This window comes from Spermophilus citellus (assembly GCF_964194105.1).
Source record: "Spermophilus citellus genome assembly, chromosome: 1".
In the NCBI taxonomy this organism is placed as follows: domain Eukaryota; kingdom Metazoa; phylum Chordata; class Mammalia; order Rodentia; family Sciuridae; genus Spermophilus; species Spermophilus citellus.
The window spans coordinates 72,667,541-72,739,629 of record NC_138182.1 but is presented as its reverse complement, the minus strand read 5'-3'; positions in this window follow the sequence as shown (position 1 = coordinate 72,739,629).

Sequence of the window (72,089 nt, the reverse complement as noted above, 5' to 3'; positions counted from 1 at the left end):
GCGGAGCCAAAGAAGTCCCCTAATGAGCAGCTCCATGGAGGAGCCAATCAGCTAGATGTTGCTGGGGCCGCTGTGAGCCAATCATCAGCTGGCAGTCTGAAGGGCAGGGAAACAGCCCAATGAACATCACTGCAGAGAAGCCAATCAGCTAGATGTTGCTGGGGCTGCTGTGAGCCAATCATCAGCTGGCAGTCTGAAGTTTGCTGGCAGCTGGAAGTTTGCTGGGGCCCCTTTGGCTGTGGCTCTCAACAAATCTGGATATATTAAAAAAGGGATTTAAATTTTTGATATATTCATAAAGTTATCCACTATATGGCATGTGCATGGGTAAAATCACCACAATCTGAATCACCATTAGACACTTGGATGCTCCTTATAAATATTGAACATTAGTATAAAAAGAAAAGAAAACTGGATTAGTTGGAAAACTAGTAATGGATCCCTGTACATGGCTGAGTGAATCCTCTTTCACAGGGGATACTCAACATGTTGTTCAATTTAAGTTAGAGGATACTGCCAAACTTGGTTAAAAGGATACTAAACATGAGGAATAGAGGCACAAAGCAAAGAGACATATCCAAAATGACAAATTGGTGTCACAGGTTGAATAAGCCCCTAAGAAAAATGGATTCAGCTCCATTTATCCTCCATTTCCACAATGTTTAAATTTGTCTCATCTATCTCTGATGTAGCCCACTTGTATATATGTGTGTGTACTCAGAGAGCTGAGCACAGAGTACTGGCCACAATGGTTGCTTGAACAATATTTGCTGAGGATTTGGATGCATCACAAGCACTTCCTGACCTTCAGCGTCTCATACTCCTTGTGTACTTGTGTCTAGGCAAGACCTGTGTCTTTTGAGAATCCAGCTTCTTTCTCCACAATAAAAACTGTCAAGATCAGTGGCATGTCACTTAGGTGTTTTAATCTTTGCACAGAAATTTTGAAATTTTTTTTCTTACTATCCTGGAGTAATTTCATAAGCATTTCAGAAAAGTAAGTGATTTCAGAATTTGTTCATTTGTGACAAATTGTGTTTAATAATAACAACAAAAATGAACAGCATTAGTTCTGAATTCATGCAGGAGCAGGTTCAGGCAGAGAACAAAGCATGCCATGTGTGAATTGGCCAACTAACCTGCTTCTCACAACACTGGCTCTATTGTCAGCAACAATAAAACCTGAGAAAAGGCCTTTGGCAAGTGTGCTGTACATTTATTTGTTTTTGAGCTTTGATAATATGTTGGCTGTGATGTGATCTTTATTATACTGAATGATGTAAAATGCAGCTTGTTTTTAAAAGCCATTGCCAATGACTGACAGATATTTATTTCAATGGCACCCAGTGATCCGAATGTCTCCTGTCATTCTGTACTTGCTCACTTTTCCATGAATAACTTACCAGGTAAAGATGACATGTTTAGACTTATTTGAACTCCTTGTGTAACCCCATGTAGTGAAGGATGTCTTGGAAGGCTAGAGAAAATTGTTGTGTCTCTAGGACAATTAACACTGTTGTAGTTCTCAATTTAGCTCTTCCTATATGTGACGGTCAAAGCACTTTAGTTCAGTGATGAAATATCCAGCAGGCCAGCATTCATAAGTTTGTCCTCAGGCATTTTTGCTTAAGTTCAAACTATTATAAGAAATTCTCTGGTTCTAGGGAGTTTTATGCATAATTGTGTTCATAAAATGTGTACTGTAAAGACATTCAGTTTTGTAATAATTAGCCTGGCCAAACTTACCAAAGGCAGAGTAGCAGATACTTATGGGCCTTCAGTAGAACTGTTTTCTTAAGGAAATTCCTCCGAGAGTCAGAGATGTTACATTTTAATGTAAAAGCTTCTGGAAAAATCATGAGTCTTAGGTAATTCCTAATTTCATGGGTTTTAGCATTAATAGCTGGATTACATCATTGTATTAAAGGTCTGAGAGTTTACTAGGGAAGAGAGCAAAAGGCATTGCTGCTTAGGAGCACATTACCAACGCAGAGCAAACTTTTGGGTACATGTAGGATGAGCCAGGAATAGTATGAATGCTCTGAAAGAGGACTAAGAGAAGACCAGTATATTAGTCCTGATCATATTTCCTCAGAAGACAGGAGGCTCTCTACTAGTCATTGATATCCTGTAGTGATGTTTTATGACTGAATTGTTTAGGTGGAATACATACTCTCCAGAACCACAAACTCTTAGACTGTTTGTAGTCTAATACCAATTCCTTGAAGGTTTTTAAGTTTAGGAGCTCAAATCTACCACTCTTGATCTTTAAAGTGATACAAAAGTGGTGTTAGAATTTCATACAGTATGTTGACTCTCCAAGAAAATGTTTGCAAATTAAAACAAATATTACAAAAGGTATAATGATATCCAAGGATTCATTCTGATATTCTGCAAGTAAATGAAGAGCATTAACTAGCACCTGGTTGTGTTAATTTCCAAAATTGTGGCTCCTTGACCACTGGTCTCCCACTTTCAAGCCACATTTCTTCTGTCCTCTTTGCCGTTCTCAGCAATGTCCTTCTGATTGATTTTTCCACCTTCCACAAATCAGATTTTTCTCTCAGTGACTTCCTTATCACAAATATTTACTATAGTCTAAATGTATGTTTTAAAATGGTAAAAACATTAGCAAAATTTCAAATATTTGTTTTTATTTCCTAAATTTTAATGGGTTCCAAAATTACTTGGCAAGTGGAAATATTCATTCTTATGCAATTCAAGATTGTACCTTTAGGCACACAGGCACACCCACATTGACATATATAAGCAGCATGAAGTCAGGGTTTGTATAGCTAATTCACTTTTTAAAATCAGTATCAACTAGTTTTAAAGTACAATAGGTTATTTATATTTGTTGGATGAATAAGTGAATATAGACCATTGAAATAATGACTAAAATTTCACTTTTAATGTCTCATCTTTAAAAATTTATATCACTGATTTATTTTTAGGATGAAAAGTTCCTCTTAGAGCTGGAATATTATTAAAGTTGAGATCTTATATTTTTTATAGAATTTCTTGGAAGTGAGGAAAAGTTTAAAAAGTATTAGCCATTCCATCATAAAACGTGAAAGAATGATTTCTGGGGGTGAGAAGAGAAGACAGGAGAGAATAAATTTTTTATTTAAGGATTAGTGTTAGTTAGATGTTCATTGCTATGATCAAAATACCTTAAAAGAACTGATGAGAGGAGCAAAATTTTATTTTGAGCTCACAGTATGAGAGGTTCAGTCCATGGTCAGCTGACTCCATTGCTGTGGGCCTAAGTTGAGGTAGAACATCATGGTGGAAGTGTGTGGTGGAGAATTTTGCTGTTCAAATCATGGCAGCCAGGAATCAGAGAGAGATAGAGAGAGAGAGAGAGAGAGAGAGAGAGAGAGAGAGAGAGAGAGAGAGAGAGAGAGGGAGAGAGAAGGGTGCAGGGGAAGATGTCAGGGCAAAATATAAATCCTAAAGGCATACCCCTCCAATGACCTATTTCCTCCAACCACACCATATCTACTCTAGTTACCACCCAGTAAGTAGTTCTTTCAATCCTTAATCCATCAAATGTATTAATCCACTGATTTGGTCACAGCAGCATAATCTAATCATTTCACCTCTGACCATTCCAGAATTCTCACCTATGAGCTTTCAGGATATATCTCATATTCAAACCAGGTAACTTTGATGCTTCAGAGTATAATGTATGCTTCTTTATTTTCAATAGATGAATGATAGATGAAGAGGTAAATTAATATGTGTATGTAATAAATCATGGTTTAGAATCATCATAAGCCATCTGTCTAAGGCTTAAATAAGGGAGGCCTGACATTTTGCCTGTTTTACTGCTTTGGAGGGAAGAGAAAAATCCAGGGAAGGCCAAATTGTCTGACCTACCAGAATCTACCACTTCCGGCTCAGGAAATGTATTTGTGCCTTTTGGGAAAGTTTATTTCTTCTTTACTATAATTTCTAGAGTTTGTGATGTTTTTGCAAAAGATGGATCATTGGGGTTTTGTAATTAGAAAATGAATAGAAGGCCAGTTATGGTGGTGCACACCTTTAGTCCCAGCTACTCAGGAAGCTGAGGCAGGAGGATTGCAAGTTCTTGGCCAACCTCAGCAACTTAATGAGGCCCTAAATAACTTAGTGAAACCCTGTCTCAAAAAAATGAATAAATAAAAAGGCCTAGAATGTGGCCTAGTGGTAAAGCACCCCTGAGTTCATTCACCAGTACAACAAGAAAGAAAACGGAAAGTTCACTGATTTATTTCAGATACTTTTTAATCTGGAGCACGTATTTTGCACTAAGCTTTGTCTGTATTACAACCAATCTTCTTTAGAAAGCCTCCCATTGTATTCTCTAGTTTTTCCATTACTCAGTATACAGCCTATTTGTGGGTGGACTGCTTTCCTTATCCTTCTATGCATACAATTCTACAAACGTTAATGGCCCCCATGCCACTAAACCTTGTCAAACTTTTTAGTTGACTTCTTTGCAATGCAGCATTGTTCATCATCTCTCAAATATTCAGCAATGTTTGTCTCTCATCTCCTAAGACACTATCATCTGTTGATCTGATTATTTCTTCTCATTTATCTCTCACCCTCATGCACTTCAGTTCACTAAATGTTGGATTTTTTTCCTGATTCAGTCCTGGTGATTCTTTACTTTTTTTATATGAACATTTTGTTTGACCTTACCATATACAATTTTGATTTCCAAATTTTAATATCCAGTCATGAATTACAAACCATTGTTTCCAACTGTCTACTCAAGGTTTCTTCCTGGGTATCTCAAAAGCATCTTAAACTAAATATATCAAAGAAAAACAAGTTTAGCCCCATCTTTGAACTTAATGCTATTCCATGGTTCTCCATAGAAAGACAGCACCATGTGCACAATATACTTTTTAAAAAATAACAACTTTATTTAGATGTAATTCACATACTATACAATTCACCTTTTTAATAAAGTTATATATTTCAGTGTTTTTTAGTATAGTCACAGTCATGCAACCATGAAAAGAAATCAAATTGAAAACATTTTCATTGCCACAAGAAAACTTATATCCCTTATCATTCAGTTTTCATTTTCCTCTAAATTCCCATTTCCAGGCAATCACTAATCTAATGTACTTTTTAAGTCTTTTTTTATTATTTGAATTTGTTACATATGACATCAGAATGCATTACAATTCATATTACACATATAGAACACAATTTTTCATAGCTGTGGTTGCATACAGAGTATATTCACATCATTTGTGTCTTCATACCTGTACTTAGGGTAATGATATCTATCTCCACCATTTTTTTTACCTCCATGCCCCTTCTCTTCCCCTCCCACCTCTTTGCCTTATCTAGAGTTCATCTAATCCTCCCACGCTCCCCCTCCAAACCCCAGTATGAATCATCCTCCTTATATCAGAGAAAACATTGAGCATTTGGTTTTTTAGGATTGGCTAATCTACTTTTCATCTCTGTAGGTTTGACTACCATTTAATATAAATTATATAATTCATGTAATTTCAATAAATTATATTGTATAATTTAAATATGATTGTTTTCCAAAAAAATCTTGGGAGACATGGCCTTGAATGTGTCAATGTTGGGAGGTGGGACCTTTAGAACGTATGGGCAATTAGAAGGTAATTGGGTCACGAATGGATTCATGCTTTTCTGCTTTGGCAGAACTGGATTGGTTACTGTGAGAACTAGTCATTATGAAATATGTTTTGCTCTCTCAGAGTACTGTCTTTCTTTCTCTCTTATACATGCTGTACCCATGCAATGCTATTCATCATGTATTAAAACAGCACGAGGTCCTTGCCAAATGTGGATGCTTGATCTTGTCCAGTCTCTAAAATTTAAGCTAAATGAACTTCTCTTTTTTATGAATTACCCATCCTCAGATATTTTGTTATAGAACATAAAATAGGCTAAGACATTATACAAATCATATTTTCTATAAATGGAATAATACCATATGTGTTTTTTGAGGACTGCTTTATTACACTTAGTATGTTTTGGAGGTCAATCTGTATAACACCATATATCATTACTTCATTTTTATAGGCAATTGTGTTCCATTTCTTATTTGTTTATTCATTTATCAGTGTGATGGACATTTTGATTGCTTCTGCTTTTTTGCTACTATGAATAAAGTTATCATAGTAAATATTCATTTACATTTTCTTTACATTTCTCTTGGGTATATACCTAATAGAAAAACTATTGGTTCATATGTTAACTCTATATTTAACATTTGAGAAATTGCCAAAATGTTTTCCAAACTGGCTGCCCCATTTTTGCAATTTCATCAGCAGCATAAGAATGCTTTAATCTCTCATATCTTTATTGACACTTGTTATTATCTGATGTTTTAAAATTATAGCCTATGGAGCACATAGAAAGAAAATTTTACTGTGGTTTTGAATGGAATTTTCCTGGCAATTGCAATGTTAAAAATCTTTTTTTTCTATTTATTGGCCACTGAGTTGCATATATTCCTTGGAAAAATATCTATTCCAAGAGACTTTGCCCATTTAAAAAAAATTGTAGTTACCTTTTAGTTACTATTGACTTGTAGGATTACTTTTATATTCTAAATATAAGTCAAATTATATATATATGATTTGCAGATATTTCCCATTCTTGACACTGTAACTGTCTTTTCACTTTGTTATTTTTAAAAACATACAGTTTAATTTTTGTTGAAACCCAATTTTTCTTCTGTTCTTTGAGCTTTTAGAGTCATAGTCAAGAATATTGTCCAATTCAAAATCAAATGATTTACTATAGCTTCTTCTAAGATTTTCAGTTTCAGCTCTAAAACATTCATGCGTTTGAGCAAATTGTAGTGAACTTTTGTAGGTGACATGAGGCAAAAGTTTAGTTTTGTTTTTTTTTGCATTTAATTTTCCAGTGCCATTTTCTGCAAAGACATTTATTTTTTTCCAAAAAAATTTCCCTGGAACACTTGTCAAAAATAAATAGACCAATAATAAAAAGAGCTATTAGGATTCAATTGTAAGGTACATATCATTTATATTTGTGTCTTCTTATTGATAGTGTCACCCTTTTATTACCTCTTTCATCTGTTTTTGTCTTAAGTTTTATTTTGTTTGATATCAATATGTCCACTCCAGCTCTCTTTTTGTTACCATTTATATAAAACCTCTCTTTCCGTCCTTTCACATCAACTTATCTGTGTCTTTGGATCTAAAATAGGACATTTATAGATCACATATAAAGGAATCATTTTAAAAGATTCATTCCTCCAATTACTAATTTTTTCCTAGGAGAATTTAATCTATCTATATTTAATATAATTGCTGATAAAGAGTGATTGACTTCCATCAGTTTGCTACTTTTTGTTTCTATATGTCTTGTCTTTTTTTGTGCTCCTCAGTTCCTTTACTATTGGCTTCTTTTGTATAAAGTAAGAATTTTCTGGTGTGTCATTTTGATTTCCTCCTTCTTTTACTATATGTTTCTAGTCATTTTCTTAATAATAATATTATAATTTAGACTAATCTAGTTTAAATTAAAATAGCATAACTTCAATAATATATTGAAACTTTGATTATATGTAGTCCTTTTGCTGCTATTGTCACAAATTATGTTGTTATTCATTGTGTGCCCAACAACACAGTTATCATTATTGTTTTATGCGACTGTTTTTTAAATCATATAGGAAAAAAGGAAATGACAAACCTAAAGTATATTAATAATTATTTTTATGTATACCTATACAGTTACATTTACTGGGGTTGTTAATTTCTTATTTTAGATTCTAGTGTCCTTTCAATTCTGTCAGAAAGACTCTCTGAGCATTTTTTCTAGGTCTGTAGAGCAAAAAACTTAGTTTTGATATATCTGGGAGTGTCTGAATTTTTTTCACTTTTGAAGAATATTTTGCTAGTTTCAGAATTCTTAGTTGACAATTTTTTTTACCTCAGTACTTTGAGTATCTCATTGTGATACCTAAACACACACACACACACACACACACACACACACGCACGCGTGCGTGCGCTAAACCCATCAGCAAATACAGCAACAACAACAAATTCTTCATGAAAAATGAGAGTTGTTTCTATCTGGGTGGTTGAAACTATGGACAAGAATAGATATTTGCTACTTATGCCAGTCTATACTTCTTTTCATTTCTTCTTGGGCTGATGCAGCCATTAGAGAGTACAAGATCTGGGAGTTTTTAACTTTTCTTTGCTTTTTCATTGTTTCCCAGGTTGCCCTCTGGAGTGACCTGAGACCAAAGCTGTAACCCTCAATGTCCCTGCTCAGCAGTACAAGGTAGCATGGAATGGGAAATATTGGAATTTACTCTGGATAGTTTAGATGGATGCATTCCCAGGGTGGGGCTGATGCAGAGTTCTATATGGGAAGATTTGGCAGCTAGCATCTAGCTCTGATTGGAACTTAGGTGGAGTTTCAGAGAGACTATATCAACATACCCCCAGGGCCTAGTCCATGTTAAACCCTAGCACACCATTGGATCTGAGGCACCTCTCAAGAATTCTAATCATATAATTAACCACTATCCCCTAGGAGAGAGAGCATGGCAAGTTCTGTTCTTCAAGTTGTAACCTTCCATGGCCCAATGCCTGCATCTTAATCATGTTAGCCTCTTTGGTTTGCCAACTCTCTTCAGCTGGTCATGCACAACACCAAACTCAATGAGAAAGCACATTGTACTCCCCTCCATATCTTCGAGCCAAATCCTCCGGAATACAATTTCTCTGTACCTGTTCCAATGATGTTTTTCCAGGGCCACCCTGTACCACACAGTGAATGTCAAGTAGAACAGTATGGCTATATTTGCTCTGATCTCCAGGTTTCATGCAGCAGGAAGCTCAGATGTGACATCCATAAGATGATTCCCTGCCTTAAACCTCCACTCACAATTGAAACACCAGCTCACTCTGAATCAGTTAAACCAGCCAGGTACAGACTATCTTTCTGTTCTCTGGCTGTTTCTGTGCCTATTTTTTTCTGCTGTGTTTCTCTGTCTTATTTATTTATTTTATTATTTTTAAAAAATTATCCTGCCCCTCTTTAGTTCCCCAGTGCTGCCATAGTTTGGTGTCAATGTACTATTTCTTTTCCTCTGTTTGAAAAAACAAAATTTCTGAGGCTCTTTGACTCAGACTGCAATAATGAATTAATGAACAGTGAGTTCCCTCAGTCTCCCACCTTGCTGAGTACTGGTATTTTAGCTGATTTAGTATTGAACCACAGAGAAACTGCAAAGTACAGACTTACTTTGCCATCTTGGCCCCGCTATAAAATGATCCTTTAAAAGTGAAGAGGAAATATTTTCTCAAGTAAACCAAAATTGAGAGAATTTATTTCCAGTAAGGTTATCTTACAAAAAACATTAAAAGAGTTCTTCAGAGAGAAGGAAAATTATATAGGTTAGAAATTTTGATCCACATTAAAAAGTATTGAATAGGGAATAAGTGAAGATAAACATTTTTAAAATTTTTAATGGATCTGATAATAGCTTTTCAAAACAATAATAGTTGTTATATAATATATATATATATATACAGCCATATATATATACAGACATATATATATATACAGCCATATATATCATATTATGCTGATATATTAATAACATGAATGACAGCAATAAATCAAGAGGCAAAAGGGAAAAATTAGAATTATTTTTCATTATAAGGGATCCACCCTATCCATAAAATGGTATAGTGTTATTTGAAAGTAGATGTAGATTAGTTGTAAATGTATATTGAAAACTCTAGGACAACTACTTTATAAAGTATAAAAGGAAGTATAACTGATATGATAATAAAAAATAAAACAAGAAAATGGAGTCATATAAAATGCTCAACTAAACCCAAAAGGTAGAAAAAGAGTGAAAGACAAATACAGGAAAAAAGAACAAGGGCACCAAATAGAAAATAGTAATAAATATGCTATATATTAATCCAACTATATCAATAAACATTTCAATGTCAATGGTATAAATGCATGAATTAAATATAAATTATCTAATGCATCAAAAATAGGATAAACTATATGCCACCTACCAGAAACCACCTGAAATATAAACACATTTAGATAGAGCAGAGGAGTTGGAGGGGAATGGAGGGGGCCTGGGGTTATAAATGATGGTGGAATGTGATGATCATTGTTATCCAAAGTACATGTATGAAAGGGCTGGGGATGCGGCCCGGGTTTGATCCTCAGCACCACATACAAACAAAGATGTTGTGTCCGCCGAAAACTAAAAAATAAATATTAAAAAAAGTATATGTATGAAGACAAAAATTGGTATAAATATACTTTGCATACAACCAGAGATACGAAAAATTGTGCTCGGTATGTGTAATAAGAATTGTAATGCATTCTGATGTCATATATAAATAAAAAAAGTCAATGAGTGAAAAAATTATACTATAATAACACTAACCTAAGAAAGCAGGAATGGCCACATTTTTATGATAGACCAGACTTCAGAACACAGAAAGCTATCAAGGGTAAATATTGGTATTACATAATGATAAGGTAGTCTACTCAAGAGCCATATTAATTCTAACTGTATATATGCCTAATATCATAGTGTCAGGGTGACATAAAAACTGATACAGATACAAGGAGAAATAGATAAATTTCACTACTGTATTTGGAGTTTGCAGCATCTCTATGTCAGAAATAGGTAGACCTAACAGGAAGAAAATCAGTAAGACACAATTGATCTTATCAACACCATTAATCAAATGGATATAATTGACATCTATATAACATTTCTGACAACAGCAGAATGCTTCTCAAGCTCACATGTAAAATTTACCAAACTATACCACATTCTTGGATAAAACATACTTTAAAAACTTAAAAAGAGGGCTGGGGTTGTGGCTCAGTGGCAGAGTGCTTGTCTCACATGTGTGAGGCACTGGGTTTGATCCTCAACACCACATAAAAATTAAAAAAATAAAGATATTGTGTTCATGTATAACTAAAAAATATTTTTTAAAAAAATTAAAAAGAATAGAAATCATACAATTTCTACTGTCGGACCACAATGGAATTATCTAGAAACATATTACAGAAGGATAGCTGGAAAATCTCAAAATATTTGGAAATTTTTTTTGGTACCAGGAATTGAACTCAGGGGCACTCAACCACTAAGCCACATCCCCAGCCCTATTTCATATTTTATTTAGAGACAGAGTCTCACTGAGTTGCTTAACGCCACACTTTTGTTGAGGCTGGCTTTCAATCCTCCTGCCTTTCAAATGACACATGATTCAAAGAAGAAATCTCAAAATAAATTTGAAAGTGTATGGAACTAAATGAGAATTAAAATAGAATTATCAAAATAAGAAAGATGCAGCAAAAGCAGTGCTTATAGTGCTGAATGCATATATAATGTTGGATGCAAATATTAGGCAAGTAAAAATACCTAAAGTCAATAATCTGAGTTTCTAACTTAGGAAACTAGAAATATAATTCAAGTAAGTAGAAGAAATAATCTTCAAATACAAGAAAATAAAATAACAAAAGAAGTAATGAATAGAAGAAAAATAGAAGAAATAAATAAGGAACTTATAGCTGGTCTTTTGAAAAGTTCAATAAAATCAATAACTGTTAGCAAAGCTAAATAAATAAGAAAAAAGAAAGAATACAAATTATTAACCTCAGAAAGTATTGAAGGAACATCACTACTGATTCACTGGACATTAAAAGGATAAATGGGGATATCATGAATAGCTCTGTAAACACATTTTAGACAACATAAATGAAATGGACCACTTCCCTGAATACACAATTCACCAAACATCACACAAAAAGAAATAGGCAAACTGAGTAAGTTTATATATGTTAAAGAAATTGAATCAATGATTAAAAATAGTAACATTGCAAAACAGAAAGCACCAAGTCAAATGGGTATATGCATGATTTCTACAAAACAAAGATTCTACATTCTCTTACAGAAGCAGAATCAGGTGTAATGCCTTCTAATTCATTCTATGAGACCAGCATTAATCTAATACCAAAGCTGGACAAAGACATTATGAGAAGACAAAACTATAGGCCAACACTTCTCATGAACATAGATACAAATATCCTCAGAAAATAAAATCTAACATTGCATAAAAGAAATTATTTATCATGACCAAGTAGGATTATTGACAGCTATGTGAAACTAGTTCAACATTCAAAAGTCAATTTTTTTATTTTTTTATTGGTTTTTCAAAACATTACATAGCTCTTGACATATCATATTTCATACTTTAGATTCAAGTGGGTTATGAACTCCCATTTTTACCCCATATACAGATTGCAGAATCACATCGGTTACACATACACATTTTTACATAATGCCATATTAGTGACTGTTGCATTCTGCTACTTTTCCTATCCCCTACTATCCCCCCTCCCCTCCCCTCCCATCTTCTCTCTCTACCCCATCTACTGTAATTTAATTCTCTCCCTTGTTTTTTTCCCTTTTCCCTCACAACCTCTTATATGTAATTTTGTATAACAATGAGGGTCTCCTTCCATTTCCATGCAATTTCCCTTCTCTCTCCCTTTCCCTCCCACCTCATGTCTCTGTTCAATGTTAATCCTTTCCTCCTGTTCTTCCTCCCTGCTCTGTTCTTAGTTGCTCTCATTATATCAAAGAAGACATTTGGCATTTGTTCTTTAGGGATTGGCTAGCTTCACTTAGCATAATCTGCTCTAATGCCATCCATTTCCCTGCAAATGCCAAGATTTTGTCATTTTTTTAGTGCTGAGTAATACTCCATTGTGTATAAATGCCACATTTTTTTTTATCCATTCATCTATTGAAGGGCATCTGGGTTGGTTCCACAGTCTAGCTATTGTGAATTGTGCTGCTATGGACATCGATGTGGCAGTATCCCTGTAGTACGCTCTTTTAAGGTCTTCTGAGAAGGGCGATAGCTGGGTCAAATGGTGGTTCCATTCCCAGCTTTCCCAGGAATCTCCATACTGCTTTCCAAATTGGCCGCACCAATTTGCAGTCCCACCAGCAATGTACAAGTGTACCCTTTTCCCCACATCCTCGCCAGCACTTGTTGTTTGACTTCATAATGGCTGCCAATCTTACTGGAGTGAGATGGTATCTTAGGGTGATTTTGATTTGCATTTCTCTGACTGCTAGAGATGGTGAGCATTTTTTCATGTACTTGTTGATTGATTGTATGTCCTCCTCTGAGAAGTGTCTGTTCAGGTCTTTGGCCCATTTGTTGATTGGGTTATTTGTTATCTTATTGTTTAATTTTTTGAGTTCTTTGTATACTCTGGATATTAGGGCTCTATCTGAAGTGTGAGGAGTAAAAATTTGTTCCCAGAATGTAGGCTCCCTATTTACCTCTCTTATTGTTTCTCTTGCTGAGAAAAAACTTTTTAGTTTGATTAAGTCCCATTTGTTGATTCTAGTTATTAACTCTTGTGCAATGGGCGTCCTATTAAGGAATTTGGAGCCCGACCCCACATTATGTAGATTGGAGCCAACTTTTTCTTCTATCAGACGCAGTGTCTCTGATTTGATATCTAGCTCCTTGATCCATTTTGAGTTAACTTTTGTGGATGGTGAGAGAAAGGGATTCAGTTTCATTTTGTTGCATATGGATTTCCAGTTTTCCCAGCACCATTTGTTGAAGATGCTATCCTTCCTCCATTGCATGCTTTTAGCCCCTTTATCAAATATAAGAAAGTTGTAGTTTTGTGGATTGGTCTCTGTGTCCTCTATTAGTCAATTTTAATATAATCTATCATACCAAGATTTAAAAAAGAAGACTCACATGAAAAAATACACTTCACAAGATGCTAATACTCATTCATGACTTTTAAAAAATCTCAGCATACTAAGACTAAAGTGGAAATATCCCAGAATAAAGCAAATCTAAAACAAACCTACAGATGATTTAATAATGTATTAGGGTAAAAGAGTTAGGGTTAGCATTACTACTAAGATCATGGAAAAAGCCAGGATATTCCCTGTCATTGCCCTTTTTAACATGATACTATAAATCCTAACTAACTCAACAATAGGAAATTAAAGTCATTTTCCCAATCAATGGTTCACTAGACCTCCATCATTTTATCTTAGCAGGATGGTGCTATTTAGCAATTGTGAAATTATATTGGCTCAAATGCCCTCACTTTTATTTTCAGCAAATATTTTCCACTAAAAATATGAAAATTTTAATTTACCCATACTTTCTTAATAAAATATGTATTCCTTCAAAAAAAAAGATATACAGATTGGGAAGACAAAAATAAAACGGTGATCTGAAACAATTCTCAAAACAGCTGGCTTATGGAACGTATAAGCAATTAGTACAAGGTTGAAGGATTCAAAGTTAATATACAAAAGTCCATTGCCAACCAAAAAAAAATACCATTCATTAAACACAAAAAACAAGATTTACATGAGAATGCCTACAAAAATCTGATGAAATACTTCAAAAAAACCTAATACATGAAGAAATATTTCATGATCATGAATAGAAAGACTCCAATTGTCAAGATGTCATTTCTTTCCAACCTGATCTAGAAATTCAATGTAGTCCCAATCAAAATTTTGGTAAGTTATTTTGTGGATTTTGACAAACTGATTTTAAAATTTATACGTGGATGCAAAATAGTATAGTCAGTACAATATCAAAGTAGAAAATGAATTTAGAGTACTGGCATTACCCAATATAAGACAATATCATGATGTAGGGCATAGAGTATGATCTGTTTTGCAAAATCTCTGATGAAGGAATGCAAAGTCTCAGAATTTGGTAGATGGGGTTTATGATGAAGGAAGAGGGAAGTGATACAAATCCTCAAAGAGGGTGATACAAGGGAAAACAATTGGAAACATCAGTGGAAAATAAAGAACATGCTCCTGACCTTCATTTCTTAGAATACTAGGGTGTGAGAAAATAAACTGATATGATAGAAAGAAATTTAAAAAATAGTTTCTTCAGAGCGCGGCTGACTTCAGTTAAGACTAGATCAGAAAAAGCTCTAAGAGGGTACCTATATATGGCATATCATTTGCTCTTGAAAAGAAGTTCTCAAAATTGCATTAGAAGTGCTGGAGAAGTGAGTGACGACTGAAGACTCTAGGTTATAAGGCAGAATTTATGGAATTAATTCACGGAAGAGGATGAGAAATCTAATGCATTTTGTCCTAATGGTCTCTTTGAAATGGCAAGATGCAGAATAGTGGCCAGAAGATTTGATCATTTGCCTTGAGGTTAATGAGAGTACCCAAATCTGGAGGCTGAGATTGCTTGGCCCGGGGTCGAACAATCCCAAGGCCTTTGATACTGCAACACCTTGTGAGCTAGTATCCGTTGGTGGGTACAAACAGTCCATGCATTTTTAGAAGGTATGGCAGTTGGAGTGAGGGCAATCCTGGAAACATCTTAAGTGGATTTAAATCTAAAATTTTCTTTTATGATTTACAGAATTTTTAAAAGTTCATCTTTCCTCTTGCTAGGATATTGGTATTCTTCAAAACCTGGGTCTGGTGAGATTGATGAAAATTTACTTTTCTTACTTTTGTGGATAAAAACCCTAAAGAAAATGACTAGTTATACATGTGTTTTCTAAGTCAGGAGGAAAGGCCCAGAAAAGAGGAATCTAGGAAGACAGGAATAGGGTGACTGGGAAAGTTGAGAAATGTTAGGCTAAGAAGAATAAATCAGATTGGAGTGTTCAAATACACTGAGAAAATTGACTCAATTTATTTCAAATTTATTTATGCATGAGTAAAGTTGACAATTCCTGACATGTTTTCTTTCGTTTATGTAACACAATTCTCTTTTGATTAGAGACATGTACTTTTCTTATTTTATCTATATTTCAAAAAGTGACTTGGAATCGGACATAGTGGTGCACAACTGTAATCCCAGTGACTCGGGAGGTTGAGACAGAAGGATCACAAGTTCAAAGCTAGCCTCAGCAAAAATGAGACACTAAGCAACTCAGTAAGACCTTGTCTCTAGATAAAAATAGGGGCTAGATAAAAAAGTAGGGCTGGGTATGTGGCTCAGTGATTGAATGCCCCTGAGTTCAATCCCCAGTACCCTCCAAAAAAGTGACTTGGAATCTAATTCAACAATTTCTATAAGCATACTTACCCTTAAAATGTAACCAAATAATCTAGGGCAATACTTTACACTTAATTTTCCAAGGTACTCTAGTTTCAAATTAGAAAATTCTACCATTCCAATAGAAATTTTTCATTATAGACATTTATCCTATTGCTTATCACATAGGAGAATAAAGATAGTAAGGTGTTGTTTTGTTATTTTCACATCATGGTTTCCAGTTAACTTTGCTATATTTAAACTATGTAATTAGAAGAAAATTTTTATTTGGTCAATGTGTATGTTTTGTGTAGCTGGTAATCTTTGTATTCTCACATTTCAAAGATTAATGGTATTAGTAGTCTTAAGACTTTGGGAAAAATACAATTCAAATTGATTTACCCCTTGTGGCTCATAATATACCACACAGGGTCATAGAATGAAAAAATATTTCCATATCCCAATTCTACAATAATTTGAAGATAAATTCTCTTATTACTAGGTAAATGTGAAGAGCCCTTTACCCCTGTAAGTTTATGATCAGCAGAATGGATTCTAGAATAGTTTAATATTGAGATCATGTCTACAAATCCAAAGCATCAAATACTTCCTTGGGGATTTTAGTGGTAAAAGCAAAGGAAAAATGTTACCAGATCCCTTTTTTGATCATGGCAGCCAACTATAAATTCCCTGGTCTCTTTCTCATGTGCTCATTTCCCCCAATGTATTGCATTTTAATCCCGTAAAAAGTTCTTCCATTTAAACCCCAGTTCTAGGCATAGTGCTTTCTCATCCTCAAATCTCATGATCTGATCTATTGAGAAGGTCTTCATAAAAAAGATACTCTTGAATTGCATAGGAAATGATTACAAATATATTTGAATATGACTATTTTAATATGAAAGGAATCTGAGGTATGAAGTTTTAACTTCATGCCTAATTAAAATAACTTTTTACACATGTACAGCAAGTGTTTTTGAGCTGTGAAAAAAGCATTCCTGGAAGAAAGTGCCAGTTTGGCTGTTTTTTTTTTCTGATAAAATAAAAAGACAAGACTGGAAGTTTAACATTTAAACATCATCAAAAACCATGAGTATTTAATTTAAAAAAAATCTAAAATGTTGCAATGCCAAGTATTCCTGCCAATTAAAACAGTAATTAATAACAGCTTAATTTCTTATTTATGCCTTTGACCATGCCAAATGGAAAAGTAGAAGGAAAAATAAACAGTATCATGCAAACTATTTGAAAAGGCAAAGTAATGCATTTCTTGTTCCTTTTCCACCAAGATTTTATTATCAATTTCCATTATCTCTAACTGACTTGTTCAGGTTTAGACTCCAAGTCCAATGACCTAAATTGATTTACCATTAATCCTACTCTACCATTAATCCTTCTCCACTGTTCCAAGACTTCGTGACACTACATTAAAATGTGGATACCAGATGTTAGCAATGAATGCAAAACTAACCTAATTGATCCATAATAATAGTCATATTCTCAATGAGCATGCTTGATAAATAGGCCTTAGTCCCTTTATTATGTTTGATGAGCTTTTCTACCTGATCATAGGTAAAATGAACTTGTAAGCTGTCTTATTCTCTCTTTTCATATGCCCAGTGCAAGCAATCAAGGTATTCAGATGAATTAATGAGGTTCTGTAGCCATATCATCTCCTCCTACATTCAACCTTGTCTATGATACTTCCTCTGCCCACCAACTCCAATGACTGAGTGAATTTTTTCTTTCAATTACTTTTAGTTTTCTTATCTCATCTCTCCATTTTCTAAATATTTATTTTACACTTGGGCTCCCCAAAGCCACCTTTCATGAAGAATTCCTATATTACACCATCACACTTTTACAGAATTTTCTCTCTCACTCTTAAATCCTGGCTTTACATTGAAATTTTTCCTTCTCTTCTACTCTTTGAAATGAGAATTTTCTTGTCCACTTAAATCCCAGAAGATTTGCGTTCTTCAAGCTCTTCAATGCCACTTACAAAGAATTGTTCTTGTGTCTTTATGAAAAACCGCTTTCCCTTTTAGTTCATGTTACCCAAATGTCCGGATTTCAGTCATCTTTATCATTGTAATGAAGCTATCCACATTTTGGGCATTCTTTCCTAATTACTGAAGACAATAGTACCTGGCTCACAACCACCCTCTATAGCAAGCGAGTGTATGTTGTACCATCCAAATGGATAATTTCAATATTGCCAAAGAACCAACATTTCAGTCTTGAGTTTCTTTGACAATATCAGTTCTAATGACCTTCTTTTTTGCCTTCCTTCAACTTTCTACTATTTGACTCAATTATACTAGAAATTTAATTCCCCCACTTCTACATCCCATCCTTCTCTTTCAGATATTCTAATGTGCACTCTTCCTCCTCATTGTCCTTCAGAGACCTCCAGTTACTTTATTCTTTATCCCTACTTTCTCTTTCAGTCTGTCAGTATATACCTAGCCTCATTTAGTTGCTTCCATTCTGTATCAATACATCTGACAGTTGAATTCTTTCTCATTGAAATTTCTTGCATTCTTGCTGTTCCCAGGCAACTGAAACCAATCTCCTTCCCCCAAAGATTGCATGATTGCATCACCATTCCCTCTTTTATCCCTTGTTATCTCAAGACCAATCATCTTCTTTATTTTTGACCCTATTTCCTCTTGCTTTTGGATGTTGTCCCATCTATTAGGGATCTTTTCTACTTTACAGTTAATACTTCCTTTCATACTGCCTCTCTTTCTCTATTCTTATTTTCAGTGAATAATGTCACTCTTTTGAGAGTCATTGAAGGTAGAAATGGGGACCCATTCTGCACATTTTCTATGCCCACATCTATTGAATAATGGTGGTGATAACAATGTCTAAAGATAGATGTTCCAGCCACCATTCTAAGATTTTTACATATGTTAACTCATTTAATCTTCCCCAAACTTCAATGAATTAGATATTAATCCTATTACTACTTTGCATATGAAGATTTTAAGGCACAAAGAAGCCAAGTAGCCTCCCCAAGAAGACACTATTAGTGATAAAGCAGAAACAAAGCACTAAATTCTGGTTGTATCTCCTGAGTATATCATGGATTTTCACCCTATAGTATTATTAACTTACTCTAGGCCCTTGATGCACTTATCTAAAGGTGCATTAGTCCCAAAACATCCTGGCTGATTCCTCTCTTGTAACTCCTTACGCTCTAATTATGTTTTTATATCCCATTGATTGATCTCTCAAAAATATTAATTTAACTCTACTGCTTAAAATTACAAGTGCATAGAATGGAAATGATAATTGTTTTGTTGAAATTAATTCCATATTTTTTCTTTTAAATATTTTACATTGATGATTTGTAAACATTTGAATTGGGCTGAAGATAGTTTATGGAGTAGAATAAAGTCATTAAGTTCCAAATTGAGATTAATTGGTGCAACTCTTGCCTCTAACACTAACTACTGTTATATTTGGAACAAATTACTTAACCTTTTGATACATTAGTTCCCATCTTTGACAAGGGCATAATAATTATATATACATAATAGGATGGTTGTTTGAAAGATTAGTTAATAATATATAAAGAGTTTTTAAAGCTGCTTGTTTCAGAGTGAATTGTTGTATCAGTATTACTTTTATTATTCACACATGGAAGCTAGGCAAGCTGGTTGAAGAAGAGGATTAGAAATCAAAATAGTCTTGATAAACTATCATAATATTCATCAGGAGACAATAATAGTGTTCTTGCTGGAATTCATTATAATATATATCTGTGATGAGCTGCTTAACATTGCTTTGTGATGAGAATCTTGCACTTGGGAGACTCAATCATGTTGAGGCCTGTCTTCTGGTATTTGAAATTGTTCTCCTTGATTTGGAAATAGGAATAAAGGCCATTGCCAAAGTAATTCCATATAGACACGTATCTTCTTCCAAACAAGTGTAAAGTTTCCTTTAGACAAGCAGAAGGACTCTAATCCATATGACATAATTTTCAAGATACTATGTGAACACTCCAGTAAGCCAGAAAAATCAATCTTCCAGCCACCACAACCCTCTAGGAAACATCTGTTGGACCATTTGCCATGAGAAAGAGTAAAAGTATGCCTGGGCCCTGGGTTAGTAGGATTCTGTCTAAGAGGGATGATGGAGGCAGCCTGCTGGATTGGGAATAGTACCTTTTTCCAAGTTTTAGAAGGCATAGAAGTGGTTAAAAAAAAGGTGAGGCAGAAAATGGGGGTTGTGCATGTTGACTTGTCCTCCAAATCATTCAACAACTGGGAATAGTTATCATTCAAAACCTGTCTCCTGAGCAAGTGTCTGTTCCACCTTTTTTTTGAGCTCTGATCGACCCAGGCCTGCCTATTGAACATGTGGTTTTGTATAAAATTTGATCCCGATTGCTTATAGTCCAATAATTTATCTTCTGGTTAAAACTGGACACATTCAGCAGTCAGGTACATGAGCAATGCTAGATTTTGAAGTGTATGATAAAGGAGAGCTAAAGATGGATTCAACCTGACTTTGGAAATAAGTGAGTAGCTCACAAAAGAGGAGGGGGCCTGGGAACAAAAAGAGACAGCTTGACAGCAGACAGAAAACAATTTAACACTCAGACAGACTAGAAAATTGAGATCCACGACTATGGCCAAAAGATACAACGGAACCAACTGCTCCGAAATGAGAGCTAGAGGACACGATGTATTACATAGACTTTTCCCATCACAAGATGTAAGCTAATCTACTTTGCTAAAAACAAACACATTTCACCCTTGAGAGTATATTAAAGTGCTCTGAAAAGGGTCTGGGATTTAATTTGTAAGACACATTTCATCAGATATTTAGAGTTTTCACTGTAGAATTTCTGGCCTCTAAGTGTTCTTTATTTTCTGATTCCTGTGAGATAATCAGAACCACATTCACTCAGGGAGCAAGTCACAGACTAACATTTTCCTAACCCTTATAGTTCACAACAACTAAACACACATATATCTATTTTTTTCATAAATAAAAGCTTTTAAATAATTAACAATAAACTACTAATACATATATAATTTTTTTTTCATAAAGAGAGGAATGATTTAAACAAATTAGAAATTGCTTTATCCATTGCCTTCTCTGGTAATAATTACACCTGTTTTTCTGTAATGATACATTTGGTATTTTCAACTTTAAAACTTTGAAGAATATCTTAATGGGTCAATAAACCTTTATTGAGCAATAACTGTATAACTGAGTCTTATAATCATGTAACATAGCAAAGCTATACCATGTTCAGTGTTCTCATAGACCTTGCAGATCATTTCACATCTGTTAAAACAGGTGAAAAAGGGAATTGTAATATTGTTTTAAATGACTTCATGGTCAATGTATTTTTATGTGTGCTTCATGATCAGAAAGCACATAGTGATCAGAGTAATGGTTAACTGTGAACTTACCATATTGATTATTTGACTTATACTAACTCAAGGTACTAAAAAAAGCTTTGAGGAAGTAAGTCAGATTGCCTGACACAAAATCAAATTATATGATAAGGCTATAGTTAAAATATGACAAATATTGGGGGCAGGGGATAATGAAAAAATGAAGTAATGTTAATTTGAGTGGTACTTAAAGATGAAATAATCTACATTTCAGTTTAACACAAAAGTCATGACTTTTCATATCATACTTTAATGGAAAGGCCTGTCATACAAACATTCTAAAAAAGATAGTTCAACTAGAATGCGTAATTCTGAAAGTTGTCTGTTTCCCTCGTTTTTTTAATTCATTCCTCTTTATTAAATATTACTACTTTTAAAAATTCTTTTTCTTGGTGGCTGAGTTCATCTCCTTCTTCTCTATCCCTTCTTCTACTGGCAGAATTAAGCCCTCATCTTTGCCTTCTCTGATAGTGACTTTCAAACTGCTCAGTCACCCTCCACACTGTAGCTCCAGGTTCACCTAAAACATCCATATGGCCACATCATTCTCTTGTTTAAAATCCTCAATGTCTTTCTAGAATCTCATGACTGTATCCAAACTGGACCAAAATTACAGTCACCTCCCAAAATGGAATTAAGACTGAAATATAGAAAAGGGGCAAGTTAGGTAAGTTAGGTCTGGGAGGTTTGATCAATTGAAGTCTTGAATATACCACAAAGACATCTTACTCAATTTGGTAGGACATAGACTTCTCTTGGGATGTTTTTCTTTTTTTGTATCAATGATTTGCTTTAAGGAAATTCATCTTGCCTTGGTGCTCAGCATGAATTAGGAGGACAAGTGCGTGGGGGTCAGAAGTGCGTTGACTAAACTATTGCATTGATTGTGGGTGATAAATGCTGAATTCCTAAGAAAGGATGATGGTGGTGAAATTGGAAAAGAGGAGTGAGGTAGCAGTGGAGTTGTCATAATTTTGTCATTGATTGCAGGTGAAAATTTAGGAAAGAAAAATGAAATATAGAGTCAAGCATTTGCAATAATTTCTTGGAGAAATCTTTCATTACTTCATTTTACCATTAAAGATTTGGAAACAATGTTTCTGCCCAATCTTCGTAGGAAAGAAAAAATGATTTTGCATCTATTTTTCCAATGGGGTCAAGTAGAGCAAAAAGAGGAGTTTTGTGATCTCCTAGCCATAGTCAGACAGCTAATGGAAGCTGTGGCTGTGAATTCTTGGCTTCAGTCTCAGTCCTGGGGCCTCAGTGTAGGTCTCCTAAACAAGTACATCGTTCTTCATGAGAAAGATCTTGAGGTCTAAAAGGGTCGAATCCATTAAAACAGCAATTTCAGACAAGGGAAAACACCATCAGAGAATCTTCATGCATCAATGGTGGTGTGCTAGGAATTTCCCACATTTTAATGGATAGCAGTGATCAGAAGAAACTGGCTTCTGCAATTTCAGAGCCCCCTCATCTTATAGAAAACACTGCACCCATAAAGAGCTGTGCCACAATTGCATCATGACCACAAGATAATCTCTGAGGCTACTTTCCCATTCAGTGTTCTACCATGCAATAAACATCATAAATAAAGACTCCAGCCATTTACTTAGTTTGCTGGTTTTTAAGGGTTTTCAGCTGGGTGAGGATCCCGTGGCTTTTGGACAGCTGTTCCTGTGTTATTTCTAACTGGTTGTGACATGTAGAGTTCTAGAAATTTTGGAATATTGCCTTTTCCTCTGAGCCTAGCAAAGATCAAGTCCATCTATCCTTTATATAAATGTCTTTGGGCCACGATTACAGGCAAAGGAGATCTACCAGTTCGGACAAGCAACCCAAACTTTTGAACTGTTTTCATTCATAGTCAGAGTGGTTTGCTGGGACTTACCAATTTAGCAGTCAGTCACGAAGGTACTCAGTGTAGATGAGTAAGTTGGAGGAGAGGAGAGACTGGCTGGGTTTTGCTTTCTGTCTTCCTCTCTCATTTTAGACTCAAAGAAACCTTATGCATGTGGCTGAGGCAGTGATACTTGTGGTAATGAAGGACTTAATTAGTCAATTAGAATATGGACTTAATTAGTCAATTAGAATATGCAAAACTCTACCTGTGGACTTAATTAGTCAATTAGAATATGCAAAACTTTCAAAAAATTATGCAAATAAAAAGAAGCTGCTCCAGGCTTCTTCCAGGGAAAGAAAACAATCCATTGCAAAGCCGAGGCCAGAGGTGTGGTGCAAAATTTCCAAAGAGTGTTGTGAAAAGTTTTCAAAAATTCATTGGAGATTCTGGAGGGACTCCTGTCCTGAGGCTCTGTAGGTTACCTGCAGGCTCTGATTATTTAGGAAAGTGAGCTCATGAGAAAAGTCCTACAGAGCAAGGTGAAAATTTCAGGCTATATTCCCATTTCAAAACTTAAGCTTTTAATTGATTAAATAAATCAATATTATTGATTAAATAAATATTAAGTATCCTCTTTGAAACTGAAATCTTGGTTTTCAATGGGACTTGTCAAATATGAATATTCCAAAGTAAGTGTTAGTTTTGAAATTCCTCCACTATATTGGATTTTGATAAAATTTTTAAACACATGATACCTCAAAACTATATCTTTAATTGAGAAATTTTTAGAGCAATTATATATGCTTCTATTCTAACCTTTGCTTTCACATAGAACTCTCATATTCTAGAGGTAGAAGAGAGTAAAATATTCAAATAAATACATAATATGCCAGAATTCAGTGCTTTGGGAAAATATGAAGGATAAATGTGTGTGAGGGGAATAGGAAATGTAATGATATATATTTGGGGATGTATTATATAATGAAATAGTTTAAAAAATGTAAAATATGTCAGCCTATTATCTGAATTATGTGAGCTCTGATGTACCTTACTGGTGGAAATAAAATAGAATGCATTTTTCAGTTTGGTTCCCTTCATAGCTTTTATTCATGAGACAAGTTGTTAAACTTTTCATTCGTTTGGACTCATGTCATCACATGACTTTAATTTATTTAGTCAAATGAATCTTTTTTTAAAATTTTTAATTGATGTTTTAAAACTAAATGACAGTGGAATACATTACAATTCTTATTACACATATACAGCACAATTTTTCATATCTGTGTATAAAGTATGTTCACACCAATTCATGTCTTCATACATGTACTTTGGATAATGATGTCCATCACATTCCACCATCTTTGCTAATCCCCTGTCCCCTTCCCTTCCTTCCCATCCCTCTGCCCTATCTAGAGTTCATCTATTCCTCCCATGCTCCCCCTCCCTATCCCACTATGAATCAGCCTCCTTATATCAGAGAAAACATTTGGCATTTGTTTTTTTTTTTGGGGGGGGGAGATTGGCTAACTTCACTTAGCATTATCTTCTCCAAAATCTTATTAGAAAGCATTTGAAGAAAACCAGTTATTTACATACAGAAGATGTTTTAACACCTATGATCAAGTACTTCCTTCTTCAGTAAGTTTCATGTATTCACTGGATTGTTCAGTCTCTTGAATGTACTTAATTGTGTAGAGTTAGCCATCACACATTTTTCTTTCAATACTAGTGTTTTTTAGACATTTGAAAACAAAACATAGTTTTGTGTGATCCCTGTTTTTCCTCACTGAGTAGTCAGAAGCTCTGTGTCTGTGGGTTTGCATCTGAGGATCCAACCAACTGGTGTTTGTAAATACTTGTAAAAATTGCATCTGCACATGTATAGACTTTTCCTTATCATTATTCCATAAACAATAGAGAATAGCAATTACTAACATAGTGTTTGCATTGTATTAAATTTTATGTATAATCTAGAGATGATTTAAAATACATTAAAGGAACGTGTGTGAGTTCTATGAAAACACTACAATATTTTATATAAGGGAGTAATTGTGGATTTTGGTATTTGAGGAGGATTCTATTCCAACCCCTAAAGAAACCTAGGGATGAGAGTCCATAGGCCCAAAACTTATTCTATGCAATTTAATCATAATACTTCTTAACCCAACAGATGGTATTAGAGAAAAGCTAATTTTTTAGGAGTTGGCTAAAACATATATGTTTTCCTTTAATTGTAGAAATAGAAAATTTTTTCTTTGGAAATAGTGTTTTTTTATATTTATTTTTTTAGTTGTAGTTGGACACAATACCTTTATTTTATTTATTTATTTTTATGTGGTGCTGAGGATAGAACCCAGAACCTCGAACGTGCTAGGCGGGCACTCTCACTGAGCCACAACCTCAGCTCCAGTAAGTGTTTTTAAATGACAAATGCATCAGCTTTTCTCCAGCACTAAGTTCCTGATTTGAATAATTCCTTGTTCCTGAATTTAAATAATATCCCAATAAGTAAAAATGTATGTATACTGATTCTGTGTTCAATGCCTCACAGACTTTCTAAGTTTTATATGGTGAGAATTTTTTCATGTCCAAAATTGCAATTCAAATAAGTCATTTATCTACCAAAAGGCTCACATTAACTCTTTGCAGGAAAGGTATTTCTAATCTGCATTCTGATTTTGCAGAATCCCTTTCTATACATCTATAAAAATAAACTATTTTTTCTTTATTGTAAATAAACTCATGCTTATTGTAGAAACCTTGGGGAAATTATTCACAATCTGACTACAGAAGAAAATAACTTCTGGAGGTGTATTTTTATTTAATCTTTTGCATGAATATTTACATTTTTAAGTTATCACATCTTAGGCTTATGAATTATTTCTCTGTGTCCTAAAGCATATATGAATCAAAATGATAAAGTAGTCAATAATGAAGACACTAAAGCCAGTCTTGTGGAATAGTTGATGTGGGGAACTTAGAAACAATGTATCTTGCACTTACTATGTTCATCAACTCATAGCACACCCATCTCTTTAAACAGTGCAAAAGTTTCCTGTTGATTTTTTTTCTTGATTCTCCATCAATCTTGCCATTAATTTAACTTTTTAGTTGATTTAATAAACATTTATTAGTATTTTTTATATCTACATATTTTATTGGTTTCTGCTCTTTGTACTTTATATTTTACTTGTTTCCATTATTTTTTCTTAATTGTTTTTTTCCAAGTTTCAAAAATAAGCAAAACAAAAATATTTTGTGTATCAGTTTTAGAGAACTATTATAATAAAATACCACAGACACAATGGCTTGACAAACAGAAATGAAGAGAGGTCTTTTAAATGATAAGGCAGTCAGAGGGTGACAAGTGCTGCAACAAAACATAAAGCTGGGAAACAGCAAAGCTAAGAGGAAGGAAATGAGCTGACACAGGAGGTGATGATTTCACACTGATCTGGGCATTCCTGTGATATTCAGCAATGCCGTAACCAAAGTCATGGCCACACTGGATGGATGGTACTGAGAAGGGAGTGGATATGTTCTGCTATGTGGACTGCAAATAGAATGTCTCTCTTGGGTTGGGAGGGCTTTCTCTGTGTAAAAGTAAGCCACCACATGTACTCTTGAAGAGAGAGGCTGAAACAGACATTGTGGTTAAATTATACAAGCAGGGGGCTGTTGGCCTGAGGCTGTATCCATACTTTGAGTTTCTACATAACTAATCACAACTTCACTTAGTACATAAACTGAAAACCTTACACAGGTGTGACTAATAGCCACACTTCAGTCAAGCCCAAGCAGCCAGACTTCAGCCACCTGACCTGCCATGTCCAACTCCCACAGCTAATTCTGTGCTTTACCCCATTTTCTCATCGCTGCCTTCCAGAGTGGAGCTCTTGGAACCTCTTTTAGTTCTTGGTGTTGCCTGATTCATGAATTGTTCTTTGATAAAATAAGCTTCAGATAAAGTTGTCTAAAGTTTTCTTTTATCTATGGCTTTATTGTTTTATATAAAACAGATCAAGTTTCCCTTATCCCAAATGTTTAGGCCATTCATGTTTTAAATTTGGATTGTTTTGGTTTTGAATATTTGCCTGTACATAATTAGATACCTTGGGGATGGGATCCAAGTCTAAAGACAAAATTCCTTTATGTCTCACAAATGTTTTATACCCTAAAGGTAATTTTATGTATTATTTCTAGCACATGTGTGTTTTGATTGGGAACTATCATGTGAGGTCAGTTGTGGAATTCTCCCTTTGTGGTATCATATTAGAGCTCAAAATTTTTAGATTTTGGAGCATTTAAGATGTGGATTTTCAGTTTAGGGATGTTCAACTAGCTTTTTTTTTTTTTTTTTTTTGTACTGGGGATTGAACTCTAGGGCACTCGACCATTGAACTGCATCTCCGACCCTATTTTGTATTTTATTTAGAGACAGGGTCTCACTGAGTTGCTTAGCTCCTCACTATTTTTTTGAGGCAGGCTTTGAACTCAGGATCCTCCTGCCTCAGCCTCCTGAGCCACTGGGTTTAGTGATGTTCAATTTGGTTGTAAAAGGTTATTTCAAAATCAGTATGATGCTGCTACATTAACTTATCTTAATCTTACAGAGTAAGGCCAGGAAAAGGCAAAGGAAGTTGGAGCTATGAGACTCTGAGGGGAAATAAGATGATAGAGAGGACTCAGGATGGAAGAGAGTATTAGCTGTGCTTCTGAACCCCTTAGCGGGGTTCTCTGGAAAATGGTCTGTTCCTTGGATTTTAGTTATAGTGATGTCTGACAACCCATTTTGGGATTTTCCTTCCAGGAATTGTGTTTTCTTATGTTATTCCCAGATTTCTGTCAACTTCTGAGGAACTGCTACAGCCTAACCTCATCTCTGTCATGAGGGTGGCTATGTCTTCATAGACCTGAGTTGTAGGGCATCCATGACATAAATGTGAATGAGTTCCTGAAGGAATGGCAGTTCTTTATGGAGTTTGATCAAGGACAGGGGTTATCATGGTTCCTGGGCAAGCTCTACAGACCACTTGGCAAGGGATGAGAGGAGTTCAGAACACAAAGTGAAAGGAATGTTCTTTGTCTTATTTTCACCAGATGGAAGCATCAGATTATTGCTATGTGATAAAAGATTGATTACAGAAGATGTGAAGTCTTCAAGACATGTTAATATTCTGGAAAGAAATGAAATGAGCCACTTCCTTGGTATTAGCTTCCCCCCAAAGATGATGACTTACCAAGAAATTAACTTATAAAATAGCAAAATGACACTCCCAGTATTTTCATAAACATTGATTTTTCTTTTTAGTAAGTTTAAGCATATCTGCACCATGCAAGTTAGTACTCATTCAAATTTATGAATACTTTAATACATATTGTTATTAAATATGTTGATGAAAAATTAATTTAAGTTATACTCAAAGTGTATATACAATTTTAAAAAAAACAGTTTTAGCATACTGAGGTACTGGTTAGTTTGTCCAACATTACCATGTCTATAAGTAAAAACAAAGGTTCCAGGAAGTAAGCTGAGTGCTGAAGTAGAACCTAATATTTTCTAATAAAGAGGAACCTAACTTTTTGTTCTGAAGTCTCAGGGGGTGATGAGGAGATAGGTCTAAGCCCAGAGGCTGTCCTCAAGTTCAGCCTACTAGGAAACCTGTCCCCTCTAAAGGGAGGACCACCCAAACCTAGACCTCCAGGGTCAAGGTCAATTGGAATTGAGTAGAACCCAACTTCCCACCCCTGCAGGATTGCCCAGAAGGTCACTTTGGTGCCAGAAAGTGGAAAGAACAGCTCAGAGAAACTGTGACGCAAGTTGGATCAATTCACTTTTCTGGATAGTCCAATTGCACTCAAACCCCGACTTCAATTTTAAGACATTTTAGACATTTTTCTAAATTCCTCTAGAAGAATAAGCCTTAGCATATATGTAGGAGCACACCTTTATTCAAGGTTTTAAATACATTTCCTAGAACCATGTACAGAACAAAGTCAATAATGACCAACCTTACAAGAATACAAGACACTATGCAAGAAAGCATTAACTGAGATCACAAGGGATTATAAAGGTTTAAAATAACTTTAGTAAAACAGAAAGCTGTATAAAGTGGCCTAATAGATGTGAACAGCATCCAAAGAGAAATTCTTTAATTAAAAAAAAAGATTAACTTATCAAAATGCAAAAAAAAGTGGAAAACATGAAGCAGTCATTGACTATAAAACTTTGATAACAATCATGTCCCAGGATGTTTTAGAAAATAAATAATGTTCTGAAGGCCTCATGGGGTGATAAGAAGATAGGTCAAAATACCATCTATGCCAGGGGATGAATGGATGTCTGCTCTTATGAGTCCTGCACTATTAACTGGTTGGAGGTTAAAGGTGTTATTAATTTTAGATTTTTAATAAGTATGCATATTTCTAAGGTAGTAGCTAATAGAAAAGAACTTCTGAGTTAGAAAAAAATGATAAAACTTAATAAAAGTAAATGAAGAAGGGAAAGAAATGCATATAAAGGGGCATAAACAAAAAAAAATGTGGTAATCGATTTAAACAATGATTTCATTAAAGGTACCATGGTAATTATATTAAGTTCGATGGAAATGAAGAGTACTGAGACAAAAATTTTCAGATTATTTTTTTAAAACTTAATTATATATTGTCTTAGGATACATATGGAAAATGTACCTCAAATATAAGGATGTGCAAAATTATGGAGAAAGATAGGCCACATACACAGCAACCAGAGTTTTACAATGATCAATAGTTCTTATGTCAATAGCCTACCATGATTCACATATTGAGTAGGTACTCCTATTAAACTGTTACTCAGTCTACACTCTCTCAATGTCAGTTAACCAGATTTTAGGTTGAAAGGCATTTCTTAAGATGAAAAAAAATATTTATGATATCAAACTGTTCCACTTGCTAGAATATAACATTATTCCTATTGTATATTAGAGCCTATCCTCAAAAAAGTGTTGTGAAATCTCATCCACAATGAGAAAATACACAAAGCTTTCAAAACTGACAGAATAGCAAATTTGCCACCAAAACCTGAGCTGACCTGACATTATGTCATGTACAGTGTTTTATTTATTGAAAAGCAGTGGAATAATAATATGCTGTGCACAAGGGGTTGCTCTGAGCTTGCTGAGTCACATGATCCATGGTATATGCTTTGTATTAAAAACGGATTATTCCCTTTACTCAGAATAATAATCATAGTGAAAGGGTTTTAACTCAGTTTTCTAAGGAATTGATAGGCTCTTCTGACCAAATTCATAATTAACAAACTTAACCAAGAGAGAAGGGAGAGAGCAAAGATGGGGAAATGGAGAATGAAGAAAATTTTAAAAAACAAAAAAATCCATAATAACAATTATAGTTGAAGATTTTTGACTCAATTATCCGAGTTGACTTAAAGCCTTCAGAAAAAGTCATAAAGACACTTAGATAAGTATATAAATAGCAAATGAATGACCCTGTGCCCTGCTACTGTAGAAAAAAACCAATGTTTTAAAAGTACGTGGCATATTGAGGCAGGAGGATCATGAGTTCAAAACCAGCCTCAGCAAAAGTGAGGCACTGAGTAGCTCAGTGAGACCCTGTCTCTAAATAAAATACAAAAAGGGCCTGGAGATGTGGCTCAGTGGTCAAGTGCTCCTGAGTTCAATCTCTAATACCCCCATCAAAAAAAATTACATGAAACATTAAAACAAAACTGAATTTAAAAAAGCAAGCTTCTACAATTTAATAAGATAGAAATAATACAGAACCAGTTACAAAATAATAAAGAAAATGAAGGAACTAATTATCAAAGAATAGGAAAGGCAGCCTCTTCAGATGGCAGGAGGAGTTTGTGTCCAGGTATTTCTGATGATTTGTTAGGACAACAACAGAAAACAAAAAGAAGAGAGAGAGAGTGACCTGTTTCTCAGTTTTATGTTCTAAAAGATTTAAAAGACACACTGATGACATTGTCAAGGCAAAAGAAAGGTTCAGTTGTTTGTTTGACTCAACAATGGAACACCTTATAAGGTTATGCATGAGTAGGAGATTGCACTATATAAAACCCATGCAGAAGCAATTTTTTAAAAAAATTTATTTTAAGGTACCGCTATATGATTCTTGATGCTAAATCATTCGTTAATACACTCCGTTCACAGACCTGGTTCAATTCTTTATTACATATAAAAACATGAGTTGTTTCTTGAAGATGCTTTCATCTAAAGGGGCAATGACATCAAAAAGTAACCCAGCAATAAAAGTATACTAAAAGCCCACTGATAAGTACTGCAGCTCTTATTGGGGAATGGTGGCAGCATTAATCTTATGAGCTAAGCTAACAAAGACAAGATAATTTAAAGAGAACTAGAACTCAAAATGCATATTAGAATCAGAAGGATTTGAGTAGACAGAAAGCAACGGCAAATGGACATGCTGTTGTCTGCAAATGCAGAAGTGGAAACCTATGAGGCCTGGAAGTGAAGGGATTTGTCAGAAGTAGTAGAGAAAGAAATCAAAATGAATAGTTTTCTTGATTTTTATATTGGTCATATTTTTTTAAATGCTAGAGAACCATCTAGATTGAGTTAGACATTATTTACTAAGAAAAAACTGATATCCTTTTTAAGGCATATAATTCTACATATTTTGACAAAAAGGAAAAACAAACCAAAATGAACCACAACTAATAATTTTAACTTCTGATTTTTTTCTGCATATAAAGAAAGTATTATTAACTTAGGATTTACAGTATTCTACTCACTTCTATAACCTTTCCTTTTCTAAAAGTTGCCCATTGCATCATATCATTCATTAAGATACTTTGTTAATAATAACCTGTTTTACTGGGTTAGTATTTATTAGCAAAATTAAACAAAGGGAAACTAAACTCAAGATTGAAGACTAATTCCTAACAAAAATAAATGGGGAGAAAGAGGGAGGGAAGAAGGAAGGGGGGGAGGGGAGAGAGGAAAAGGCCGAGTACAGAAGAAGAAATAATTAAATTCCTCCAGGTTTATTTCATATGAATCTCTGTGGGTGTTTACTTTTAGCAGTACCCCAAAGGGCCTATATGGAGTCCTTTTATAGTAGAGTTTTGCAAAACCCTGGGGAATCTGAAGTTAAGCCATTCAGTCAATTCTTTCTACAGGCACTCTCTAGCTGTGTGCTCTTTGGAACTCATTCAACTTACCTGAAACATATTTTTCTCATAAACATTTTCACATGTCTCTGTGCACAGACTGTGTGGGTTCAAACCCTACCTCTACCATTTGTTAGCTGAATGTTCATTGGCAAAATGGGAATAATAATACCTCCTACTCTTAGGGTTGTTGAGAGGGCTAGAACAGAAATTGCATATAGAAATTGCACTTTTGTTTCAGCCTTTACTGTTATAAGACTATGGGCAACACCTCAACTACAGAATTGTTATTAAATCAGATCTAATGTATGCCAGCCCTATAATAGAAAGTATTTTGGTTTTCAGGTTTTTCAAAAAATTTTCCAGTCTCGCTAACCAATGTATTTATGCAGATACAAATAACTCTGTATTAGTCATCTTTTCATCACCATATCAAAATTCTGAGACAATCAACTTATAAAGAGAAAAGGTTTATTGTGGCTCACAGTTTTGGAGATTCTTGTCCATGATTAGTTGACTTTATTGCTTAAAAAACACATCCCCAATAATCTAAAGACCTCTTGTTAGGCCCCACCTCTTAAAGGTCCTACCACCTCCCAAATGTTATAATTTCCCAAATATTACACTCAAAGAGACCAAACCTTTAACATATGACCCTTTGGAGTACATTTAAGATCCAAGTTATAACCTACTATCAAACAAGAGTATCAAACAAAATAGCAATGTCCATATCTGGTTGACCACATGGTCATGCTGGTCTAACAGAGAAGAACTTTGTACCATGTGGTGGGCCCTCAGGCTGGGGGGATTCTGTAATCCTGTTATGCTGACATCACAATATGAGACTTTCTTTGTGGGTTGCTCAGCAGCTCATATACATTATTCTGCTCACATTTCATTCACCAGAGCAAGTCATATCATTACTCTTAAATTTAAGAATGTTAGAAAACACTGTTTTTCCAAATGTGGCAGGTGGGAGTGTGTTGAGAATGGAAATATTTTGAACAATTAGGAATGTCTTCCATAATTATCACAAAGGCTAGACCCTCTCAGGTTTTCACTGCTTATTTTGTTACTTAATCTTATCAAAATGTAAGTCACACCTTCTTTAATAAACTTTTAATTGCAATCAACTACTTGATAAACATATTGGAAGATATATTGGCAATTTTGTGACTATGGGATGGATAGCTAATTGCATGAAGTGAGTCATAGGTGTTTTAGGGCCAGATAAATTCTTTACTTACTCTTTTAATGCTATTATCAAATGAAGGAATCCCTGGAGCTCAGGTGAAAATGAACCAAAAGGAGCCATGGATCAGGTAGCAGTTTGGAGTGAGATCTCATGGAATCAAAATCGGTTTTTCTACTAATTAATGGGAACCCTGATACTAGAAGAGTATACTTCATGCATAGGATGTTAGAAGTGTAAAAGGAGATGGCTTTTGTAAAGTGCTTACTTAGTACACTGTCCATATTGAGATGCAATAAATGGGAGTTGTAACTACCACCACTGTGAAGCAAGTGGATAATAATTGTTTTGTTGTTTTGATGCTGAGAATTGAACCCAGCTTATTGTTCATGATGAGATGACCTTGCAGTCAGGAATTTTTTTTAAATAGAAGATTTATTTTTCATGTAAGAAACAGAAGATGATATGGTCAAATAGCAGTCTGAAATTTGAAGTTTCTGAATGATTTCAAAGATCAGTCATTTCAGAAATGATAAGAGTGTAGTCAGTCAATCCATACATCTGTGGAAAGCAGAGTAGAAAGTGGAATCAAGGATAGAGGAAGGTGGTTATTTCACAAATATATATGAATATGTACATAAACGTGTTTCTGTATTATATGAATCTTGAAACAGAAAATGCAGTCATCTATTATTTATATAATAAAAATGAATGTTGTAAGAATGAATCATAGATCATATAATCAAGAAATGGAAAGAATTTTCAACATAAGCATAATGATAAACTTTTTAGATGACAATTTATAGAAAATTGTGTAATCTCACTAATGTAATGAGCTGAACAATTATTTCTTAAAACTCCCTTTAGAACAATGTATGAGACTTGGGAAAGTTAAAATAAAGGAATAGGAGAGATTAAAGAAACATAAGCAGATAATCTACTCAGGATCAAATATTTTGAAGCCCACTTCATATAGATGGAAATCCATGAAAACTCATTTCATGCTTCTATAAAATTGCTTTCAATTATTTTCAGGGATTAGTAAACACTGAGAGAAGTGAATAGAACAGCCGAGTGCAACAAAGACTTAACAGGATGGCTAAAATTAGCCTTTAAAATGAATACTGCATTTTTGAATTAAGAAATTGGACAAAGTCCTACTGAGGCTTATCTGGGTTTGGCTTTGAGCCTGCAAAAATACTCATTATGGTCAACCTCTGCTACTGAAACATTTATTACGGCTGAATGGAATCAGACTTGGTCAATGAAAAAGATGCATCTAATTGCATTTGCCCTTGATGCTTTTGTTTTTCCAAAACAGTTTAAGTCAAACTAGTTCTGTTTCTCTTCGGGATAGGTTTCCCTATCCCCTTCTCCATTTGTAAATTTTTAAGTAAAATTTTTATTAAGGAGGTATACAGATTGACTAAGCTTCAGAAGGGGATTTATTTACCAATAACCAAATCCAGATAGTTGTTACACACAAGAATCCCTCCTTGTACTCCATTTTTTTTTCTTGATACTCCCCAAAGAAACCATAATGATGATTTATAATATTTTATATCAATTTTATTAATTTCATAACTTCATAGACATAAAATTGTGTATTGTAGATTCTTTCATTTAAAGATGTGTTTTGGCATGTAGCAATACTTGGTTCTTGCTTATTGTCTTGAAGTATTTATTTCATAAAAATGTATCATAATTTATTTGTCAGATACACTAAGGATAGGAATTAATATTCCGGGTACAGGCTATTATTAATGGTGCCACTATGAACATTTAAAATATTTTAATGTATCCTTCCCATTTCTTATACTTTAAAACATGTTATAGAACTGGAATTGCTGGGACATGTGGTACATGAATGTTCAGACTTCATAGATAGCATGAAAGAGTTTTACAAAGAGACTGTAAAAACCTTCACTTCCACCAGCAGAATTAAAGTTCCTGTAACTTAAGCACTTACCAACAAGTCATCATTTTCCTGTTTTCATGTTAACTATGTAAGTTCTTCAGGTTTGTTTTTTGTTTTCCTCAAAACTGCCTTGGTTGTCTTGGGTCTTTGCATTTACACATATTTCTTGTGCAAACTTTCACAAAATCAGATGATATAGTTTGGAATTGCATTGAGTCTGGATACAGATTTAAAGAGAATGGATGCTTTTACAGTAGTGAGCCTTTTAATTCAGAAACATGGTATATATTACAGATATATTTTAGCAACATTTTGTTTTCCTTAGACAGAGTTATTTAGGAAAACAAGTACATATTCGAGGGAGAAGGGCAGCCATCTTAAAAGTGAGAATATTTAGGGGTAAAGCAAGGAATACATATGTTAGTGGAGAATGTGACCTATCTCAGTTAGGTATATTTAAAGTGTTATTAATTATCTTTTCTCATTTCATTGTAGAGGTCCTGCACATCTTTGGTTAGATTTATTCATAATCATTTATTCTATACTATAGTAAGTAATATTCTAAAATTTTATTTTCTATTTATTGATTCTCAATATATTTAAAACATTTATTTTTATATAGTGACTTTTTATCCAGGAATTTTGTCAAATTTATTTACTAATTTCAATATTTTGCCTGTAGATTTTGAGGGGATTTTCTCTATGTATGATCATCTCTTAATAATTATATCCTTCCTACCATTGTAAATGTTTACATTTTTCTATGTTATTGCCTTTTCTGCATATGATGAAGAGAAGTGGTAAGAGAAAATCTTTGTCTTCTTCCCAGATTCAGGATGAAAGCTTTCAATTGTTAATCACTTGGTGTAGGATTTATTTTTAAGATATTCTATTAAATCAAGGAAATTTTCTTCTAATCCTTGTTTTTCAAAAGCTTTTAGGTTGGTGTCTGTTGGGTTTCATAAATATGTTTTTCTGCAAATACTGATTCTCCTATTACTATTCTCCTTGTTTTTTTTTTAAATATGGTGAATTATACAATTAACTGGACAAAAGGTAAATACTTTTGTTCTTCTGGTCTAAACCTTATTATGGTTTCAAGGAATAATGCTGTTTATAATATTCCTGACTTGTTTTGCTAATACTTTACTTAGGATTTTCCCTTCTATTTTCTTGAAAGAGGTTGATTTATAAATTTTCTTATATAGTCTTTAAGGGTTTCATTACAAGGTTAAGCAAATGTGATAAAAATGCATTTAGAAATGTATTTCTCTTTTTATGTTTTTTTAGAAAAGTTCATATAAATCGACATTCTTACTCTTTAAAGTATTTTGAGTAATAACTAGTGAAACTTTGTGTCTCAACAGCCCCCACCTCAGCTTTATTGAGGTATGAATAGCAAAACTTGCATATATTTGTTGTACAATGAGATATTTTGATACACATACGTGTGTTGTGAATGATTGATTAATTAATATATCTATCACTTCACATAGTTATCTTTGTGTGTGATCAACTAACTCTCTGCCTTTATGAGTTTGACTGGTTTCCACATATAAGTGAAATTATACAGTATTTGTCTTTATAAGTCTGGCTTTTTTTCAGTTAACAAAGTGTCTTACGAGTTTTAAATGATTTAGTTACTTTAGGAGTATCCAAATTTTTTAATTCTTCCAGAATCTTTTTTTTTTTTTTTTTTTTTTGCAGGGGCCGGGTACTGAGGATTGAACTCAGGTGCATTCAATCACTGAGCCACATCCCCAAACTGATTTTGTATTTTATTTAGACAAGATATCACTGAGTTGCTTAGTGCCTTACCTTGCTGAGGCAGACTTTGAATGTGTGATGCTCCTGCCTCAGCCTCCAGGGACTCTGGGATTATCTACCTGTGCCACGATGCCTGGCCAGAATCATCTTGAGTAGTTGAATTTTTTAATGAATTTGTCCATTTCCCCCTACACATTTACATTTTTATTATCTTTGGAATCTGTAGTATTATTTTGTTTCTTACCCCGATAAATGGTATTTGCTCTTTTTCTCTTTTTAAGTTGTTTCTTGAGGGTTTAACCTATTTTATTATCCACTTAAAATCTCCTTGAAAGTTTTGTTTATCTGTTGCCCTGTTGGAAACCAAGTTCAGGCCCTAACATTCCAAAGCAAAGACTATCCCCTGTACTGTACCCCAACCCCTGTGTATTTGTTATTTGATTGACTTCTCTTTTATGTTTGTTTTTGCTTTTGCTTTTTTAGTAAGTGATTTAACATTCTGTCTTCAGTATCCACAGGGGAATTTAGGTTATTGATTGTTTACTTTTTCTTTTTTTTCTTTTCTTTTTGTTTTACTATTACCTCAAGACTGTCTTGATATTGCTATGATGTCATCAGTTAAGAATGTTTTCTGATTTCCATTTTTTATCCTATCTTAACATAGCAGCTATGTGAAAGCTTTACATTCAAGTTTATTTTTACCCTCCAAACAATTGGAGATGATATATGTATCATTTTTTTACTGTCTTAATTAAAATGGGCAAGAGAACATGTGAAGTTTTAAAATGTATTAACAATTAATAATAATAACTAATAAAGAATTTATTAAGTACAATTCACATATATTTATATGCTTATAAATAAATAATTTATATATTTGCATATTTTCTTAGTCACTTTTAATTATATTAATTTATTATTAATGACATTAATTTATTTTGTTAAACTTACGCATGCTGTGTGAAGAAGTTTTATTTTATCATTGCTAGTTGTAATATTAAATATTACAATTTGACCAAATCTGTTAATTCAGTCCTTTTTTATGCCTTTTGTTATTAACCATTGAGATGTGTTAAATGTTTCCTTTATAACTTTAGATTTGCCTCTCTCTCTCCTTTCCATCTATATTTACTTCACATTTTGTATCTTTATTTATGTAGGTCATTTATTGTTTATTCATAGCAATTATATTTTATATGCTTAAAATTGTAATTGATGCACAGATATTTAGAATTGTTATATTTTCCTACTTATCATAATAATCATGTTAGTGCTTTTTGCCTAAATGTTAATGCTTTGGTTTGTATGAGTGTCCCTTATAGGCTTGGTCCCCAGAGTGTGGTATTGAGAGGTGCTCTGGACCTTTCACAGGTGGGGCCTAGCAGGAGGTCTTTAGATCATTGGGATTTTGCCCTTGAAGTGGATTGTGGGACCCCAGTGGTTCTCTCTCTCTCTCTCTTTCTCTCTCTCTCTCTCTGCTTCCTGACTTGTGATGTGAGCATTTAGTCCAGCCCACACTCTTGTCATAATATACAACACTGACCAGAGAACCAAGCCTATGAACCTACATGATATTGGATTCAAAGCTTCATAAACATAAGCCAAAATAACTACCCTTTACTTTACAAATAGCCTGTGTTGGATATTTTGTTAGAGTGATGGGGAACTGCCTAATATAGTCTACTATGCCTGATTTTATTATATTGGTCCACTAGCTTTCTTTAGGTAGTAGTACACTCTTTTTCCATTGTTTTTACTTTTAAACTTTTGTGTGTTTTTGTTACAGTGGTTCTATTTAGTCTAATAGATTTTAATCTAATTGCTGATATACTTGGGCTTACGTATACATTTTTACATTTCACATTTCTTGTTTTGTTTTGTTGACTCAACAGTTAGTTTTCCTTTTCCCTTCTATTAAGTTGTTACTTGTTATTCTTGAAGATTAATATCTCCATAGACATGGTGTAGCCATCTCTCTCTTTTTTTTAACCACCTGATAGGACTTAAAACCCTTTTACTTTCCTCTGTTGCTTTTGTATTATGTTTTACATTTCAGCTTATATTAGTTTATATCATAGAAGACCTTATAATTTTATTATTGTTTTGTTGGGCAAATGTTTGTATTTCCCTTATACGTACTTTAATTCTTTCTTGTATTTTCTTGTTTCAATTAATTTTTCTTCTTCTTAAAGAACTCAGTTCATGTTTTCTCTCATATGTGGAAGCTAGATGCAATAAAGGAAAGGGGAAGGAAGGATACAATTACATAAGGAACCATTCAAAAACAAATTAATTGAGAAGTGAAAGGAAGTCTAGTACAGTAGAGGAAAAAGAATGAGAAAGAGGAGGGAGGATGGAAAAGAAAAGGAGAGAATCAGGGGCTGAAATTGATTTCCATGCATGAGTGAGTTTGTCAGGAAGAACCCAGCTATGTATAATCATAAAGAGACGATGATGATGATGATGATGATGATAATGATGATAAAGAACTCAGTTCAACAGTTGAGTTGAGTGTAAGTCTGAAAAGGTCATTATTTAACTCCATCATTGAATGAATTTTTTGATAGATACATAATTCTAGATTACAAATTATTGTGTTTCATCTGTTAAGGATACTTATTTTAAATGCTGAGAGGAACATCTTTATGCAGTCTTATTATTTGCTTCTTAAAAGAAGTTGTATCTTCTTTTTCTGACTGTTTTAAGAGGTTTTATATTTATTTTGTTTTGATTGTTTTTCACTTTGCCATTTAACACCTTTACTAAAATTCAGTACCTTTTAGTAATCCTGTCTTCTCAGTGTATCTTTTGTGTGTGTGTGTGTGTGTGTGTGTGTGTGTGTGTATTTATTCTGTGTAGGTTTCTTGTGCTTTGTCAATTTGTCAATTGGTGTTATAAACCAGTTTGGAAACATTTTCAGAATTTATACCTTGAATTTTTGTTTTCTGATGTATTTTTTAGTCCTTTCTGTCATTGTGTATGAATCTCACAGGAATATACATGGCAGAGGTTTTTGCTCAGTGTGGCCTCTTGTCACCAAGAGATGTGGTATATACAAGATACACAGGCTGCTGCCAGCAAAATAGGCATACTACTTACAGTAAGCATTTTTCTATGAGTATACTCTTAAGTAATGATGAAAATATAGTATAGTAAATACATAAACCAGTACCATAGCCACTTATTATCAAGGATGTTGTAGTGGACATAATTGTATAGACTATTCTCTTCTACTACAGGCGGGGCAATAGATTTGTTTGTACCAGCATCACAAACAATGTGTTATGCCATGATTTTGATGGCTACAGAGTTTTCAACTCCACTGCAATCTCATGGGACAATCATCGCATATGAAGTTGTTATGGACTAAAACGTCATATGCAATGCATGACTGTGCTGGGAAATCTCTCTACTTTCTGTCAATTTTTCTGTGAACCTAAAACTGCTTCAAAAATTAAAATGTATTTTAAAAAGCTGTAGTAGTCTTAGTTTCTTACCTTCCTTATTCCTAACATATTGGCCCTTCAAGTTTCCAAATTGGTTTCTCCAGCTTCACTGGACCACCAAGACTCAGCCCATTACTTCATCCTCTATGACAGTCCTATGCCAAAAAAAAAAAAAAAAAAATCTTGTAGTTTGACTTCTTTCTTTTGCGTAGATCAAGACATGTGGTAGACACAAGGTAAGCAAGGCTGCTGCTGCTGGCAGAATAAGTATATTGTTGATACTAAGCATTATTTTATAAGTAGAAAGAGGACATTCTAAAATAGTGATGAAAGTATAGTAAATATGTTGGAGGATCATGGTCACCCAAGTTCTCAGTGTGTTCCATCTGTGGCATCTTAATCCCCTAGTCATCTGTGATTCAGTAGCTCTTCAAAGACTTTAAACAGATTTATTGATGTGTATTTTATTCAATTTTTCAAGTTTTGTTTTTCTTGAAAAGAATAGAGGTCTTCATCCAAGATACCCTGTTATACCTGAAAGTGGACTTTTTCTTAATTTCCACCACTATTTTACTATCTAACATAGGGATCTGTTTAGAAAGATATACCTATCAGTTTAACTTGAGTTCAATCCCCAGTACCAAAAATATTAAATGAATAAAAGAGTACATACTACCAAAATTAGTAGACACAAGATAAACAAAGCTTACGAATTTTACTCGTCTAAATAAGTTGCAGATAAAAACTGCTAGAATAACAAAAAATCAATGATAAAGTACATTGAGGGCTAGTTGTAACTTAAAAGTGTATAATGCTTAAATTTTGTTGGTAGAAATTCAAACATAAGAAAATTGTGTCTCTAATTGATCTTGTAATTTCCATATGTTAATATGGGTAGGTTTCAGAAGACAGTTATAACCAAATACACAAGCAATGATTTATAATTAGATTCTTTAATTGTCTTTAGAACATAATGGTTAAGATTACGGAAATGGAGTGTAACCAACAAATAAGAACATATCAACAGCTATGAAATAGAATGAAATAAAATATTTTGGTACTAATTTGAGCAACACATGAATAAAATAGTATAGCATTATAAACCAAAGTATAAAATAAATATTTATAAGTTCATGTTCATATAAATAAATGATAAGTAAATGGGAGAGTCACACAAATAGTCCGGGCAGAAGAATTCAAAGTACTTCATGCAGATACTCTGCTTGAGGAGGTAAAGGTTATCGCCATATCCCTTTAATGTGCGCTGTGCAGAGTGATATTTTTTGAAACAATATGGTATGGAAAAAGAGAAAAAGTAACTTTGCAGTGGAAAAAAATGACAAACAGTACTTCAATTAGCTTATCCTGGGCAACATCAAAAGTGACTACCCATTTTGGTAGCAAGCACTCTTTTATTCATTTAATATTTTTTCATACTGGGGATTGAACTCAGGTGTGCTCTACATCTGAGTTACATTTTTTTTATTTTTCGAGAAAGGGACTTGCTAAATTGTTAAGACTATTTTTGAACTTATAATCCTCCTGCCTCTACCTCCTGAGTAGCTGGGATTACAGGTCACTGAGCCCGGATGCAGTATGTTTTCTTGATATTATGTGATGAGAATTGCAATTCACCTCTTTGATCTTCCCCAAAGTTCAGGAATCCAGTCCTTTCATGAGAAAGGCAACCCAATAGAGAGCCATAGCACAATATATCTGACCAGTACTCCTCAAAACTGTCAAACTCACCAAAACTAAGAAATGCCTAAGAAACTGTCACATTTTAGCAAAACCTAAAGAGAAATGTAACTATGTACGATTTGGTATCCTGAAAGGGGTTCTGAGGCAGAAAACAACATTAGGCAAAAACTAAGACAGCCTTAATAAAGCATGACTTTAGCTAATAATAATGTATGAATAGCATAAAATTGTAACACACAATGTCAATAGTAAGGGAAACTGGGTGTGGTGTACATAGGAATTCATTCTAGTGCATTTGTACCTATTTTGTGAACTACAACAGGTCTATACTGGGAAAAGAAAAAAACAGCTTATTTTAAAAATAGTGTGGTTTCTCATACCTTTTGAAGAGGGAACTGAGCAAAACAATGAAATATTATGCCTAATTTCCCTATTCTTAATGCACATAGCCTGGCATAAATCACTGGAGAGTTGCCAAGCTGAAGTGAGTTTTTCAATACATATTGACATAGAATTTTACTACATTTATCAAATCTGAATAAATGATATGTACATAAACTATATAAGATTAAATCCAAACAAAATTCATTTGTATTCTAATTTTCCCATAATACTTTATTGCGTTTGCTTCATACCCTTGGTATGCAGGCAATTTGATATGAGTGATACACAGGTTGAAGGAAAATTGTTAAAATGGGTTTAAGTACATAAACATTTTAAATAAGATTTAATTCCTATCTTGGTAAATAATTTTTCTTCCAAACATTTAATCCTCCTTTGATCGTATGACTTTTGATAGGTAGAATGATAAAATACTTTTTTTGTAGAAATCCTCAATTTTGTCTTTATATCATATTCATTAACAAATTCTAACTTTTGCATTTGTTTATTAAAACCACACTGCTTTCAAAGTGTAAATATTTAAGCATTCATGTTTAATGATTGTCTTGTCACTAGAAATTTTAATACTATTGTTCTTAGTCTATTCATGCATTTTAATAATGTTTAGATCATAACCTTCTCTAATTAGATTTTATTCAACTTTATAATTTTAAAATGTCTAAATAAGGCTATAGAGCTACTTAAATTTAAAATAGACATTTGACTTAAAAACAAAGAAATAGATATAATTTTCATTATATGTGAAAGCTGCATAAGAAAACTTTGACAGATTTCTCAAAGAATTTCTTTATTATGTCTATAGTCATTTCTCTCTGAAATCTCTTGCCATTCTTTCTGTACATGGTTTAAGTCTAAGATGTCATCTAATTAAATTTTTATATATTGTGCATAGCCCAATTAATCAAACTCTAGTCATTGAGATATCCACTCACTTCATTCAATATAATAATTAAATAAATTTTCTCAACATTTTTATGGATATATATCATCCCTTCATCTTTTGTGGGACTCTCATTAAAGGATTTACTAAAGGAACTTAAGATTTGGGGGGAATTTTTTTTTTTATCTTCCAGAAAAAGAATCAAAAAGTAAAAACATAAAAAAAAAAAGTCCCTGAAATCCTCAGACACAAAGATGTTGACATGTTAGGTCTCCAAGGAATGTAATTTAATGCTTGAGGGAACGCCCAGTTTTGGGTTCTGACCATCAATATTTCTGAAAAAAAAATGCAGACTTTACAATAAAGCAGTCTTCTTTTAAAACATAGATTATCAAATAAAAAGAGTGGGTCGAGCAATTATGCAGCTTCTAGCAACTTACATCAGAAATAGAAATAACCCAGATACAAAAATAACTTACAGACCCATCAGTCAATCAAGTAAAGGTGCTACTGAAGGAAGATTTAAATATCTTAGTCACAACAAAGACAACTATTTTGAGGGAGGGCACTGCAGACAAAACCTCTGCAGCTGCAACCAGGCCCCAAGAAAGGCTACAGACTGGGTGGGAAAGAGGACAGTAATAAGCCAAATGAACTCTGTCGCCCAGCTTGCCATTGAGAAGTGCATGAGAATCAGACCATTTTTAGACAACCGCAATTGTCCAGGGAGCCTCAGGGCACATAGGTTGCACAACTGTGCCCTTAAATAAGCACATATTTGGATTAGTGTCATAAAAGCATACACAGTTGGATTTTCTCCAAAGCCCCACATCTTGACTGCTGCAACTAGGGAATATAGCAATGCATTATATGGTAACTGGTAGCTCCATGGCAAAGAAAACAGAATCTGTCCAAGGAACTCCAGAGTAAAGTCATAAAGCTATTTGCTGGAACTGCAAGCTTCTTCTGCAAAGGGCTACAAGGGGACAAATGGTTTAATTGTGAAACAAGTCAACTTTATAAAACATGTTCAATTGCTTCAGTTTGGAGTCTCCTTTAAAGTCCCTGGGTCAGGCCTGGGTTGTAGCTTAGTGGTAGAGCCCTTGCCTAGCAAGCACAAGGCCCTAAGTGCAATTCCCAGCACTGCCAAATAAATAAATAAATAATTAAAAATAAAGGCCCTAGTCAATAAGTTGCTCTTTACTGCTATCCCAAACAAATGGAAAGCCTGTGAGAGTTGCTCTTGCCTCCATTTAGACAACTTTAAAAATTGAGAAAACAACTGAGTCCATCTTTTAAAAAAAAACATTTTGGTCCTTCATTAGAAAATAAATGTATTTTGGTGTTTTGCAATGCAAACTGAAGAATAGGATTGTGAAATGTAGGCAATTGCACACCTTCAGTCCACCTATGGCTGGGGAAGTTATGCAGAAAAACATGGGACTCAGGATGAGCCCGAGAAGCCCAGGCTCCCACTTTTTCAGGTCTTCTGGACTCTAAACCTTAGGTTCATAAGTTAAATTCTTCTTGGGGATGTGCCACTTATGCAAAATTTTAAGTTTAAATGTTTAAGTGCATGAAACCACTGAGGACTTTTACAATTTGCATTGCAAAACTCTGTGGGTTTCCATTTGGGGATATATTTAAACATTTAAGTTTGAAGTTTATTGGCACCCATGCTTTCTGTCTTGCTTTATGCCGATCTCCTCAAGAGAGAGAATATCTGAGTCATTAAGGACATACAATGTGATAAAGAGCAACCCTGAAAATATATATGCCTATACATTTATATCTTATATGTAAATATATATTCCCTTGCTCTGTCAGCTGAGAGTGTCTAGAAACAATAATGTCCCAGTAGCATTTAGCACACCCAGTACCCAGTTCTGGTGTCTGATACCATTCTCCCATGAAACAGCATAAGCTCCTTGCAGAAAGAGGTGATTCTGAGTCAGAAAAAAAGGGGGATGAGTCTAGGGCAATTTTCAGTGTCAGTAAATAAGGAAGTGCTTAAAACAAACAAACAAACAAACAAATGACCCACCTGACAATTATAGGAATTATATCCAAGAAGCACAGCGTCAACTGAAAGAATTATAATGACCAAATTCAGAACAATTTGAGCAAATAAAATCTAGCAGAGCATAAGATAAGTGCCCATGTGTCTATGCTGTAAAAATTAATGATTAACTGAATAAACAAATAAATGGGGGAGAATAGATTCACCATCCAGGAGGTGAAGCATAATTCCTCATTCTTTAGGGGTGAGCTGCACAAAGCACCATTTTTGTGAAGGAGTATGGTGTGGGAAGGTGGGGAAAGTAACCTTACAGTGGGAAGCCTGGGGAATGTTTCTTCTGCCAAGTGATCAATATCAACAGGAATGGCCATGTTAATACTAAGAGTATCCTTCCTAGGATGTGGTGATAGGATGTGGTGAAAAAGGCACTTCACCTCTGTGCTCTTCCTCCCTGAAACCCCAAACTCCAGTCTCATTATGCAAAAACCACTACACAAAGCAAAAGTGAGAGACAAATCACAAGCTACTTGACCGATATTCCTTAAAACTGTCCAGGTCACCCAAAACATGAAAAGTCCTAGCAAGCGTCATAGCCCAAAGAAGACTAAATGTAATGTGATGTCCTGAATAGGATACTTGAACAACAACAATAAAAAACTAGGTTAAAACCAAGGAATTTGGATATGCTATATAGAATTCAATAATAATGATCTATATTGATTTTTCAGACAGACCTTACAAAAATACCATAGTGATATAAGACATTAACAGTGGGGAAAATTGGGCATACGGCATACGAGAACTCTTTGTACTATCTCTGAAAAATTTTGTAAATCTAATTATTCTGAATACAATATTTTTTTAAAAAGACAAATGAACTTACAGAAGGTACTCAGCAGAAAAGTGGGTATTCCCAAGGGGGCAAAGATGCAAAGACAAAGTGAGGTGGTTGCAAGGGGCTAGAATGCCTGGCCACTATAACAAGTACACCAACATTGCTTTACACCTACAGTGAAATACACACACTCTCACAAAAGAAAGGAGGATAATTTTCAAAGTGAAGCTTGTTTAAAAAGTCATCCCTGACTTTTTTTGAGTACACAGTGGTGTTGTGGTGATAGTCATAAAAATATAGCAAAAGTTGGAGAGACACTTAGACAAACAATGAACATTTAGAAAATTTCAGGTTGTTACTGTCAAGTACTAACAGCATCATTTGCAGAAGCTGTGGCAACCCAAGGCTAAATAAACCCTAAAATGGAATCTCTCTGAGTCAGGGTCTCTGCCCACTGAACCAGCCTGGAGGTGAACCAAGGTCAAGGAGCAGCTGCGGGAATGAATCACCCGCTTCCTCCTAACTGGAAGAGCCTCCCAGCCTACTTGCCATCTAACTGTGGTACCTGCTTTCCTGTTTCAGACTACCCCTGCTCACACCAGCTCCCTGAACTCAAAACACAACTGAGTCTCTTTGCTGGCCCTAGCCTGAAATGCATGGTTTCTATCTTTCAGGTAGAATTAGACATTTTCAGGACACTGGACATATTTGTGGGGCCTACAAGGCATGTGTCCACTCTCCAGGGGCAATTGTTCAGAGAGCCAGGGACCCTAACCAGACTCTGGAGGATTGGTGGCAGGTGGAGTTTAGTGGAGAGAAGCCAAAATCTTCTAGAATACCACCTGCGCATATTCCCTGTGCATACTCTTGGAAATAATACTATACTCTCTCTCTCAGGGAGGGGTTGTTCAACCTGCCTCAACGTATATCAATGTTGATATATTTCACTGTTACTTGGGCCTTTCTTGTCCCACAGATGTGCTGAGAGAAGGTAATTAGGTCACATTCACAGGTGCAGCAGAGCTACCAGTCACTATCCTCCCATGCTAATTGGTAACTAGCTGCTGTCTTCTGCACAACTAGATGTCTCACTTTCTCTTCTCAGGAATTACATTGGCTGGCCCTCACCACAACTTCATAACTAAAGGTTGCCTGTCTTGGTGGTGGTGTGTCCCTGTGGGCGTAGCTTCTTAGTGTCAGCCATATGTTCTTTCTGTGATATGCTAGCACCGGTTTTCTTCAATATGTTGCACATCACCCTGGTTTATGGTGGAGAACTACCTTAGAGGGATTGACTCAGAACCTTTGGGAGTAGAGCTGGAACATCTAGATTTTTTGACAACTTGCCAGACTGGGAACCAATGATGAAAACCTTTCTATTCTTTTCTGAATATCTTTTGGTAAAGGGGTAAGTGTGTGTGTGTGTGTGTGTGTGTGTGTGTGTGTGTGTGTGTGTGAGTGATTGTGGATTTTTCCTGAGTGTACTGCAGTAGTAAAAGAAGGTGAGACAGGTGCAATGAAATAACATTCAGACTATCAGAAAATGTGAAAATTTACCCAAAGTCTATCTTAAGTCATCATTTTTAAAAACATCTAATTAAATGAATGCAATAAACACCATCAATTTATTTTTTTTTCATTCATTTTGCTTCATAAATATGTTTTCAAACATAACCCGCCTTCTTCATTCCCTTCATCACTGATTTTTGAGGCATGAAAGATTTCACATACTCCTTTTACCTCTATGTCTGCTCTCCCCTTACCCCCAGCTCAACCTTATGTCTGGCCATCAAAAAGATGATAATAAAAAACAAAATTTGATAAAAATCATTCTGTTGCTCAAATTCTGTGGTAGCTCTCCACCCCCTTTGTTGTAATGTGTTACTCTCATTGCATGACCAGCAGGTGTTTGTTATGTAACATGTCAGTTTTTATCTCTTAGCATAACCTTTCTGCCTGTCCCCTAAACATAGGCCTCCTTTCTGATGGATCGAATGTTGTAAGTTGTTGGAACAAACCATACTTTTGTCACTCTCTTTCCATGTTCAGTCTTCACCTTGCCTGGGAAGCCTCTGAGATATTTCTTCCTTTTTAGCTCTTGACCCTCTAACTTCCCACTAACTTTCATATTTTCAGGCCAATTACTGTGCTTCAACCTGAACTTGGGAGGGTCTTCTCTCGACCATCTGTATAGGAGGAAGAAATTTTGCCTCCACCCACCGTGTGGGCACAGTTCTGTCATGGGACTCATATTGCCTGGTGCTTTATGCCTGAATCAAACTCCGGGACCTTCCACATAGAACACAACAGATAATCAGCCAGTGACCATTGATCAGTAAATGAGTGGAGAGAACAAACTGACATGGCTGATGAATCAGGTTAGATTTTTACTTATTTACTTGGATTTTAGTAACCCAATGTGGTCCTTATTATTATTCTTTTTCAATAAATGGAAAAATTTTAAACCCTTTAGCTTTTCAACATGTCATTCTATTTTTATTAAATTAGGTATATTATTAAATTAAACAAGATTATTTTGTCTACCCAAGGCTACATGCAGTTGCACATTCTCTGAAACTTACTGAAGAAAGGAATAATTTAAAAAACTTACTGAGTTTGGAAAAAAAAGCACCATGAGCAGCTACTGAATCTAAATTTAGCCATGCTACTGATGATAGTCCTAGTTATAACAGCTATTAGAGGGTTTGAAGTTTCCTTTCAATACTTAGCAAATAAGCAAAATCCACATACTAAAAGGCAGATAAAATATAACTGCAGAAAGCCTTTTTCAAAGCGGGGCTTCCTTTGAGAATACTTTTGGAATAACAGGGGTTCTTCACAGTGACTTAGAGCTTTCCTTTTCGTATGAGAGATTATGACTAAATCCAGAGTTTACTTGGCAAGGCTCCTCTCCTTAGGTAATCATCATATTCCTCAGCCTGGAATATTTTATCCAATACATTCTTCAGTTGTATTAAAGATTCCAGAACACCAAGGAGTGCACAGTTTACAAGGTGCCCATGATTTATTGAATCTTACCCTGTGACTTGAGTTACTTTTGTTGCTTATTTTTACTTATTTGAGTTAAAAATATAGACATCATCTTTTACAAGTGGTGTCATTGCTTTTAGGGATGACATGTAGAAAAGTGGTAAGGATCACCTTTTGAGTGAAAACAATGAAGTAATAATCCATGGTGGTTGAACTGAATGGAATTTTAGGAATTTTCTCTTAGCTTGATCTCAACTCTACTGGTATGTCAAGGAGACCTAGAGTTCCATGCTATGTATGGAGTTACACATTTACAATGTGGTGGTTGTTTATTTTTATTATTATTATTATTGCTTCTTTTTAGTTATACATGACAGTAAAATCCATTCTGACAAAACTTACAATCATGGGATACATATATTCTAGTAGAATCCTATTTTTGTGGTTGTAAATGATGGTGAGATCCAATGTGATGCTTTCATATATGTACATAGGAAAATTATGTCAGATTAATTCCATAGTCTTTCTCTTTTTCTATCTCCCCTCTTTCCCCTCCATTCTCCATTGTCTAATTTACTGAACCTCTATTCTCGTGTGACTCCCTACCACATTGTGAGCTAGTATCCACATATCAGTGAAAACATTGGACCTTTGGCTTTTGTGGACAGCATGATCGTTTCCAGTTCTATCATTTACTGGCAAATGTCATGAGGTCATTCTTCTTAATGGCTAAGTTGTATATATACCACTTTTTCTTTATCCATTCATCTGTTGAAAGGCACCTAGTTTAGTTTCATAGCTTAGCTATTGTGAATTGAACTGCTGTAAACATTGATGTAGCTGTGTCACCATAGTATGTTGATTTTAAGTCTTTGGATACATATTGAGAAGTGGGATAACTGGGTCAAATGGTGATTCTATTTCTAGTATTTTGAGGAGTCTCCATACTGTTTTCCAGAGATGTTGCACCAAATTGCAGACCCACCAGCAATGTATGAGTGCACCTTTTTTCCCCTTGTCCTCATCAACATTTAGAGTTACTTGTATTCTTGATAAATAGTCATTCTGACTGGAGTGAGATGAAATTTCAGAGTACTTTGATTTGCATCTCTAATTGCTATAAATGTTGAACATTTTTTCATATATTTGTGACTGATCATATTTCTTCTTCTGTGAAGTACCTGTTCAGTTCCTTTTTCCTTTTTTGATTGGGTTATTTGATTTTTTGTGTGTGTTAAGGTTTTTGTTTGAGTTCTTTATATATTGAAATTAATGATCTGAGGTGAAAATGGAAAAGCTTTTCTCCCATTCTGTAGATTCTCACTTCACACTTTTGATTGTTTCCTTTGTTGTGAAGAAGCTTTTTAGTTTGATACACTCCCATTTATTAATTCTTGATTCTACTTCTTGCACTTTAGGAGGCTTGTTAAGGAGGTTATTTCCTAAGCAGATGTGTTGAAATTTTGGGCCTACATTTTCTTTTAGTGGGTGCCGGGTTTCTGGTCTAAGTCCTTGGTCTACTTTGGGTTTTGGGCAGGGTGAGAGATGGGGATTAAATTTCATTTCACTATATATGGATTTCTAATTTTACCAGCACCATTTGTTGAGGAGGCTATCATTTCTCCTGTGTATGTTTCTGGTGACTTTTCCTAGTATGAGACAACTGTAATTTTGGTGGTATCTTCTATTCTGTGCCTTCTTGTCTGTTTTGGTACCCATACTATGCTGTTTTTGTTACTATACCTCTGTAGTATAATTTAAATTCTGGTGTAACGATGCCTCCTGCTGTGCTTTTCTCTCTAAGGATTGTTTTGGCTATTCTGGTTCTCTCATTTTTCCAAATGAATTTCATGACTACTCTTTCTATTTCCATGAAGAATGTCTGTGGAAATTTGATGGGAATTGTGTTGGATCTGTACAGTGCTTTTGGTAATATGGCCATTTGACAATATTAATACTGCCTATCCAAGAATATGGGAGGTCTTTCCATCTTCTAAGGTCTTCCTCAATTTCATTCTTTAGTAGTTTTCATTGTAGAGGTCTTTCACCTCTTTTATTAGATTGATTTCCAACATTTTTGTTTTGTTATTTTTTGGCTACTGTTAATGGGATGATTTTTCTAATTTCTCTTTTAGCTGATTCATCAATGGAGTATAAGAATGCACCTGAATTATGAAGGAACATACCTCAACATTGTAAAAGCTATATATGACAAACCCAAGGCCAAAAACATTCTAAACAGAGAAATAATAAAAGCATTTATTTTAAAAATAGGAACAAGATAGGGATGCCCACTTTTACCACTTCCATTCCCGAATCTCTAGCAAAAGCAATTAGGCAGGGGCTGGGGGTGGTGGCTCAGTGGTAGGGCGCTTGCCTAGCATGTGTCAAGCTCTGGGTTCAATTCTCATCACCGCATATCAATAAATAAAATAAAGGTCCATTGACAGGTAAAATATATTTAAAAAATACAATTAGGAAAAAAAAAGAAAGGGATACAATTAGGAAAAGAAGAGCAAAAACTATCTTTGTTTGCCAATGACATGATTATATATTTAGAAGTCCCAGGAAGTCCAACAGAAAACTTGCAGCAGGATACAAAATTAACACTCATAATGTAGTTGTTAATAACAAGGATTTAAGTTACTCGGAAACTCTATGCTTTCGTTTATCCAATCAGTAAAGTGGGAATAATAGTAGCAACTCCCTAGAGTTGTTGGGATAAGTGAAATAAAGCATGTCAAGGATGTAGAACAATACCTGCCTAGGCACTAGATAAGCAGACAAGGCTTAAGGTTGGCTAGCTTTTAAAAATTACAATTTATATGAGTTGATTTCCTCCTTCCATGGATCTCCTATCTCTACCACCTTCCACTCACCAGCATCACTGATTTCCTTTTCTGACTGAGCAATAGGGGCTGTATATGGGATAATTAAGGAAGATGAATAATTACTAAAATTCCACTGTGAGTAATTGCTGGGATGATAACATTGCTTCTAAACATGAAAAATGACTGTTTAATTCTGTTGATATAAAACAACATTGTTAAATATACAGAGTTCCTGAAGTAAAAACTGTAGAGTTATCATTTAGCACTTTCCTCTGACCAGATAGAAATGAATGACACTGAAGAATTGAGATTCAGTTTGCATGTGTTTCAGTAGGTTCCACCACTAAGTATTGCTTTATTACCCACTTAAAGTGTGTGACATGTAAACATTCTTTAGGGATAATGAAAAAGATGGTATGTTAAATCATTTCCATATGCCTTTAGAAGGATAAATAACAGGTAATGCTGGTACACCTGATAAATAGTCCTGAGCAATGATACAGCAAACCATGTCATCACACAACACATAGTGACCATTCTTGACTAGAGCAAAGATGGCGCATCCTCCCCACGGCAGCAAAGAGATATTTTCACATCAGATGTTATCACCCCTGTGGTTTAGAGCAAAGCAAAACAAGTCTTCTAGTATTCTCATTACCCTCAGCAAATCCTTCACCAGGTACTTCACACTCTGGCTCAAATCTTTTCCATGGTCCTCTTCTTCATTCAAATTCCCATTTCTTTTTGCCTTCAATCCCAGCAGCGCTTGCAACTAGTTTTTCATAAAAAAAAAAAAAAAACAACAACCCTGTTAGTCAGTTTTGCATCACTGTGACCAAAATACATGACAAGAACAACATAGAAAAAGAAAAGTTTATTTTGGGTTCAAGGTTTCAGAGGTTCAATCCATGGTCACAGACTGCATGCATTCCTCTTGGTCTGAGGTGAGGTGCAGCATCACAGAAGGGTAGGGCAGAAGAAAGCTTTTCAACTCAGAGTAGCCAGTCAGCAGATGGTAGAAGGGGCAAACCTATCATCCCCAAGGCATTCCCCAGTGACTCACTTCCTGCAGCTGCAGCTTACCTACCCACAATTGGAACTCAGTGATCCCTTCAAATTAGCTCACAGATCTCATATCTGAATATTTCCTTCATTGACACAGGAGGTGTCGGGGCACACTTCATGTCCAGACCATAACACGTATTCCTACAGAGCTCCTGTTAACGCAGAGATATTGAGAGGTTAAATGATGGGATTAGGAGAGCTATGACCTAGGTAGTTCATCTTAGAATGGACTTACTTGGTTTAAGGTAGGGCATGGGTGGAGAAGCTTGGTCACAGAGTGTGTGCACTGGAAGGGGACATCTTTCCTGTGACCCCTTCCCGCTTCTACCTTGATCTCTGTTTCCTGACAGTGATGAGGTGAGCTATGTTCAGTCTCCTTACTCTTTGGCCCTGATATACTGCCTCACCTTGGGCTCAACTCTTTATGAGCTGAGATCCCCCAAACCGTGAGCCCCAAATAAACTTTCCCTCCTTTAAATTGTTCTTACTGAAAACACTAGAAAAACTAGGGATAACAGGAACATATTTCAAGATCATAAAGGCTACCTGTGCTAAACCCCAGGCCAACATCATTCTAAATGGAGAAAAATTGAAAGCTTTCCCTATAAAAACTGGAACAAGATAGGGATGCCCTCTTTCGCCACTTCTATTTAACATATTTTTTGAAACACTGGCCAGGGAAATTAAACAAAGAAAAAAATTAAAGGGATACACATAGGAAAAGAAAACCTTAAATTGGCACTATTTACTGATAATACGATTCTATACCTGGAAGATCCTAAAAGCACCACCAGAAAACTTCTAGAACTAGTAAATGAATTCAGCAAAGTAGCAGGATAAAAAATCAGTACCCATAAATCAAAGGCATTTCTGTATGTCAGTGACAGATCCTCAGAAAGGGAAATGAGGAAAACTACCCCATTCTCAGTAGCCTCAAAAAAAAAAGATCAAAAAATAAGATATGGGAATCAACTTAATAAAGAGGTGAAAGATCTATATGATGAAAATTACATAACCCTAAAGAAAGAAATCAAAGAAGACCTTAGGAGATGGAAAGATCTACCTTGCTCTTGGATAGGCAGAATTAATATTATCAAAATGACCATACTACCAAAAGCACTATACAGATTTAATGCAATTCCAATCAAAATTCCAATGACATTCCTCATTGAAATAGAAAAAGCAATCTTGAAATTCATCTTAAAAAATAAGAGACCCAGAATAGCTAAAGCAATCCTTAGCAGGGAGATGAAGCAGGTCACATCACTGTACCAGACCTTAAACTATACTACAGAGCAATGGTGACAAAAACAGCATGGTATTGGCACCAAAACAGACTGGTAGACCAATGGTACAGAATAGAGGAAACAGAGACTAACCCACAGAACTACTATTATCTTATATTAGACAAAGTTGCCAAGAGCATGCATTGGAGAAAAGATAGCCTCTTCAACAAATGGTGCTGGGAAAACTGGAAATCCATATGCAATAAAATGAAATTAAACTCCTATCTCTCACCATGCACAAAATTCAACTCAAAATTGATTAAGGACCTAGGAATAAATCAGAGACCTTGCATCTAATAGAAGAAAAAGTAGGCCCTAATCTCCATCATGTGGGATTAGGCCCGAACTTCCTGTGGTGCAAGAATTAAAATCACAAATTAATAAATGGGATGAGCTCAAACTAAAAGGTTTCTTTTCAGCAAAAGAAACAATCTATTAGATGACTAGAGAGCCTACATCTTGGGAGCGAAGCTTTACCCCTCACACCTCAGATAGAGTACTAATCTCTAGGGTATATAAACAACTTAAAAAGTTAAGCACCAAAAAAACAAATAACCCAATCAATAAATGGGCCAAGGACCTGAATAGACACTTCTCAGAAGAGGATATACAATCGTTCAACAAATATATGAAAAAAAGTTTATCATCACTAGCAATTAGAGAAATGCAAATCAAAACTACTCTAAGATTTCATCTCATTTCAGTCAGAATGGCAGCTGTTATGCATACAAACAACAATAAGTGTTGGCCAGGATGTAGGTAAAAAGGTACACTCATACTTTGCTGGTGGGGCTCCAAACTGGTGCAGCCAATATGGAAAGCAGTATGGAAATTTCTTAGAAAATTGGGAATGGGACCACCATTTGACCTAGCTGTCCCTCTCCTCAGTCTATACGCAAAGGACTTACAAACAGCATACTACAGGGACACAGCCACATCAATGTTTATAGCAGCACAATAGCTAAACTGTGGAACCTACCTAGATGCCCTTCAATAGATGAATGGATAAAAAAGTGTGGCATTGTACACAGTGGAATATTGCTCAGCAACAAAAGATAATAAAATCATGGCATTTTCAGGTAAATGGATGGATTTAGAGAAGATAATGCTAAGTGAATCTAGCCAATCCCAAAAAACCAAGTGCTGAATGTTTTATTTGATATAAGGAGGCTAATTCATAGTGAGATAGGGAGAGGGAGCATGGAAGAAATAGATTAACTCTAGATAGGGCAGAGGGGTTGGAATTGAAGGGAGGGGGCATGAGGTTATTAATGATGGTAGAATGTGATGATTGCTGTTATTCCAAGTTTAAGTATGAAGATACGAATTGATGTGAATAAACTTTGTATACAACCAGAGATATGAAAAAGGGTGCTCTATATGTGTAATAAGAAGGGTAATGCATTCTGCTGTCCTATATAAATTAATTAAATAAATAAGTAAATAAATTGTTCTCACTGAGTATTTGGTAACAGTAATGCAATGCTGACTAAAACATCATGTACCCAAGCCACAACAACCTCTATTTGTCAATACTTTTGCTCCTTTTCCTAGCATGCTCGTTTTGCTTGGAATACCCACCTTTTTCTTTCCATTTACTTAGACTACATTTTGCTTCATCTCTGAAGTCTTCTACATTTATTCACTCCCTTCTCTGGGCTCACTTAGTGAAATTAAGTTTAATACTACTTTGTGCTGTAGTGTTCACTTAATACTCTTTTTCTCCCATGATTGTGAGTTTCTTGAGGACAGTGTCTAATTCTGCTGATTTTGTTGTGCCTAACTAGAACACATGTTTAATTTGTATTTACTGGATTAACAAAAGGAGCAATGAACTAATGTAGGCTGAATATTTATGAACCCTCAAAATTCATATGTCAAAACTAATCCCTAATGTGATGGTATTTGGATGTGGGACTTTTCAGAGCTGATCAGATTATGATGTAGAACTCACATGAATGAAATTTATGTTCTTATAAAAGGTCTTGTAAGTGTCTTATAAGTCCTATCTATGGAATTCCCCAAATATTCTTTGAACCTATGCCAAATAGTCTGTATTTAATGTTTCTATTGCAATTTCAGTCACCATTATCTGGTCTTATCTTCTCTGTTGCCCTGCCCTCTTTCTTTATTCAAGATCAACACATAAGTCATAGTCAACTTTTTCATGATTAAATGTCATCACAGTTGATTTAAATTACTGCCACTAACTTGTAGTTTTCTGGAACTGAATCCCATCTCAGGTCATGCCTTACAAGGTCTTGCTCTCTCTTCCAAACTTCCCTTAGCTTTTCTTCCTTTCACATACTCTTCTTTACTCCTCTGACCTCTTCATAGTCTTGACAAAATTTTCCTGCCTTATATGTTGCCTATGCTGGTTTTCCTTTTCTCTCTTTGTCCCTGTTTCCCATGTGCTATTTTCTTTTACACTTCACCTACATAGGATCTATGCATTACCCTCCATTGCTTTTTTGTAAGCATAACAGTTATAGCACATTTCTAAATCTGTAATTACATAACTATTACTTTACCTATTTATTATGTTTCCTTCTACTAAGCTAAGTGCTCTATGTAGGTAGGGCCATATTTATTTGGTTCTTTATTATTATTTATCCATGCCTTGCATAGAACTTGCTCGAATGACTTTTTCTTATTTGTTTGGTTTTGTGGTGCTGGGTATTGTACCCGGGTCCTTGGGCATGACAGGCAAGTGCTCTACCACTGAGTCACATCCCCAACTTGATTGATTTTTAATAGCTGTTTGCTATAAAACTATGCTGGTTATGGGCAAACGGGAAAAAAAAAAAACAACTATTGTTTAAGAAAAGAATACTGAATGTATTCCCAAAGGTATCAGAAATAAATAATAAGTATACATTGTTATTATTATCATATTAATCACTCTCAAAATACCAAAGAAAATTGAGAAGTAAAAATTTTAATAGGCACAGATATTGACAAGTTTTTGGTGGTGATGCCAATGACATGATTGCCTATTCCGAATTCCAAAGAATTGAGGCAGAGTACTATAGAAACATAATAATTCTATAGTTAACAGTTAAACAATTTAAAAATTATACAAATCAACTGGATTATCAGAAATTGGTAATGAATGGTCCAGATATGTGATACAAAAGTATTCATGCACCAAATTAACAAAACCCAAAACATTTCTGAACAAATATGAGAAGAAATAATAGGGCCCACGTGGAGAAAATCATGACCTATGAAAAGGAAAAAAAATTATCACTGTAGAAAGGTACCACATTTTTGATGGACAGACAATATGTTTAACATATCAATTCTTTACAAATAGACACTCATCTATTTCCAATCAAATCCTCAAGAACAACAACAAAATCTTTGAACAATTACAAATGTTTACAAATGATATCTGTAAATTAAATATTTTAATATTGGAAAATATTTGAAAAAATACAAATGGATGGGGGATAAGCCTTATTAATGTGAATTGTTTAATGTTATGTGGTAAAGGGAATTGGTATGTGGCTTAGTCAGCTTTATGTCTCTGTAACAAAATACTTGAAATAATTTTGTTTATTTTGTTTCATATTCTCAGTCCACAATCCTCTCATATCTACTTATCCCCTGTTTTATATACATAATCCCCTCAGTATTCATGGGGTGTTGGTTCCAGGACACATGCAAATACCAAAAACAATGAATGCTCAAGTCCCTTGCATAAAATGGTGTGGTATTCTCATATAATATGGGCGTATTCTCCTATGTATTTTAAATCTCTCTAGATTGCTTGTGATACCCAATACAACTGCTATGCCTTTTTGTGAATACTGACATGAAAAAAAAGAGATCTGTTTATTTACATTGTGAGGGTCCCTAATGAATATAATTTGACAATATGCATCTTAATATATATCTTAAAAATATTGTGAAATTAGTCGCATAGAGATTTATATTTGTAACAGCAATATTTGAGAATGCCTGCTTTCCCATACTGCCAAAACCATCATAGTAAACTTTCTGACATTTGCTAAACTGATAGGTTGAAAATTATATAATTTTATAGTTTAAATACACATTTTTCTCACTCTGGGTGAGTTTACAAACTTTTTCTGATTTTTAAGACACATTTGTACTTCATATGCATCCTTAAATATTAAGAAAATTAGTTCCATGTTTTATGAGTTAGAAATGATTTCCCACCTTATATGCATTTTGCTGCTTTCTTTAACTGCATATATTTTAATTTTTACATTTATTTTTGAATTTATCAAACTCTTTTTTGTTGTTATTTCAGAGTGTATGCTTCCACTCTTTGACTCATAAATTATAATTGCAAAAAGTTATCAAAGGAACAAAAATATGATTGGGCATGAGCAAAGGTTAACATTATTGTAGATTTAAGAACCACAACATTCTTAATTCTTGGATAATGGAAGCTAATTAGCATCATTAATATTGTATTTGAAAATCTTCTCCAATATAATGTATGAGAAGAAAGATATGATCCCTTTCCTCATACATTCCGACAGTCATGGCCAATACTTCATTACAAAAGAGGTTAGTTAATAAGAGAGAAGCATAACATATTTATTTAATCAGAGGTATTAATGACACAAGAATGTCCAGAAATGAAGGCACTGGGATCCATGCAAAACTGTTTTTAAGCCTAATTTAGATGAGGAATGAGAAATATGGCTGATGAAAAGGCCTGAGATGATGGTAATGGACGGAAGGGGGAACTCTGCAAGGCCTGTGTGTTCATATTCTTCTTGGCTTCTTTGTGTGGCACTCCTTCATCTAAACATGAGACAGAATTACTTTAGAATGAGGATGAAGGGAGAGAGTGACCTTGAATCACTAGTTCAAATCTATAACATATCGTGGGGAAGAGGAATTCTGATTTCTATGACTTCCTTGAGGGGAGAGAGAAAGGTGGGAGACAGAAACATCAAGAAGGTCAGAAAGACCTTGCTTCTGAGGCTCTAGGCAAGTTAATGCACTGTACTTTGAGGTATGAAGATCTGAGCCCCAGTGATAAATTTATAAGAAAATCTACCATGTTTCTTTCTAGTATTTTATGTTTTTTCTTTTTCCATTTAAATGTTTGATTTTACCAAAATTTATTGTGATGTAAACTTTAAGAATCCATATTTTCCAAGTACTTAGAAATCTCTTTAAAAAACATTTTTTCCAGTATTTGAAATATATAAATGGCATTTTAAATCAGTAGGTAGATAAATTAGGAACACTTCAGATATGTTTAAAACATTTGCATTCCTTCCTATTTTAGACTATTAAAAAATACTGAACATGAAAATCACAACAGATTTGATTTTATCATGGAATTTTAACTTTATATTACAAAAACAAAATAAGTAAAGTTGAAGTACAAAAAGATATAATTAATGTGAAATAAATACAGCAGAAGTTAAACATTTATAAGACATTTAAAAATCTGCATAAAATATAAACACTTTCATAGAAAAATAGGCAAAAACAAGGATAACCATATGAATGCAAATATTCAAATGTTAAATGCCACTAAACAACAGAATTACAAAATGAATTCATAGCAGTTTTAATTTTCTTTCTTATTAGATTTATATAAAATATATTAAAATATATTTTTGTGTCAAATGGAGAATTTTATATGATATTGGAAGTCAGATAAATGTACATAAACTTCTTGGAGAATAATCTAAAGAAATGCCTTGAATTTTGTATGCTTCCACTCTTTGACTCATAAATTATAATTGCAAAAAATTATCAATGGAACAAAAATATGATTGGGCATAAGCAAAGGTGTTATTGTAGATTTAAGAACTAAAACATTCTTAATTCTTGGATAATGGAAGCTAATTAGCATCATTAATCATGATCATATTTGGGTAATATATATCACTTAAAATGGTTTAAAAATGAAGATTGACATGAAAAATCTTTATGAAATATAACTACTGAAAAGCAGGTTAAAACATGATAATTTGATTTCTCTTTTAATCTACACATGTGTCCATCTACCTATCCATCCATCCATAGGTACATCCATTCATTCATCCATCCATATATATCTATCTACCTATATTACCTATATATCTATAAACCTATATTACCTATCTGCCTGTCCATATCAATATTTAAATGTTGTTTCACCAGAACCTATTCTCCTCCCATTAGTGAATTTCATTCAGATATTTGTATTTTGTCCATTCAAGACTTTGAGGTGAGTTTTGGGTGAAGCTAACTTTGGGCCTAGAGTTATTTAGCAGTCCTAAATTAATGATCTGTGTCATCCTATAATTAGTAATTCAGAGACATACAAGTTTTCCTTTTCAATGACAAGGGAGAATATGTTTGCTGAGAATTTGTGGTTGATGACATTTCTTGGAATTTCTGAACTTTCTCAAACAGCTCACGATCCTTCTCCTTCTGGATATCTGCAAACACCCATCTATTCCCATTAGTGCTTAGGAATCATCCTGAGGCCACAAAAGAAGGGATAGCCTTGGGCAAAGTTGATGCCATATAAAATAGAATGGGGAAAGTTATCAGTCAGGTCTGTGATAACATAGTTGATCCATTGCATCAGTCAACACTTAAAACCACCTCATCTCAGACTTCTAATCCACAAAGACCCAAAGTCCCTTCATCATTTAAATCAGTCTATTTACTCTTATATGCAATCAAAGTTACCATAATTTGGGGCCTGCGCATGTGCACATGTATGAAGTGGTAGTCACCAGATCATAACAGTTGTGTCTTTTGCATTGGAAATATTGGTTTTTCACTTCATATTTAAGACTTTCACAATTCCTTTTTCACAACCATCCTGAATTACTTGTTAAATCAGATAAAAACAACAATGAAAGCAACAATTTAGAAAACTAAAAGAAAATAACTAAATCTTGAACAAAACAATTTCAGAATGTGGTAGAGAGGATTTATATGTGTGTGTGTGTGCGTGTGTGTATATGTGTGCGGACATATAACTCTCATTATTTTCTGCAACCACAAGTAGAAAGTGAGCCAAAAGTATGATAATGCAGCCAAAAATACATAATAATATACTGCAATTTTTTTTTAAGTTGAAAAGCAACATCAAGATCAAGGGTGTTAATAATCCACTGTTCTCTGCTCTGGTCAGACCACACTGGAAGTATGGTTTCCAATTCTCTATTATTACCACAATCCCCACTAACTGAAACATTCCAGGGATATGGGTAATGATTTATGTATTTGGAAAGAGAGAATTTTAAGAATTGTGATATTTTCCCCATTTAAGATTTTATTCTCTGTTATTCTTGGACATCATAAAACAATCATATCATATACAAAGAAACACAACTCTTAACAGCTTATGAGATGCCCCATGACCATACAGTTGGTTAATGCCAGAATTTTGCCTAGAAGCCACTTAAGGAGAATCTAGCCAGACTGAAATGTGTCCAGAAGACAGCTACATAAATGAGTAAGGCCAAATAGATTATTTCAAGTGACTCATGGTTAAAGCACCAGAAAAACTTTATGAGGGAGAGAGTACATATTGTTATCACATAAAGCTGTCATGGGACATAAGATTGCCACTGTCTGTGATTGTTCTTTTTATTGGCGCTGAGAATCGAACCCCGGTCCCACCCGTGCTAAGTGAACGCTCTACTGCTGAGCCACAATCCCAGCCCTGTCTGTGATTGTTTGAGATAAAAGGAAATATACAGAGTTGGTTGGACCCTTCCTTTTATTCTTTCAGAATTTATGTAAGAATTTTCTGATGTTCAGAACTATCTAAGAAAGATCTAGCATGACGCTGGAGGTAGTGGAAAGGGATGATGACAAAGATGGCTTCTATTCTTCCCTTCTTCATTTGAAGATGAAATGATTTTTATGTAGTTACCCAGATGGGATCTACATTGCCCTAGCCATTGACAGTAAGGTAAGCACTGTTACCTCTCAATTTACAAAATAAGTCATTCTTCTTACAAATTTATTATGGGTTGTTAACTCCACAATAAATCTAATTCTTACATATTTTCAGGGTTAGTATGAAATAATATAGATAGCAGATATAGGCAACCTGGTATGGGTGATCTAGGCTGCACTTTTGAATTGCTTATCACCTATACATACAGCAATGTCTACCATTCAATTGTTAGTTTTCAAGTGATTGCTGAAACTGTACTACAGAGAAATTGAGGAAGAGCAAGCAGGAGAGGCAATCTTGTATTAACTAAAATTATAGACGTTGCAGCATTGTCGTTATACTAGGGCTTTGTTGGGAATTTAGGTATCTTACATGCCCCTCTGACATTAAACAAGCCAAAAGGTCATGAGTAAAACTGATGAATCAAAAATAAGAATGCCTAGGGATGTCATTCAGTGGTAGAGCACTTAACCTAGTATGCATGAGGCCCTGGGTTCATTTGTCAGTACTTGGAAAAAAAATTACGATGCATCAAAAATTCATGTTTTTAGAGAAATGACAGTGACTGATGGAAGCTGCTACCAAGAGAGGGAGTAGTGGTTGCTTATTTACAGGTTATGTTGGAATCAGGGGGAAGAGTAAGGATATAGGGGGCAGAGAATTTTTGCTTTTAATGTAAAATAATCAATATTATTTAATGTTAAGTATGACCACACCTTACTTTAGTAAACTGTGAATGTGTGCTTGTGTACACCCAACCATGGCTCTGGGTCCCATTTTGAGTGATGCTACATGGTTTTCCAAATGTGGATAGAGCCCAAAACAGGCTGTGCAAGGGACACCACTATATATTGGATGGATTTCCACCCAGAGACTAGAATGTTTTTAGAAGTACAGAAAATTATGTTTCTTTTGGTCTGTTTTATCCCTGATTTTCATAGGAGGTGAAGTAACTCTCTCACACTGACTCTTGCTCTGGACTTTTACCCAAGTGCTTTACTTCAGCATACTATTCTTAGGTTTCCTCATAAAAAGTTATTAGAGCTTTCAGAATATTAGAACATGAGTTTTTCTGTTATATAAAGATTTAACTTAACACAATGTTTAAAAAAAGGATATGTATTTTTTTATTTGACAAACATTTTTTTTTCAGTCTGGTATTTTACTCCTAAAGAAGTACCATGTTGAGCTTAAAGAACCTTTGTCAATAACCATGCTAGACCATGAGAGTGAACTGTTAGCAGTCCATGTGAAACCTCCTACTATGAGTGTCTGCTGTTTTTCTCTAGATCTTGCTGACATTGAAAACCACAAAATAAAGAAATGAATTTCCCTTCAACTTCACAAAACATCTTGCTCACCCTCCCCACAGTAGTTAAAAATGTCAGAACATAGTGTCTTCAAAACCATTTTCCTTAAGCAGTCTTTCTTTTGTATTGCATGAGTCATAAATCAACCTTTCTTTTCAACATCAGAATCTCAGTCTTTCTCCTATGATTGCCTAACTGGAGGTACAGTGCAGCACAATAACATGTTTTCTGCACTCAGCTCTCTTCAGGGTGGAGGGTCATGGCATTTGGAACTCCGGGAGAATATGCTTCCTGCCATCGGCTGGAATATACTACTCCATCCAGGAGCAGACAAGGCTCATTTGGGGGAGGTTCCAGAGTTCAAGACATTTGGCAACATGGTTAATACAGACGTTCAACTCAGAAGACCAGATCTTGGCTCAGCTTCAAGGGGAGTGAGGTCTTTGTTGTGCTCAGATGGAAACTGGCAGGATTCTTTGATAGGTGTTAGGGTTATAAAAGAATGAGATACTGGCATTAAATTTATAACAGTTACTTTACAAAACCTTCAAATCCATAGTAAGATCCCCATTTCTGCTACAAAACGAGTTTGGGGGACAATAATGCTTTACCTCTGTATTACTTTTACAGTGGTATTATGTTTTTTTCCAATGGGTTTTAAGTTTTTGTATGGGTTTAATTTTAAGTGGTTGTAAAAGGTCAAACCCTGGGTGGATAATTTTCATAGTCCCTTTATACCTTGGAACTTCTGTCTAATATGGAGAATCTTTCTTGGTAACATTTGTCACCAGTACACAACTCCAATATTCTAAAGATTTTTTTTAAAATTTAAATCATGTAAGCTCTGGGAATCTCATTTTCATACATCTAAATGAAAAAAAAAATCCAAAATATTGTTGTAGGTAGAGTAGGTTTTGACAAAAAGAATCCTATGTTGTGGAGTTATGAAGGAAGGGCATAGAATGTGTTATTATATTCTGAGGTTTAATCTGTATAAATCCAAATTGTTACTGTTAGTAATTTCCACAGGTCTTTGAAGGCTCCACCTAGACTTCACTCTGTGCCAAGATAATACACCCAGTTTTTGTTCCTAAGGGAATTTCGTATTTCTTCCTGGAACCACATTTTCTGTGTTACTCTGACTCCAACATCTGCCTCCAGCTAGGACTACGCCTAACACATTGCTGCCACATTTCCAAATGGAATTCACTGTGTCTGAAAACATAGATGAAGTTGAGTTCTATGTAAGATCTGTGGATTATCTAGTTATTGGAATGACTATTATTATTCCTCAGCTGAACTATATCTTACTACAGCCTCATTCAACCATGGAAATGCAGGTATTTCTTCCCCTAAAGATTAGGTTTCCCAATTACTTTGTATTAATTAAGCTGATCTACAGCAATCACACAGATTGTGCAGTTGCATGCTTACTGATTCTTAGGAACATACAATGAAGGTTTTGGGATATCCGACACACTTTGAATAAAGGATAATAATGCAACACTAACAAAAACACTATTTTCAATTGTTCTAAAACATTTATGATTATAAACATCAAGGTCTTCCTTATACATGCCATTTATTATATTACATTTGATGCATTAATTCTCAAAAGAATATAGAGATAGAATTTTAGTTCCCTTGAACCTAAAGAGAGATATTTATGAAACCATTTAAAAATTGTCTGGATTTTGTATTTTTTCCTCTTTCATTTTCATCAGTATTTCCTACAATTGTAAATCCAATGTGTTACTAACAATCATATGAGGATATAGAAACTAAATATAAAATTTTGTTAAAGTTATTCAGAGTAGAAATATAAAGTTTCTTATCAAGAAATTTTCTAGTATTTTCAGAGATGAGAAATTTTCTAGTATTTTCAGATTTCATGGAAATCACCCTCTCTCTTTTATTTTGTATTTTTCATCTTTCCTGGTTATCTTCTAGATCAAAGGTTTGCAAATTTTATTTTGTAATTCTGCAAAGGTTCTTAAGAACTACCATCAACAGGACCAAGGACCCTAGAATTTTTGTCCTTGCTCAACTCTGCTGTGGATCTGCAGGTGATTAGATTTACAAAAAAAAAAGTCATATTGGTTAAACACTCTGAAGACAGAAGATGCCATATTGAATATTTTCCTTGACAGGTGCATATTTTATTGATAGAATTTTCCCAACACAGAACCAATCAAACCCATAAGAGTCTAGACAAAGAAACATGGATGATGATGAGGGGCTACAGAATCTTACTGGTTGGTCTTACAAAATGAGATTGACTAGTCTATGGGGACTATGCTAAATAACTTCTCCCTTAATATTAAACCCCTATGAATTTCAAGGAAAATTTAATCCATATGTTTCTGATTCAATTACTCTTAACTCATTAAATGTTTTTTAAAAGCTATTTGAAATTTGAGAAGGCTTTTTATGAGCTCTAGTAATCCTTTGTTCTTTGAATTAGGAAAGAGAATTTTGCCAAGAGTTAATGGTACTTGAACCTCAATATGCTTAAGGGGATTCTAAACTTAGCAAAAGCTCCAGCATCCTGTCACAATCAATGACTCTCTGACTTACAAACTATCTGCCACTTGCTACCTCCTTCCACATGGTTGATGACATTGGACAATTTCTTTTACATGCACCAATGACCTTTATATGCTAAATAACTATTATTACTAAAAGCAGGGTACAAATTCAAGTTATAACTTCTCTTTATAAGAAGTGAATCAGATTAAAATGGAACATTCTGAGAAACAGTCCTCTTTGTTTCTTATTTCTATGGGTTAGAATACATAGAAAGTTTAATTCTAGGCTGCTAACATACAAGAAATGAACAAAGTTAGAGAAGCAGTTTGTACTTTAAGGAATCAGAACCATTCAGACATGGTAGTTGTAGAATTCCTCAGAAAAATAGCTAAAAAAATCCATATATATTCAGGACAAATGTGTGCTGAATAATAAAAAGGAGATGAGCAGAGGATATTTTTGTCAATTTCATTCCATATTTTGTTCTGTTTTCAAATCTCCCTTGACTCTAATAATCTTACCTATATCTTAGTGACACTCCCCCCCCATTTGCTTTAGCTTCTGAATAACAGAGAAAATATTCATCCATCGATTTTCTGAGTCTGACTTATTTCACTTAGCATGATGTTCTATAGTTTCATCTATGTACCAGCAAATGCCCTAATTTCAATTTTTCTTTTAGCCTGAGTAAAACTACATTGTATGAATAAATAATACATTTTCTTCATCCACTTATATATTTATGGGCATTTGGGTTGGTACCATAATTTGACTACAGTGAATTGTGTCTCTATAAACATTAATGTGGCTGTACCACTATAGTATTTTATTTCTTTTGGATAATACCAAGGAGTGGGATAGCTGGGTCAGTTGGTGGTTCCATTCATAGTTTTTTGGTTCTCCATATTTCTTTCCAGAGTGGCTGTACTAATTTTCAGTCTCACCAACTATATACCTTTCCCTCCACATCTTAATCCCAATTAATATTGTTTGTATTCTTGATGATTGCCATTCTGACTAGAATGAGATGAAATCTCAGTGTAATTTTGATTTGCATTTTCCTACCTGATAACAATGTTGAATATTTTAAACATATTTGTTAGTCATTTATTTGAGAAATGTCTGTTTAGATACTTGTCCATTTGTTGTTGTCTGTTTAGATCCTTGTCCATTTATTGACTGGACATTTGTTCGTTCCTTTTTTGGTGTTAAGTTTTTTGAGATATCTATAGATTCTGGATATTAATCCCATGTCAGTTACTCCAGAGGAGTACCTGAAAAAGATTTTATTCCATTCTGTAGGTTCTCTCTTCATGTTAATTGTTTACTGTTTCCTTTGCTATATAGAAGTTTTGTAATTCAATGGCATCTCATCTTATTTGTTTTATTCTCTTGAACTTTTAGAGTTTTCCTTTCTTTCTTTTTAATTTTGTTTTACTTTTAAGCATTGTTGGGTTTTAAATTTTTATTTCAATTACATTACTTAGGTGTTTTATATCCCCATGGTTCAATTTGGGTAGGTCATCATATGTGTATAGCAATTTGTCAATGTCTTCTAGATTTTACAGTTTATTGGATTATAAATTTTCAAAATAGTTTCTAATGATCCTCTGGATTTCAGAAGTTACTGGGTTGATATCTTCTTTTTTATTTTTAATTTTGTTTATTTGGTTCTTTTCTCTCTTTTGGTTTCTATTATTTTTCTTGCTATAGATTTCTAGTTTTATTCCATTCTGATCTGATAAGATGCATGGGATTATATTATTATTATTTGCATTTTCTAAGACTTTCATAGTGACCTAGAACACAGACTTTTTTGGAAAAGATTCAAAAAGCTGTGGAGAAGTAGTTAAATTCAACTGACTGGGATGAAATATTCTATAGATTTCTATTAGCTCCATTTGATTTATAGTTGTTTTCAGGTCAGATCTTTATTGATTTAATGTTTAAATGACCTGTCTATAAGTAATAGGGGTATGTTGAAATCACCTAATAATGTAGAATCTATTATCTAGGATTTGATGTCAAGAAATATTTTGTTGTTGTTGTTTATGTGATTAGATACACTGACATTCTGGATATGGATATCACACACACACACACACACACACACACACACACACACACATATGTATGTATTTGCCAGAGTTATATCTTCTTATTGGATTCTTCCCTCTATTGGTAAATAATGGACTTCTTTGTCTCTTTTAATTTATTTTTATTTGAAATCTACTTTTTCAGATAAAAGAATAGCTATTTCAGCTTGCTTTTGGATTCCATTTGCATGGAATATATTTTTTTTCCATTCTTTTACCTTCAGTCTATAGATATTTTTGCTTATGAGATGAGCCTATTGCAAATAGCATAGTTGGATCTTGTTGTTTAATCCATTCTGTCAATCTATGTCTTTTTATTGGGATGTTGAGGCCATTTACACTCAGTGCTCCTGAAATTATGGCTTGTTTGCTACATTTGATTATATGATTTTCATTAAGTTTGTTGCTCTTCTAGTGATCTCCATTTATTTAGGAGATTGAGGTTTGTTCTGGGGTTCCTCTGTGTGCAAGATATCTTTAAGAAATTTTTGTAGTGCTGGCTTAGTGGTCATGTTTTTCCATATCATTGAAAACTTTTATTTGTTCATCATTCCTGAAAGATAGCTTTACTGAATATACCAATCGTGCCTGACAAATATTTTATATTAGAGTTTAGATTATATAATTCCAGACTTTCCTTGATATTAGAATCTACTGGAAAAGACAAAAGTAAGCTTTATTGGTTTGCCTCTAAATATGACTTAGTGTTTATTTCTTGCAGCTTTTAATATTCTTTCCTTATTTTCTATGTTAGACATTTTGATTATGTGTTTTAGTTTTTTTTGAATCCTATTTGGGATCTTCCATGCCACCTGTATGTGGATGTCTATTTCATTTCTGATATGGGGAAATTTTTCTGCTACTATCTCACTGAAGACATTATTAGTACCTTAACCTGTATCTGTATGTTCTCTTATATCCTAATTACTCTCAGGTTTGGTCTCTTGATATTGACTTAGAGTTCTTGTATCTTATTATCATGATCATTTTTTAAAAATTTTATTGCATATTGAGTATTCAAGTTCATACATCCTGTCTTCAAGGCCTGAAATTCTGTCTTGAGACCTGAAGTTCTGTTTTCTAGGCAATCAAACCTGTTGATGAATGCTTTCAAGTGAATATTTAATTTTATTCATTATGTCATTCATTTCCAGGAGTTCTGATTGCTTTCTTTTCAGTATCTCTATTTCTGTATTGAAATAATCTTCCATTTCCTTATTTGCTCTCTTAATTATTTCCTTTGAACATTTTAATAATCAGCATGTATAGCCTTTCTATGGAATTCCATCTATTTTCATATCTGTGGATTACTTTGTTGAGGGATTGTGAATTTTAGGAGGAGATTTGTTTGCCTGTTTCCTCATGTTTTTAGAGCTCTTGGACTGAGGCATCACTTGAGATTGATTCCTCTTCCTTTTTTAATGCAGGTTCTTTTATATGTAGTTATCCTTTTTGTATGTATAAACTTCTCTCTGTTTTTGCTCCATGAGTAGATGTCAAATAGTTGATCCTGAGGTTCCCCTCTATTTGTTCATTTGTTCCTACTTGGGCCCTAGTCATTGTTTTGGGGTTTTTTTCTCCCCCATTCCATGTGCTAAGGAATTGTGGAGTCTCAAGTTGGAAAAATTGTGTGTGACATGAGTTTCACTGTTACTTGGCTGAATTGTGAGTATTGCTCAGCAGGAAGATCTCTACCCTTTGAACCTGAAGTGTCCAAATCACTTTTCCAGCCCCTCCAGAGAAAAAGGGGAACCAGAAATAACAAAAATGTTGGTAACATATGAAGGGCCTTAATGGAAATGTCCAGAGTCTACTTTGACACCTATAAAAGTAATTACCAACTCTATAGGTATGGTGGGGTCAGCATTTAACATTATCTAACACCAACAATAAACAGGTATGAATTATATCACTCATTAAACAGCAGATGTCTACTACATCATCCACTGTATTAATAATCACAGCATGAATGGGATAAGAATTACATGAATTATAGAATTACTTTATATAGTGGAATTGTAGTTTCTTAAGTGAAGAGAAAATACGATAGAAAGGCAAGATAAAGTTTGAAACATTTAAAAAGTGAACAGAGGAGAAGCCGCAGATAGGTAACAGATGATGGCTATATCAAAGAAGGAGTAAAACATATGAAAAGAGATAAAGTAATGAAAGAGAGTATGAAGGAACAGATTTGGGCTATTAGTGAGATAAGAGGGTGAAAAAGTCGCAATAAGAGGAACAAAAACCGAGGACTGAACAAACAAACAACTGTAAGATCAAAACAACTCAAACCCACATATACTTTTACCCCATCAACATCAAACCAATTCTAAATAACACATGGGTGATGAAGTAAACAATTAAAATACAGTTTTTGTATATATCTGATCATATATATTAGTTGCATGTAATAGAAATAATATAATTAAATATATTATATATGATATAAATGTATGTAATCAAACCTATCTGTAGAGAACATACTCATATTCATGCACACATACACACATACTCACAAAGAATTTTAAAAATTAAAATATAAAATTTTAAAAAAGTTTAAATTTAAACAGAAATATAAAAACAGGCATAGAATAAATTATAAAAATTATGTATTGGAAATAAAGAAATTGTTTCTGCTGAGGTGATCAAAACTATTGGCAAGGATGGATTTTCATTCTTTCTACTTATTTTTGGGCTTTATAACATTTGAGTCAAGTGTTTGGGAGTTTTAACTCCAAAGCTTTGTGTTCCTCACCAAGGCCAGCCAAGCTGGTTGAAATACCTCTCAGCTTTCTGTCTCCCAGCATAGGATGGGATAGACTGAGGGTTGCTGACAACTGGTCGACTCCCATAACAAGGCTAGTGCAGAGTTCTAAGCTGCAAGTTGGAGTAGCTGACGTTTGGTCTTGGTTGACCTTTAGAACTCTGCTGTGGGTATCTGAGAGATTTGATCTACATTCCATGTTGCTTAGGAGATGCTGATCTCTGCTGGACAACTGGGTCTCAGGGACTTCCCACACATTCCACTTTCAGGGTGCCCAGTTTAAATTTCCATAGGTCTCACATTCACTGCTTTACATGTGAATTACCCAATATCAGACCTGAAGAGCAGATGCTCCTGTGTGGCTGGTTATTGGCACCTTCCCAAAAGCTTTTATGGAATGCCAGCAAAAAAAGGAACTCTCTCTCTATCCTTTGTATCTGGAGCTTGGGTACCCTGGGCAAAATTATCTTTGCATGTGTTTTAGTCACATTGATCCATAGGTGACTGCTGGATTAGGCTGGTCATTTCCTTTACGACTTTCTGATCTCCTGCCTTTGCTCACTGTCACTTTACAAGGTTCCTACCACCAGTGACCCTGTTCCCACTGGACTATCCACCTGTAGGTCAAGCAGTTTGGGTTGC